Source organism: Aphis gossypii, chromosome 1 (genome assembly GCF_020184175.1).
Source record: "Aphis gossypii isolate Hap1 chromosome 1, ASM2018417v2, whole genome shotgun sequence".
In the NCBI taxonomy this organism is placed as follows: Eukaryota; Metazoa; Arthropoda; class Insecta; order Hemiptera; family Aphididae; genus Aphis; species Aphis gossypii.
In genome coordinates this window covers 64,683,760-64,755,848 of record NC_065530.1, presented here as the reverse complement: position 1 = coordinate 64,755,848, position 72,089 = coordinate 64,683,760, and the positions used below count along the sequence as shown (strand labels likewise).

Here is a 72,089-nt window from a genome sequence, read left to right as displayed (position 1 = left end):
ATTTGAAAATTTGGTACAAGGTTCTCCATACATTTTTCTTCAAATATCTGTAAAAAAAACTCTACCGGGTTCAGACAAAAAATTTTTATGAGTGTTTGAATTTTAAATTTTTATGAAATTGCGTAACGATAACAGTTTAGCCTCAAACGATTTTTGATATTTGTTATTATTCAAAAAGTATAAGTCGTAGATACTTGAAAATTTTACCAGTTATTAAGATTCGCGTTTTCTTTACGTGATTTAAATTTCAAAATATTTTGACTTTTTTTGAGCTATTTATAGACAACTGAAATTTTCAATTTTTCTGAAAAATTTTTTTTGAAGGGTCGATAAAATTTTTTTGGCCCTATCAAAATACTTGAAAATGTTATACAAAGTTCCTTATATGTTATTCTTATAGTGATTAAAAAATTATAAGAATACATAGGCACAATTTTTTTTTATTAGCATTTGAAGTTCAAATATTGACAACAATTCGTTAAAACCATGAATATTTGCAAATTATTTGAAGTTGAAAAATCATAAAATTTTTTGTGTTTATAACTAAGGATTAAAAATACAACACTAAGTTTTCCATAAGTTTACCTTCAAGTATCTATAGAGAAAACTCGAAGCATCATTATAGGAAAAATTTTAAGTGCGTTTGAATTTTAAATTTTAACGAAATCGCGTAACGATAACGATTTATCCTCAAACGATTTTAAATATTTGTTATTATTCAAAAAGTACAAGTCGTAGATACTTGAAAATTTTACCAGTTATTAAGATTAGCGTTTTCTTTACGTGATTTAATTTTCAAAATATTTTGACTTTTTTTGAGTTATTTATAGACAACTGAAATTTTCAATTTTTCTGAAAATTGTTTTTTTATGTGTCGATAAAATCTTTTTGGCCCTATCAAAATACTTGAAAATTGAATGCAAAGTTCCTCATAAGTTATTATTATAGTGATTAAAAAATTATAAGAATACATAGGCACAATTTTTTTTTATTAGCATTTGAAGTTCAAATATTGACAACAATTCGTCAAAACCATGAATATTTGCAAATTATTTTGTAGGTATATTTCATAAAAATGTTTGTATAAGTAGCTAAGAGTTGAAAATTTAATACAAGGTGTTTCATAAGTTTAACTTACAATTATTATAAAAGAACTTAAATTTTGTTGTATTCAGGCCATTAAAACATAAACCACCTTTTTCACCAACCACTAGAAATTATATCCTAGGCTGACAAATCATCTTCGTTCAGAATCGTTTTTCGTATACAATGATAACTATCATTGGATTCAAATTTAACACTAATATAATATATAATAATGATCCATACGGCACCTAATGTACAGCAGAGCGGTACTCACTTGCCCGCTTTTTTTATGTTTTCTTTCTATATTTTGTTATGGAATTGTGAGAGTGAGTTGAATTTAATCATCAACAGCGGGGCCAAAATATTTTATTTTATACATATAAAGCTTTGGCGGTATGATTAAAATTATTGAAAAGTTCAAAAAAAGATTAAATTAAAATATAAATCATTGTTGTAAATTAATTTGATACCATGTTAGTTTCACTAAAATAAAATGATTTAAATAATAGAATATTGCACGTAAACCTTAAAATTTTAAAAGTTTACATTTCACAGAATAGTATATATTGATTATGTGAAGGTTGTTGATAAAATAAGCATTTACACTGAAACAGTAATACCCACTAATTCCACATATTATACGTATTGTGTATACTAGGACTGTATAAAAATAATATTATATAATTTAAGTATAACATCAGACTTTATTTTTAGACAACCTTATACTCTCGATATCTCATAAAATACATTTTAATGGGATTCAAATAAAGTATGAAATTGACCAATGATAAATTTTATCTATCTAACAGATTATTACAGAATTACACACCCAGCGATATCCATTTTTTAGACTCGAGGTGGAAAAATTAAATTGTATCCGTCTCTTAAGGCTTACGTATACGAATGCTGCAGTATGCCAGTCTGAATTTTGTCACTGGACACTCGTTGTTATTAAACGGCTTATTTAACGATTTAGATATATTTACAAACCATCTGTATAAAATATGCAAAATGCTTAAAAAAACAATATTTTACCCACCTATTTCGTTAATTTTCTATCTTTTATTTATAAACTTTTGATTTGTAATAATGCCATATTATGTATTATTTAGTGTAATTATTAGTAGGTACAGATATATTTTTTGAAATGCATGTAATTATATTTCGATGCCTTATGACCAACTCACCCACATGTCAACGCTTATACACTATAACTAAGTACATAACGTATAACAAATATTTTAAATTATAAAAAAATATAATGACAAATTTAAATGATCCTGTATAAATGTATATCGAAACATGTATATATGAATAAATGATGAACTCGAATGACTTAAAATATCTCGGAAAACTACGTAGGTGTAATCACCACGAAATACGAATCGAATTTCGTTCAGATATCCGTCCAGGTGGTTAATGGATATAATATAAGGATAGAGAAAATGTTCTCATAGACATGTATAATATTAAACACCTATGAAAAATAGCAAAAGACACCTAACTTTTTCATAGATATTATGTATCACCAAGTTATGATCATTCCTAAAGTTTGTCACGATTTCACGTATAATATATATATTATGCGATTACGAATATATCGTAATTTTAGTACTTGAGTATTATGATATGAATTTATACACTAATCGATAGCTGTAGAAAAATAAAGAAAATAACGTACTTTGTAGATACTTCGCAAAGTACGATACGAAACAATCCACGGTTTCAAAGTAAAAAATAAACTAATAAAAATTATAACTAACCAGCGACAGTTAAATAATAATAAAAAAAAAAAAAAATTATTAGACAAGCACCTACTTTCGATTATTTTTTTTTCGCAGATGTGTGTGTACACGTAATAATACTAATACTAATAATAATAATAATAGAAAATAAATCCTATCGCAACTACCAGCTACATATATATAATGTGCTACACGACGCATGATTTTTTTATACCGTATATTAGCAACACGGTTACGACATATTCGTATAGATCCCTCGGGGCAACTTCAGGATCCAGTGCTGCTGCCACGCGATATATACTTATACATATTACATATATTATTATCATTATTATACACGTGTACTGATGTTATTGACGTGTATCATTTACCGTTTTTATACCGTCTCTCAGAAGGTTTGAACTTTCGGTGAGCGTTTACGAAATGTTTTAAATTACTCATATATCATGTAGATTGTAGGTATATACCTATCTATTATATTACGTGTGTACCGCGAAATTTAGGTTTATAGGATTCGTTCTTAATCGTAATACCTACGTGTTGTATATAAAGGTATATATTTTCACCTTATGAAAATATTTATAAGCAAATTTGTACACATTTGTTTCAATTATATTATAGTACTTACGTAGGAAATAAGACAAGACAAAATTTATGACATAATGAAGACATTTAGCGTTGAAGATTTCTATATAATATACACTCTAAAACACTTCATATAAACGCCAATTAGCTTGTTAAAAGAATAGTAAGCTATTAAATATTCAATGTAATCTTTTTACAAGCTTATATAGACAACTTAGAAAATTAGTTTTAAAAATTAAAATATAAAAGTAAAGTATATTTAATATTTTTATGTCCTTGTAGTTATTCAAAATGGCAATTAGTTGAAGGGGCTGCAAACCTATAGCGTAGCCTGTAGTATATAATAATACCTTATTCCACTACATCCAATTTAAAAATATAAAACTTTATTTATTGGAATACAATATTCTCGTACGTCTTTTAAAAACGCTGTAGTAATTGAAAAAGTAAATTGTTATCTACCTACGCATAAAAATAATAATAATCAATAAAGTTATAAATTCTCATAAAATAAAATATATTCCTGTGAAATGTGAAGTGCCATCGACAGACAGATTTACTTTAAGTTAATCATGCTGTTTATCTTTATAAACACAAATACTTATAAAAAAAAAAAAAAAAAGTGGGCAAGTGAGTACCGCTCTGCTGTACATTAGGTGCCGTATGGATCATTATTATATATTATAGGAGTGTTAAATTTGAATCCAATGATAGTTATCATTGTATACGAAAAACGATTCTGAACGAAGATGATTTGTCAGCCTAGGATATAATTTCTAGTGGTTGGTAAAAAAGGTGGTTTTAAAAAACCAGCTTATATTAAAAAATATTTTGAAAATTAAATCACGTAAAGAAAACGCGAATCTTAATAACTGGTAAAATTTTCAAGTATCTACGACTTATACTTTTTGAATAATAACAAATATTTAAAATCATTTGAGGATAAATCGTTATCGTTACGCTATTTCGTTAAAATTTAAAATTCAAACGCACTTAAAATTTTTCCTATAATGATGCTTCGAGTTTTCTCTATAGATACTTGAAGGTAAACTTATGGAAAACTTAGTGTTGTATTTTTAATCCTTAGTTATAAACACAAAAAATTTTATGATTTTTCAACTTCAAATATTTCGCAAATATTCATAATTTTGACGAATTTTCGTCAAAATTTGAACTTCAAATGCTAATAAAAAAAAATTGTGCCTATGTATTCTTATAATTTTTTAATCACTATAAGAATAACATATGAGGAACTTTGTATTAAATTTTCAAGTATTTTGATAGGGCCAAAAAATTTTTATCGACACTTCAAAAATATTTTTTCAGAAAAATTGAAAATTTCAGTTGTCTATAAATAGCTCAAAAAAAGTCAAAATATTTTGAAATTCAAATCACGTAAAGAAAACGCGAATCTTAATAACTGGTAAAATTTTCAAGTATCTACGACTTATACTTTTTGAATAATAACAAATATCAAAAATCGTTTGAGGCTAAACTGTTATTTAACGCGGTTTTTGTAAAAATTTAAATTTCAAACACTCATAAAAATTTTTTGTCTGAATCCGGTAGAGTTTTTTTTACAGATATTTGAAGAAAAATGTATGGAGAACCTTGTACCAAATTTTCAAAACTTAGTTATAAAAGAAAAAAATTTTATGATTTTTCAACTTCAAAATTACTTGCAAATTTTCGCGTTTTCGACAGATTTCGTAAAAATTTGAACTAAAAACGCTTATAAAAAAAAATTGTGACTAACGATTTTTAATTTTTTTTAGCTACATTAAAAACAACTCATAAGGAACCTTGTATTAAATTTTCAAAACTTTTTGGTCATCCAAAAATTTTTATCGACACTTTAAAAAAAATTTCTAAAAAAAATAGAAAATTTCAGTGGTCTATAAATAACTCAAAAAAAGTCAAAATTTTTTGAAAATTTAACTATATACGGATACCACTGACATTAACATTTGGTGAAAATTTCAAGTATTTTCAGTAATTAGTTTTTGAATTACAACCATAAAAAAAAATCGATTTGGTCGAAAACTGGTTTTGCGTAAAAATTGCCGTTTTTGCGTCATTTCTTTTTTGTTTTTCTCGATTTTTTTGAAAACTGTTGGAAAATGTTAACTTTTTACCTCTATAATGCACCAAGGATATTCACTTTTACATCGAAAACCACCCCCATTGTTTGAAATTGGAGCATTATTTCGACTAGTTATGCTGTACACAGACACAAAAAAAAAAAAAAAAAAAACACACATCATTGTAAAATCAATACATTCATCACTTCGTTCAGAATCTAAAAAAAAATGTAAAGATATTATATGAATAATAATAACAAGGTTTTTGTTAGATTTACGAGGTTACAACTTATTAGGTTTAGGTTCATTCTTTAACAGTGTATGTGTGCCTAGTATATAATCTTTATTATTACTCATAGTGATATTCTAGTTGATTCGTTAAATGCTTGTATAGTTTGGCGAATTTCGCTGGCTTACATAATATAAGAATGGTTCACAAAATATTTATTGATAAAAATTGGATTGCCGTATAGCCTCAAGCACAGTAACAGCTTAAACTGGGCGCGCGAGAGCGGCAAACGTTTTGTAGTCTATCTTATTGTATCATACATTATAAATATCAGAATCACAAAGATATTAATGATTGATTTACCTAATATTATATGTATATCATGTGAACGTAATTTTATAAAACACGAAAAGTAACGATAAATTATAAAACAAAATCGTAGTTGACTACTAACTACATATATTACGTTATATAATTTCCAATCTTCAAAATTTGTACGTCACTTCCTGTCTTATAAATCAGTTATATTATATTTAAAAATTCGAGAAATTAGAATCTGAATAAACAATTCATCATTACTAAAAAAAAGTGGGTGTGACCATGTTTGACAAATCATCCTGTATAAGTTCAAACTGAATTCTCTGCAGGCTTTATCCTATATAATATGGTAAAATGTGAAAATTCTTTAAAGCATATTTGAAAAATTGCATGATATACTATACCTAGCTAAATAATCTGCAGTTAACTGCATATAGGCGTCGATCGAGAAAAAAATAAAAAACCATGACTATAATTATTAAAAGTATGTCTCATATAAATATTTATATATATCCTAGTTCAAAAATTTGAAATAGATTAACTGTATGACATCAGCATAAGACAGGGTATTTTCAACATCTCCATAGTGAACAAAAATCGTAGAAGTATCTAAAATAGCGAGCTACAGATAAATATTGAAATATTGATATACTATATCCCCTCCTATGGAAAACAATTTAAAACAAGTTCAATAGTGTTTTTAATACACAAAGGATAAAATGATAACATAGATATATTATATTATTTCAAAACTCCCAAAAGCCCAGTATATCATCCTTAATATCTACATTCTATATAGGTAAATATTTAATGTATTTATATCATACACAGTTTTAAAAAATAATTTATGAAGTATTCCTTTATTTATTTTTTGAAAACGTAGTTCGTCTATCGTTATAATTGAAATTTAATTTAAAAAAAAATACATATTCGACATTTTAAATAAATACAAAATAACATAAATAACATTTTTATTATTTTTACGAAGATATTGAATTAATTATTTAACTACATAATATGTTTCTATTGTATTTGAAAAAATATATAGAATTTATTTTATTGGGATTGAACTAAATTTTCTCATGGAAAATATTTTATATATTACTGAAATTGTTTTATAACAATAACATGTTTTGTTTAAAATAATGTTAAGATGTACAAGTGATTAAACTGATTAAAGAAATAAAGAATGTACATTTCTAATATTTTATTTGATCAATAAAATGAATAATGACCTCGTCACGTTATATATAGGCAACATATTCTACATTACTACTGGTTGGAAGTTGGAGCACCTGAAAAGCGATAAAAGTGAAGTAACTGGAATGCAATAGGTATAAATTACAACTGAATATATGTATAATAATAAGACAACAGTTAACTACCAAATCTGGACATCACCCAAATTAAGATAGTTTCTTTTTAAGATATTGTAAATTTTCAGTTTTTCTCCGTTGTGTCGATTTCTGGTTCCAACAGCCGTCTTTTTCAGCGTTTGGCGAAAAAAATTAAGTATATTATTGATCATAGTCTCACGAACGAATTATACTTTTTACACGCTTTACTATTATATTACATAATTTTGAACACAAAAACAATTGTGAAATTTATAAAAAAACACTAATAATAATGAAGCCATCATAAGTTGTATATATTAAGAAAAGTCGGAAAATTAACATTATAATATTATATTTTTGTTTATAGAAAAGGAATGTGTGCTGACACAACTGGTCCTATTAGCTATTAAACCATATTATTTACTCCCAACACATAAAAATCAATAAAACAAAGTAATTTTTAATAAAGTTCAATTTTATTCGATTTATATAAATTAATAATAGGTCGTCTCTTGCATGGTTACATGACTGTTTCAAAATGAAATGGCACGTCTTGCCAAAGTGCTCGACGTCCTATGATGACAGTTCCTTGGGGACTTTTAAACGAAATAGTCAATCATGAAACCAAATTTCCGTAGGGACAATCGTCACACACGATGTCCGCAGGTGTCTTACGTCGGCTGTCTGCACGGTATACCTTTTTGGTCTCAGCGGGGCCCGTCATTGCCTTAGGACAGGCGAACAACGTTGTTTTTAATGCATCCGAGTTCCTAATTCGAGACGTCACAGACCGAATACGATGAAATACGGTAAATAACTACGAAAGTGAAGTGGCAACGGGTTATAAAGATAAGCGAAGACGAACCGTCAAAATGTATGGTATACTAAAGGACAGCAGTGTTCCTTAAATTTTTTAATATTACGAAACACCAAAAAATAATATTTCTTTATAGGAAACATTAAAGAAAAGAAAATGTTCTTTAAAAAAGGAGAGTAGACAAAACAAGACAAACGAACAAACGGCAAAAAATTGTACAATACCTGCGGTAAAGCATAGTCATTGATTTAGGTATCATATTTATAGCGTCAGCGTAGCAGATGCGTGGCATGTCATTGCTATTTTAATTTTGTTATTTTACTTTACTGTAATCGACTTATCGTTCAATGATTAATTGTTACAAAATGTTGAATAACTTTTTTCATAGATATCTACCCAAAAACTCTAAAAGTTATTTGCTGAAAACTAGAATTCCACAGAACACTGATACAAGTATATTACTCATATATTTTTTTCTATTTAATATAAAAGTGACTAACCATGAATTCATTGGGTTACAAAAATCTATACGATGTTGTATTATATGTTTTTTAAACAATTACAATTAGGTATTGTTATTAATAAAATATAAGAATAATTATATGATTACGCACAACGATAATTGTGTCCTCGTCCATTATGGTGCCAATATTGGTACCAAAGGGTGTCAATTTCATCGTTATTCCAACAATATACATAAGGAATCGCTGGATTACAATTCCAAGCGATTCCATTTTCAAGTATCCACCATACTATACCTATGGGTAAATAATGTTTAAAATGTTTTCTGGTAAATTTTTAAAGCAACAAAATTTGAAGTTTTGTATTTGAGTTGTTTAATTTTATCATGATATAGAACACTTATAAGTTATAACGAAATACATTCAAAATATACTTATTACTATACAAAAAAACGACTTACTCGGTATTTTACATGATTTATCATTTAAAAAATAATTTTATATTTGAAAAATATATATTGTATGCTAAGAAAAAAAATTCAATACTTTAAATTATAATGATATAAGTTAATAGCTAAGTTAGTGACTGTCTAATACTCTGATATACATATACATCATAGGTACTATGTACTTACTTTGCCTACCGAGTGTGCTGATCGCATGAACTCATCGTTCGAAACTTGATCAGGATAATCCCGAGAGACTTGTTATAGATTTACTACGTACAAATAATTCTCCACTATCGAGCCTTCGTCTGGATTTCCAAATATATGAGCAACTGTGCCTCGTAATAAAATATTGTATCAACCTAATTCAATTCAGAAAGATTTTAATTATTTTAAAGTATTAAGTAAAAGTAAACAAATAGTCAGCAGGATTATAGTGTCTATAACTTCTTAACATAATTTTTCCATAGTCGTAATATTAAAAAAAAAAAAAATTAAATATAGTAAGAAAGTCGTCGTTTTCAAGAAAATTGTATGACGAAATCAAATATGTTTTCAAAAATTGTATTTAATAAATAGGTTAGGTATAATACGATCAGCAAAAATACGTTTGATTCGTTTAATAATAATAATAATAAAAAAAAACAAACTAATTAATATTTGTATAATTCATCGTTAATTAAATAAATTATCAATTACTATTATTCATTTTAAATTATTATAGACGTTTTAATACATTTTTCTGATACTTACTACGTGTACCTTTTGGTACGCGAGGAGATGAGGAGGACGCTCATCGCGACGAATGACGAATTCTACTGAATAAGCCGCATACTCATTAATTTCTATGACTAAGTCATTAATAACTACTTAATGTAAATTTAATACTTGACAAATTAAATGATAGTTGTTTGTTATATTTTATCTGGTTTAAATATCAAAGCATAACAACATTATGACATGATGTACACAAATTCATCACTACGTGTCTATGAATAAACAATTAATGTAGATCGTTGAACGTTTAATTCAAAATGTATTTGTCGAATGAATTTTTGATCGGTTGTTTATTCAGACTTATAAGTATTGACAGAATGTATACTAAAATTCGCTATTACCTATTTATTGAAGCACTACGGGTCTTTCTATTCAGCTGACGATGATTGTAAGCTGCAGGGGAAAATGATTTATAGGAAAATAAAAATAAAATAATATCGATTAATGTACTATTACCTTTAATTTTATAAAGTATTAAGTGTACGGAAGGTAAATGTAATACATTAGTTATTAGTTTATTATCTTAAACTCTACCTATATTAAAATATCCGTATAATTTCTAATATGCCAATTAATAAATAATTTGTTGAATAAAAGCTATGAAACCGTTGAATATTTTTTGAAATCGTACACTTTTGACGAATTAAACAATGTTATATCCACGCGAATGCATCACGCACACGTCGTTTTAACTTTCAAGTTTTAGAATATATAAAAAATTTACAAATTTTAAGTTATATTCTTACTAACGATCAATATGAACGGCTGTCGGAGTGCGGTTCATGGCTCAGGTAAGAGTAGGGCTTTCAAAATAATAGCTGCTTAGGGTTGGGTATTACAATTAAGTTAGACATAATATATACAATTATTTAAAAAAAAAAAAATAGTTGAAAAGACTAAAACGTAGTTACCTACTAGGTATAACGATCCGAAAATATAATCTAAATATAGCGAAAGACTGTTTGTACCTGTGTTTTTTAATGTAATTATCATTTTATAATGATTTTCAGTTAAAGCTTAAAACTTGTTAAGTTAATTCATAATTTTCATTTTTTTTTTTTTATTCATATTATGAAAATCTTTATGATCTACACTTTAAACAAAAATTGTTACTTTGCTTTTTTAAAAAGAATAAAAGTATACTTAACTGAAATAGTATAATTAATAATTGCATGTGCAACGTTATATTCTAATCTATTCGAGTCACCTCATTATGTAATAAATGATATAATATTGAATTTAGTTAAGCTATTATGAAGCCATTGCAAATTTGGTTAGAAATTTCAGTACGTCAATATTTACGTTGTTATCAGTGATTTATATCCTTGCCTATAACCAGACCTGCAAATAAGAATTGTGAATAGAAAAACAATACATTGCAAATAAATTCTGTGCTTAAACATTTATTATTAATTGTTCATTAATGATAAATATTAAGCACAGTGATAATTTGAGTTACTTAAAATGATGTGCAGGCTACCTTAAATATTATAAAATATTCATAGTGATGCAATGTATATCTTATTCTTAGTACAATAGGATATACAATAGAGTATGGATAAGTTTTGTCAGATAACATCCCGTTGAGTTATAGGTCCACCTCCATGTCAGTATACTAATAAATCGGAGTGCTTAAATTTATTTAGTAGGTAAGGTAACTCGAATATTTTAAAAGATAAAACTTATCAGTACTATTAAAATTCCTTACCGATTTGACAGTTAAAAAAATTATATCTCCATTGCACAATAAATTAAATAAACATACCTATATATTTTACCATAAATATCACTATTATTAGATTTTTCTTCTTTGCGTTTTGCTGATTTCGTGTATTTTTTTTTTATTTTTTTTTAGTAGTTTCTTCTGGAAGTCTAATATGGATCTAAATAACTGAGTATTTCTCATAACTTCATTTCATATTTTGAAACATAAAACAATCATGATTTAATTAATAATAAACAAAATTATTTAGTAGTAAGTATCACAGTTTTTAATTCATCATTAATAATTTACACGTAATATTCATCATAATATTCAAAAATCATACGTAAAATATAATAAAGCCTAAATCTAATATATTTTCTCTTCTTTTTTTTTTAATTAAAAACATATCACATTTTGAACGCAACACACCGTACATTTGTTAGGCGAATGACATAAATTGGTACATAGTAAACGTGTTAAAATAGTTCTACATGTACACAGTGTAAATAGCGGAAGGTCATACGACTTTTGAGACCATACATAATATAATATAATAAATAATTAGCCGAAAAAGACAGGTAACTGAACGACAAGTTTGAGAAAAGATAATAATAAAACATAATAATATGTTTAAATGATGAATGTGAACAATAATAATAAATAGAGCACGTTGAATAAAAGCATCAATAATAATACTTAAAAAAAAAAAATAAATAAATAAATAAAGTAAAATAATTATATAAAAATTACATTGAGCGATTTTTTAAAAATCTTTATTATTATTATTATTATTTTTTAGTTGGAATGAATATGATGTGATTAACAATAAAAATTGTACGACGGATATTGAATAATTGAATATAATATTGAGTATAATATAATATTTATTATATAAAACAAATAATTTAGGTGTCTTTTACCATATTCTAATTAAACATTATTTTATTATTATCGTTATCTTTACTATTATTATTATTATTATATTATTAATATTCAGTAAAAAATATTAAACTTATCGTAATTGAATATATAATATACTCTCGTACATACATACACGGATAACATAGTGACTCAAGTCTACGTTTATGTTCTATCATAATGTATATATGTATATATATAAATGTTAACTTATATTTATACACATTATACATATATAATATGAGTGTGTGTGTGTTTGTGGGTGTTTAGAACTTGACGAGTATGACGTATAGTATGCAAGGGGAGGTGGTCGTTTTTATTGAATTCGCTTTTGTTTTTCGCACGGTTTGTTTGATTTGAATTGACGCGGATGACCGGTAGAAGGAAATATGGTCGACGTTATCGTAACGATGACGTACTGTAATGTGTTTTTTATACTTTTAAAACTTGGAAGAAGCGAATATAAACGGTACGCGTTCTGTTGCCGCAAGGTCCTCGTCGACGGGCGACGGGTTGGCAAAAACCGAGTGACCAACTCGCGTTGGCCACGTAGCTATCATTAACTGCCATCGCGTTTTACCGGCGACCGTATGACGCTGGGCCTGGACGACGACGACGGGGTGGCAGCTGCTGACGATCGTTTCTGCAACGGTGGTGATGATTCGACGTCCGTGGGTATTGACGATTGATCGTCATCTTCCTTGTAATGAGGACCCTCGGACAGTGTCTCTTCGATGATAACGTATATCTTGTCTTTGTCCGACTGCGAGTGAAAAAAAAACCAATTAATTGTTTTACATCACCTAACGATTTCATAACAATCCATTCCCATCATCAGACCTGCAGTGTCACACAGCACGAAAAACGAGATAACACAAAAATATGATATCTAGTCGAAAATATTGTTTACTGAAGTCTACAGCACTTAACAAAGATATATTATGCTTTATGCTACCTAAAAGCTATAAGGTCACTCCAACTTCTAGGTTAAATTATATAAAAGATTAAAGAGTGTGTCGAGAAAAATTATCATCTTGTACAATAGATACTCAAAATTTATGAAAATAATTCTTGAAACAAAACATTATTCTTTAAGTGTGCATTGTAAAGAATGTATTAATCAGCCTTCCGTAAATACTAAACAAACCGATAAGACTTATACATTTATCGCAAATAACTTGTGCGAATCGCTTATCGGAGACATTGTAATGTATAACTATATAAGAGCATGTAATGAACAGGAGCTCGTGACAATTATGTTTAGTAATAATAGTAAAGAGGACACAGAACATTAACATTTTTAAGTCAGCGCAGTATGTATAACTGATTTTTTCCCTGAAAAGATTTGACAAAACAAATAGACCTGCTTGTTTATCATCTCTCATCCCTCAACGAATTAATCATTGTTGGTTCCATGCTTGAATTAAACTCACCTCATTGATGAAGCCGAAGTGCACTAACTCTTGGGAGAGAGACAACGCAGTGTCCGCTTCTGTTATGGAACACGTTAGTTGACGATTCATTTTATCGTCCATCCGCAGTAGAATTGTCATCTGTTTGGAATATAAATTGTATCAATATTGGTTTGTTCTTCGTTTTGAGACAAATTTTAAAAAGTATCTTACACAGTATAGGTATATTAATAAATCATATGAAATTATTCATATTACGTGAATCGAATTTTATAACTAATATCACAAATCGTAATTCTTAATTATATAAACTGGTATTGTTAAAAATAATAAGGGATTTCTACACAACCATAAATTACGTATGCACTATGCAGTGAGATTACATTATAATTATTAATCAATAATATTATACTGACCATAAAGTCATTTTGAGCATCGTCTCGTGGTTTGATATTGCACATCGTATTGACGATCCGTCTGACTTCGATGTCAATCGGGCCAGTGCTGCTCCTATCCGACGGGATGGATTGGTCCATAGAACCTGTCGGACTCTGGGGTTGGTATGTAGTAAGCCGCACAGGTCCCGCTTCTAAGGCGTAAGCAGTCAACGGGTAAATGCCAAACCTGAATTTACGATAAGAAAACACATGAGACGAAATTATATATAAAATTATTTTGACTACATACGAATTTGACGAAAAAAGGAAATAAACCTAACATTTTGTGTACAATATTGTGTGTGCGGGGGGAGGGTCAGAAGTAGTAAATATTGTCCTGTAAAGTTATAATATGTTTATAGGTAGGAAGTGCTAATAAGTGGCAGTGGCTTTAGTTAACAATTGAATACAATTTTAAACGTTGTTCATATTTACACACATATAATATAATAAGTGTTAAATCAGCTTCACCTTTGTGTCGTCTTTAAAATGATGATTGTGGTATTTAATATACGAGATGAAAAATTTATTTTTGAAATACGACTGCCAACAGTTCAAGTTAAATATAATACATAAAATACAGCTACTTGAGTCAATAAATATTAATTTAAAAATAATATGGATCGTCTATCGTGGATGAGTGATCAATTGTGTTGGATAACTGTTTAATGCAAATATTTTATTATTAAATCGTAAATAATATTTTCAACGTCATGATTGCATGCAAAAGTTGTCAGAATTAAGAATTATGCACAGCGAAATCAGTAAAATGTGTCAAGTTAAATTTCATTCTTAACCTTATCGACCAATCATTATATTTTACGAAGTAGAATTTGTATATTATTTAATATAATATACTCAGTATAAAATAATACATTATATAAATCATAATAATGTAAAAAATGCAAAAATAGCAAACCTATAACTTTCTCGTCTCAAATCAATAATAATGATTAATGATTAATCGATACGATTGTACATATCTCATTATAAAATATAGATAATAGCGTTAGGTATACACTTGACATACTTGACATCCTCGACGAACTTTTCGAGCTTATTGCTCTCTGGGACATCGGACATTTTGAACTGGACCGATCGAGTCTCGTCGGCGTGCAAAATTTCAGCGATTATTTTTTCTTGAGGGTATACCTCATCAGACAGTCTGTCGGCAAAATGTTCTTGAAAACAGAATAAATAAGTCAGATTAACATGAGTTTCAAGGGGGTACGTTCATTTAAGACAAATAGTAAAAAAAAAAAAATTAATTTGATCATAAGATTATTATATATTTGCCAATATTAATTATTGTATCAGACAAATATATACTCATAAAATATATGAAAAAAGTTGTAAACTAATAACTTCCAAGGTACATCTTTTCACAATCCATCTAAATTTAAATACTTATAAATTTTAATTAATTGAGTATTCGTCCAAAATTAAATTTTCATACAACAAAGTTCTAAAACTATTTAAATTTGAAATATTTTATTCTTTAATTGTAATAAATACCTAACAAACACATTTTTTTTCAAAAATGTTGTTTTTATATAAATTAAAATTATATAGGTAAAATTATATTGTCAATAAAGTTGATATTTTTTGAAATAATGAGTGTTTATCGATAATTTTCTTATATTGTCTATTAGAAGGTTATTAGAAAAATTATTAAACAATATTTTCTATCTAAATTTTACGGAGACCTATTACGCAACCTTTTACTTCCCTCATGTAAATTTTAAATATGCCACAAACCTTAGAAACCTCGAAACACTTACCAGTCTTGACCAGAGCGTGCGCCGCAAGTAATTTCAACGCGTGCACCTCAAACAGTACGGGGTGGAAGAGTAACGTCCGCGCCGACGGACGTTTCTCAAAATCGGCCGTTAGACACTGGTAGATAAGATCCTTTTGCAGTGGATCGTCTAGCGACTCGATAGTGCGATTGATGTGGTCCTGTGTGACCAGCGTGCCACTGTCGCCGTTGCCCTGTATCTCCAGCGTGGCCATTTCTAATGCACACATGCCAAACGCGTAAATGTCGATGGCGGGTGTCACGAAATCTGAAATAAAATGACGGTTCTTTTAATAAAAAAAATAACCTCACAAAAGTAAAATACATGAGGACTTAGTAGTGAACCAAACTAATAGGTCAGATACGCGTTCTATTATACATATAATCTGCTCACATAGGGGTGACTTTCACGTTTTATTGGTCGATATAGTATAATTTCTTTTTAAGTATTCCTATATTATTATTGCAATGTTACTTATATACTTATAATATTATCCCCTCTCTCACCGCTAAAAACAATTTCAAGTAATTTTAAGAGAAACAAACATTTCGATACAAATCTTTCAAAATAAAGATTTTTATTTATAACCATTTGTTGTAAATAATACATATAATATGTGCGTAATAATTTAATTTGATTTAAAACTTTTGGCGCTAATGTGTTTCTATGAGAATTGATTAAATCGTTAATAATTACGTTTTAAATGTCTCAATTGCTACAGTTACATTGAAATAACAACAACATAACGTACAAAGTACAACATAGAAAAAATGAATAATAACGTAGTTTTATTGCATCTATACCTATCTATATAAATATTATTGAAACGAATTAACTTACTTCCGCATTCAGGGGCAATAAAATGCATATTTTTCATGTTTTCCCGGCAAGTCTTGATGTGGACGTGAATGGTGTCCGGAGCAACTATAGTTTTTTTTTTTTTTTTTAAGAAAAGAATTACTATTAGTATCGTCGCAATCGCAGTCGCGCACAAGCCCGATTCGACCGCACGTACGTTTGACCCGATCGTGTCCGGTCCTGGACAACCCACGCGGTCCTTAACGCCGGAACAAAGTATACATCGCGAACGCGTTTACAATCCTACACAGAAACATGGGGTGGCCCTAGCATCGTCATTGCCTAGGACCGTCAGCCGGTGACAAAGTACAATGCGGACCGTTTCGGAGCTTGGCACTGAAAACAAGATTTTTTCCGTTTTGTTTTTAAACCATGCTTAGTATCGTAACAATTATCATCACCTTCCATAATAATTGCATACTGCGGTATATATATTATAGGTATGTTATAATTTCTAATGTTTTTTTTATATATAAATTTTTTGGTAATTTTCCCTTACATGGCATGTTTCGCTCGTGCGGTACTTTACCTGATCCTATTTTCACGAGTCCATTGTGTTGGATAAATATCGTGTCACAGGTCAGATTCCCATGGATGATGGGCGGTGAACATGAATGCAAGTAACTGAAAAACAAACCACAACTTTTGTTTTTGTTTTTTTTTTTGCTTTTGGGTAGCGGTAGTCTTTTTCATAGACACACACACTACACGGCTGGATAGCACAATTTTTTGCCCCGTATTTTTGGACGTTCGTTATTCTACACAAAAAAAAAATCACCAGCTATTGGCGATTGTCCGGTCGGACCGGTGGCGCTCGGGACGATTATATAAATTATTCGTTCTCATATATTATATAAAGTATTATAATCATAAAAAGCTGCTAGTGCACAATACAATACATATATAATATATATATTTATATATATTTGTTTAAATACGAACAATAAACATATATAATATATACGTACGTACAGTGTACATTTAACACAGCAAAATATACAATAAAAAATTGTAAAAAAAAAAAATCTATATATATATATACATATATTATAAGTATTATTTTATATTTGAGCGCCAAAAGAGCAACAGATGAACGTGGCAAGATTTTGGTCGAAGTAGCCGACGAATTGTTGTCGCTTACACTTGCGACGAGGGAAGCAAAACCACAAAGACTATAACATTCTCCGACAACACGCACGACCCGCGACTATATTAAATATTATACGACTGTACAAATAATATAGCTGGTAGACTATATTATATTATTATTATTAGTAGTAGTATTAGTAATAGTACTAGGTACTATAGATCGTGTGATGGTGGCTACAGCGGCGGCGGTGTCGGTTTGGCTCTTTTTTCGTATTGATTATAATTTCGGTTTGTTTTTGTCTTATCGTTTTTCAAATTTTAATCCTTCTGAAAAATACAATTATACACTCACACACACACACACAAATAATAATTGGGCGTGCGCGTATGACAGGAGATTAATGCCATCAGTTGCGATCTCGCTGTCCCAAAAGCAGTCTTCCACATCTTCTCCTGAGTATAGTGAATAAGTTCTGCAATCAGCGGCGATGACTCTTCCAGTTGTACGTGTGTGATATGTTATCATAATATTATTTTACATTTATCGAGTATTTACTATACCGTTTTATTATTATATATTATTATTATACTATATACTCACATAATATCTATATTATTATTATATACACATATAATACCTAGCTATATAAAATATATATACATATGCATTGCATAATGTATATGATATTGTTTTGTTGTTTAGACAGACAAAATATATTATTAGATTTAAGTATTAAGTACAAGTAATATTTTATGTTTTTACTCGCTATTCTATAAAATGTAGTATATTATACGCTTTACGCTGCTAACGGAAAAGCGCAACGGTAACGTGAAGATTAAAAAAAAAAAGAAAAGTAGAACGAACTTAATACCAACAGGATCGGAGTGTCCAGTGCTAGCACATACCTTAGGGCAGATAGGATTTGCGTGCACCATCGTTTCCACGCGGTCAGTGAAATCTTCTTCACGTTGCGTTTGGTACGTTTTAGGAACTGTTTCAACGAGCCAGAAGACATGTATTCTGTGATGAATATGACCTGCACAAACACACAATAGACGTATACGTCGAGGTTAACGGACGTCATTTATAAGCAATATTGAACAATATTATATTAAGCACAAGGTGATTATTTTGAAGGCACCAGGTTTTTCTGTGATAAAGTAACATGGTATGATGGAATTTATGTGATATGCAGCCGTGACGTAGGCATCATGTGTTGTTTTGTGGAGTGATCATATAACTATAAACAATATTAAACACATTGTATTGACCAATCAGATGAGGCACAATTTGTATACACAGTCCATCAAATATGGAAAAAATGTCATCAAACCATGTTACTTTTATGGTGGTTTTTCCTTTCATTTTTGAAATAAAATGCCTATAGTTTATCAAATTTCTGATAAATAACTTACAAATAAATATTATCGAACCAATAATCAGTTATTAATATTATTTACATAAATATTTAATGTATCAGCAATTTATACGGCGACCCGCCTTCCAATATTTGTTTATATCCTTGAAAACACAGATGTAATAGCTTTGAGAGTTAACATTAGAAACAAAAAAATTGTAAATAACATTTACCGACAAAATAATTGCTGAGCGTCTATTGTACGTTAACAAAATCACCCTGTATCCACGTGGAACTATAAATTATAATACGTTATTTAAGAGCGCTAATCATTATCGTCACCATTATAATATAATACACACTAGAAATTGCTTGATGCGACTTCAAAGGGACCACATAGATTGATAGTATTGACAATTAATAGTAGATTATATATAAAACATAGGCATTTCATTTAGAACTTAAGATTTTGAACGTATTTCGGTTAATAGAAAATTAATGATTAATACTATTTTTTCTGTATATCTCATAGTTTTTTTTTTGTTTGTTTGTTTAAGTTGGTGGGAAGGGTGAAGAAGGATTTTCGATCATATAGTAATTACGCGTGGTTTGTCGTTGTGCGTGTCCGTCCAATACCGATGGAAGTTCACGATGTTGGGATGCTGGAGTTGAGTGAGGCTTTCAAACACTTGCCGGATCTTGTCTTCTTGGGCCTTGTAGTTTTTGCGCTCCGAAAACTGCACCTCGTTCCACACCACCTCCACGCCCTCTTCAGTGTCCATGGCCAAGTACGCGCAGTCGATTCCGGGAACATCTCGTTGCTCCACCTACAAGAAAACAAAACAAAAAGTACCCGCGTTAGTTATTATTTATTACACACTGTCATGATTCTACGGACACAGTTACGTGTCAATTATAATATATGTTTTACATTAAACACTTCCTATGTAATTATATATCGCCCATTGAACAATGTTCAATGGCATTATTATAAATAGGTACCGAATATTACGAAAATTGGTAATTTTTGAAATGTAAATACTCGTGTCGTACTTGTCGAGCAAGAATCTATAGTGTGCGGTCTACGATAAAATATTATACACTGGCACAAGTTAAATTCCAAGTGTGAAAAATGAAATCGATGTTGATCAAAACATTTGCTGCAGTACTGCATAGTATTATACCACCTAAACCTAATAAACATATTATGTATGATGCAATAGCCAATAGGCTATATAACCCTAAATTAATTCTTGCAGAGACTCTATAACACAACCTAACGATCTACATAAACCGCGATACTTAACAGCAATCACGGAGCAACGGCCGTATATTGAAGTTTCGCCAATTGTTACAAGACGTGCGTTCTGACGCAATTAATGACGCAATTAAACGAAAAAAAGAATTAACACGTGCAGAACACGTCCGTCGTTAATACATATATACATATAAATATATTATATTAATATATATTGTATTATATGCTTCTCCGAACTCTATCCCACGAGACACTTTCCGGTTACTATAAAGGGGATAACATGCACATCGTTCCTTATCTGCGTCATAAGTTAACGCTTGTATTTGATGCTATATTTTTAAGATTTTTTTTTTTTTTTGGAACACTTAGCCGATCAAAGCGTGAAAAAACTTTAAAATAAGACAAAAGTCGTCGAGCTACACGACGAGACAGAATATATACAAGTACCTATCTATATACTATGTTGGATGGCCCAATGGTTGTATATTTGTAACTGTGAAAACGTGGAATGGATTTTCGGGAACGATCAAAATACTATAATGTCTATAATTATATAGATTGAGTCATAAAACTACATAAAAAATGCGCAGCAGTATCGCTGTAGAACAATATCTTATAATGTCAGATTTTGTGAAACTGCAATATATATTTGAGATTTTACAATTTATAAGCAATACGACGCATAGCTGATAGATTTCTGTGAGTTTTCACAGTAAACTTAAGATAATTTATGTATCTTAAAATTAACATACTCATAATTCGCTTAAAATTTAAAAATCGTAAAAGGACAATCATCAGAAGGACATATTCAAAAAATAATTTTTTATGTTTTAAAGTATCTAAGCATATACTAAGTAGGTATATTTATTCTTTAGAAAACGCTGTAGTGTATATGTATTGTACTGCATATTTTATTAACATATTACAAACATAATGCTTAACAAATTTTCGTTTAGCAGAACCAACTTTGTGTTGTTAGATTAAACATTTTAAGAGTATCTTAATAAGAATGAATTGAATAAACCTAGTATCAAATTTAAAAGTAAAAACATAATATTTGTTTGCAGGGTATTTTTTTAAAGTTTTAATTTATTTTAAAAATAATTATGCAAGTATGCCAAATATTGCAATTTAAAAACGTTTATAAATCACTATAACATATACATAGTAAACAATCACACTCAAATTAAAGTCAACAACGCGTGTGAGAGTAAAACCTCTTAAAATGTTTACAAGAAATTAACTCTGTCGGTTTGTACTATTAAACTAAAAATATAAGTCCCCATCATGAATAATATTTAAAAATTATTTAGATGAAATAGTAGAAACCTAAATTATTTCCAAAGTTACTAAATTAAAATCGAAATTAAATAAATAAAAAATTATTCTGTAATTAGTAGTGCTCTTATACCTACTGCATTATTAATTAATTTATATACAATATATATTATACGACCGCAATTACGAAATTGTTCTCTACAACGTAGGAGCCAGCATGACACGTGCAGCGTCTTGCACAATGACAATATTTACTTATGCATTATATATATACTCTTATACAACAGAAAAAAAACCAGCTCACTGTTATTGAGTTTGGCATAAGTTGATAAATTGTAATGCGACGACTAACGATTTCGACGGAAAACACCTTTGGGATACGGATAGAGTAAATTTATTAGTCATAATCATAAAGCACCTATTTAACATATAATTGAATGACCTCAACAAACACGCGCTATGTTTTAGGTGTAAGTCATCTTATTATTAGTATAGAAAAACTAAAACTAAAGAGGAAACTGCGTTTTACGGTATTCTGACATAATAACAGAGTGAGAATGATGATACAAATAAAAACAACGAATGCAATAATTGATTAGTTATTTTTCTAAACGTCTGCACGAAAAAAAAAAAATAAACGAATAATGATCAGGAAAATGAATTTACAATGTTTCGAGATACTTATGTACGAAACACGCAATATTATAGGTAGGTAGTGTACAATAATTTAGTGTTTACATATTATCGTTGTACATAACTTCTTTAGGCATATCCTACGAGTAATTATGCGTAAACGTCCGATACCAAAACAAACTATATGGCGATGGCAACCTATATAAAGTATAAGATACCAAGAGCGTTGTGGTAAAATCGAATAATAATTCGTAACATTCTTAATAATTACTAGTACATTTTTTTATAGATGGCATTTATAATTTTACACTATTCAGTAATTAATACACCAGTTATGATTATAAATATATAATAATGTGGTAATGAACGTTTAAAAAAAGCAGCACACATTACATTAAGACTACTGAAAGACTAGGTACACACTCAATGTGGAGATTACACCAAGTCCCCGATTATATAGTTTACAGGTGAACGGATGGGAGTCCAAGCTTACACTTAAACAAGTCCCCTGAAGTATGTATAATCTATAACATTATACGTTATTGTAACTATTGTTAATATAAGGCTTCCTATACATAGGACGAACATTTTATTAGCTTAATAGTTTACATAGATGAAAATTTAAAAAAATAATTTACATTGTACTTCATCTTTACGCTAGATACTAATATTATGTTATTAATATTAATTATGTTTGCTCGATTAGGTGACTTATATTCAAAAAATATAATTAAATTACATACACAGCGTAGTTCGGACTCGCATTTTGATAATAATAATATATACTTATATAGACTGAATACGTACCTATTACGAATATGAAAATTATACTCGTAAATTTAAGTCCTACTTATACCATTACACGTCGTTATAATTGAATAGTAGGAAATAAGAAGTCGAGGATGAATTGCATCACATTAACGGAAACGCGACACCAATTTAGTCCCACTCAATGTGTTATTAATTGTTATTGGACACGTTTCGCAGCTATAAGCTTCCCGGCGCCGTATCACATACCACAACTTGACTTGAGACAAGTTTCGAGATGTTTCTATAAACTCCAAACTTAAAGGGTACAAACAAATAACAATGATTACTATATTAGATACACATACGTAGAACTGATGATGGCCATATCGAATAAAAAAGAAGGAATCAATACTCTAAGTACATCACTTGATTTTGAAATGTAAAAAATGTGTATATTATGAATACAGATAATTGTTTTAGCTGGTTTAAAGACTAAATACATTAATGCCCCCTTAAAATCTGTGCGAAATTTTATAGCTTTAGATGTGAGATGACATCAACCCTTCTTCGATTCTTTGGAGGTAAATTTATTCAACAAATTTAATTTATACATAAATATTATAATATATATATATATATATATCTTAATCACATGTATATAAAATATAATTGACAGTATGTATAATATTTTAATATCAAATTAATGGTTTAATGAATTTGAGATATTTTATCACGCCTTTATCACTTTAACAATTTATCCAATTCTAGTTGGTTTCCCATGTAGGTACCTACTATAATAGCTGTAAGAAAAATAAGTTAAGCAGTTGAACAAACCAATTATGTTAAATTTTCGCAACGTTTCGCAAACGTCCATTTTCGACAAAACAACAACTTCTGACGATAATCGTGTTTTTAAAAACACGGCCATTAAAAACGAACATAGGTAGGTACAACAATATTGTTGTCGACACTACGTCACTTTGGACGTGTAATTTTAACAATAATATTATTACACTTTAACGCAGAAACAGCGTAAACAACATGCATAATATGCATATAATACAACTGGTTTCGAAAGAAACTAAATATGAGTGAATTTATATTATTGTGTACCTAGAACCGTAAAAAGGATTCGGAAGTGGAAATAAGATATTTCACGACCAATAATCTCCTACGCCGTATGTATAGCACGTAGGTTCTCCGGTAATCAAGTATGTATACATTTCGTTTTTTCAAAACACCGTTCATCTGAACCAGGATCACACGCAGAACTCCGGAACTATTTTGAAAAAAAAATACCAATCTTAAGCCCTACGATAACCTTTACTACATTATCAAAATGTTGTTGAAATAAGTAAATAAAAAGAACATCTATAGTATTCAGTAAATACCAATTGCCCAAACTAATTTTATAAAATTGACTGCAGGGCAAGTTAATATAATAGGTACCACATATTACGTAAAGTACCTACCTATTCTATATTATAACAACTGGTAATACGTAAAATATTTTGATTATTTATTTTTTATTGATACGAGAATGTATTCAATATTTTTTTATCATTAAAATTATAATTTAAATCAACGTTAAAAACTTCATCATTTTTTGTTTGAGTTTATTTTTTCAAGTGTTTTATTCACGCCAACCCCGAAACCCGACCTTGCACACGCCGTGTTGTTTTTACTTTGATCCCCTACCTGCCCTTTTAACATTTATAAATATGTATAATATACATAATATAATATACAAAATATATATATTGTATATTTTGTACATAAGCGATCCACCGGAGTCAGCCTCGTCACGACGATAATAATATACGGAGACGCCGTTCAATTCGAAAATAGACGTGTGCGCAATTTATTTTTTGCACAAAGCACAATCGGCCAAAAACTTTTTTCCTCTTGCATAAAGTCGTATGGTTTGTTGTATATATATATTATACTTATTGTATCAAACAGTACGCGATATAACGATCGCGTCGTGATGGCGGCCTTAGGGCATTTCCGCTGCTCTACGTCGTCGTAGTTAATATTATTATAATCTTATGCGACGTATGGTATTTAAAATAAAATGCGGACGAACCGCACGCGGATTTCAATAACAAGGACACAACTAGCAGCAAAGGCATGAAAAAAAGTTTTTGTTCGTCTATAATAAAGCACACGCGAGTTTATCTTAAATACACACGACGACGACACGCCTCATCATATTATATTAAATATACAAATCGAAATACTTGCCAAATAGCTGTACCGGTAAACGACGTTCATAACTACTGAACTCAAAACCTCTTTTTACTCAAGAAAACGGTAAAAATGAAATATATACTGGAGATATATTAAAGTGATGAAATTACCATCATGTGACGCGTATGTATACATCTTATAAAGAAAAACGATTTTTCACAGGTCGTTTAACACGATTGAGGACTGTTGGTAGGTACTCAAATTTGCTTTTTAAAAATTAACATATACGTATACGTTTAACCTCAACCCTGAAATTTCGACGCCAGCAGTGTACGGACGATTAATATAACATTTGCCAAAAATAATTTCGGACCACGGGTGTGCTTAAACAACGCATAACCATCTGAATGAAAAATAAAGTATAAAAAAAAAACGCGCCAGCGACGAATCTTGGCGATTTCAAGAAAAACACGCTACCCATGTGTACATATTATATACTTACATAATAATGTATCAACATTTTGTTCTTGGTAAAACACTTTCATTTATAATAATTTCATTATCACACGCGTCATACGTCCCATCGTTAAAATAATATGTAATATATTCTACACAATACAATTTGGTGAAGCGTATTCCAACTGTCGAGTTCTCGATAGGAAAATTAAAATTATTGCTCCCGGTGTTAGTTTTTTTTTTACTGTCGAGGAGCTATTTCGAAGAAGCTATAATAACATACGTATTTCTGTATTACAACGCTTTGAATACACTCACACATTTTATATAATAAACAGTTAAATTTTTCGCAGAACGAAAATAAATTAAATTTCGGTATAAATAAAGCGTTCTCGGATATCACAATCACAAGTGCGAGTCTTCTCATTCGTATCTTCGTAACGGCAGCGGTAGAGATAAATTATTATTACACGTCGTGCACACGAATTATTTATTTAAAAAAATATTTTAATAAACAGACAGATTATAATGCGTTTGATCTCGACAACCTTCCCGCAAATATATATATATATCTATAAAACCTACACCAGTTGTACCATCTGATATTCGTTCGTTCGATGCGAAACACTTTAACAATAAATGGGTTATAATACAAATACATAAGATGTTTGCAGTCATTGCGCGAGTATTTTTTTGTAACAGTATACACATAATAATTGCGTTTGGCTCAGAAATTCAATCACTCTAGTCGAACTGCAAGAAAATCGCTGCAGAATACTCTCCTGGTCGATAAACCGTTTTCTTTACGCATCACGTTGTAGCTAACAATGTCTTATATTATACTAGCATCACAAATCGAGCGGATACATTATAATTATTATATCCTCGATAACAATATTCTATCTTATGGTATATATAGTGAAACGCCACGGACGTATATCGATTGCGCCGAAATGACCTTTTTACCTGAACAAAATCTATCCATTGCCGCCACGTATCGAGTATCATCTTCGCCGAACTTTTTTATTTATTGACTTCACTGATTAATATTTGTAAATTGTTTATTTCAATAAAAAAAAAATTTAAATGCTTACTTTAAATTTAAAAATACAAACTGATTCTTATAAAATAATAAGAGCGCTAGACATTAATAAAATAAGCAAAAATAAAAATTATGAGAATAAAAAAATTAATAGATTTATAGACGTATATAAAACTAGCATCAATCCACTATCTACTCTTAAGAATAAATCGACTTAACACTGCAATTAAATAATAAAAAAAATACGGTTAACTAATTGTACCTTATAACTATACTATTAATTAAAAAAAAAATAAAGTTGGCGGAATCAATAAATAAAAAAGTTCGGCGGAATCGTCAATCGGCAGAATTGATATTTAAACGGCGGAATCGATAAACCCAAAACGCCACCACTCGATATATATGTATGTATTTATGCAATATACCAGGTCATTTATTGCAATATAGACAACTCGTTTGTTTTCTATATATAATACTGAAGCCGAAAACACGCCATTCTCGTATAAATTACACGCCATAACAGTATATTATAACGGGTGTAGACTATAAATAGCAAACTAAATATGAACGGATCCACTTTTGATAATTAATTTAAAACGAAAAACTCGCTGAAGAGCTTTTCGCGGAGGCGTTGAAAAACTCCCGCACGGGATACAGAAAAGAAACCTGACACTGTAGATAAAAAATAACCAACGTGACGGGTGTGGGGCGAGTAAAATGACTAATAATTTCCATTCTTGATCGTTTTTTATTCATTTCCGTCTCGCAATATTACACACACACACACAAGTACGCGTGTGAGAACATCAGCAATACAACACCTCGTCGTACAATATTATACTTAGACACAGTCGTAAATAACGCATTAGCAGGGTAGGTAGTAGGTACACCTTATAAATAGTACGTAAAATACTGCAATATAGTTTTGTCAATACGCTATGCCGCCGCGTCGTCACCACAATAACAAATAACCACATTATATGGTATATCTTATTGTGTTATGTACGACTGCGATAAAATCGTCGTGGTAGTAATGTTTACACACTAAAAGGGGGCGAAAAACTTCATTATTCTATCGAGTCAGATCTATATACTGACTAAACTCTACATAATATGGCGTTTCATTGTCAAAATGCAGTAAAAAAAAAACTTTCTAATCGATGGGGCAGAGGAGTTACTATTATTTATTTTATACATTTTTTTCCATCAGGATTTATTTGTAATGAATTGTATCCACAACGAACACGTGTTTATTATAAACCGTAGCATACGCTATAATAGAATTAAATTAATATAAGATTTTTATTTTTTATAATGCTTTTTAATTAAATTCCTGTTTATGGATATTTTATATTTTTATACGTCTAATAGTATAAAACACACTATTACATATGTATATTTAAAAAAAAGCATCTACGACTTATAGATTGTTTTATTTTTATTTTTTTAATGCAGTATCGCTATCGATTCGCCGTATTTGTCAGTGCGATAACTTTTCTGCCCTATAAAATATTATAATACCTGACCCATATGCGATACGCATCAAAATAAATTATCATTAAATATTATTAAACGTGTACAATGTTCATAAGCTCATAACTCTTAATGGCATATTGAGAATCTTGTCGATAAATCACATACCATTTGAATAATATATTATATATTGTACAATGAAAAAAAGCAGTTTCTCCCGTTTCCGACGCTTGACAAGTATCCCAACTAGAAAAGAAAAGATACCCATAATATATGATACTTGCACCATGTAATAATTTCAAAAACTGTATACGACGTGACAACGTTTAACGAAACAGATTGCTTATGTTAGGAGCGCGTTTTCAATTGACGGTTATTAACAATCTACGATCTCGTTCGTTATAAATTATAACATAATTATTGATGAGTGGGGCACGGGAGGATAAAGACAGATGACGGCAGAAACCACCAAGTAAAGATTCAGAAAAATACTGTAATAATAATTGTATTATTCGTGTGGTTTATGTACAATAAATCATATTTCACATTACAAATTTACCTAGAGTTATCATCTACAACCTAGACGATTTCTTGCCAATAAAAAATAGTATTAATATATTATATACGTACGTTTTAAATTATTTCATTTTTTTCCCGTAGATATATACCAGCTACTCAACATAATAATATATTCAAAAATCGGGGGAATTATAAAGCCATAATTTTACGTTGTTTGATACTCTCGATATTGTATTATACATAATGTATGTAAAATGAATAAAAAAATTTCGAGGACGGAGAAAATTTTCCAAAGAAATATCCTATACTCATAATACAGAGCTAAATTCTGTCTACGTTTCTGTTGAATCATCGTTCTTAGGGAGACAGTTAGGTCGATGATGACAATGTCTATTTGAACGCAAATGATTCACATTTAACGTGGCGGTACACGGCGTCGTAAGTGCGGGTGCGATGGATGCAAATGAAGTCATCGTATCGTCAGTCGGAGGAATAAGATTTATAAATGAAAAAAAAAGGGGAAAAACGTTATCTCGAATTACACGGAGCGCCGCGCTGAGTAACGCGTGTATTTTTATAATATAATGCGCTACCCGACAAAATACTATGTATATTATAATTTATAATATTTAATGAAATATTATGCGTATTGTACACGTTTATATACCTATACTTATCGTCACGGGCGGCGGACTAGGTTGCAGGTTGTGGTCGTGACACGCACTTATTGGCGCCAACAGTCTTTTTGTGATATGTATATTATATTATATATATATATGTATAATGTATATTGTACATACATATTTACACTCAGCAACTATAATAATAATATTATTACCAATAATTTATGGCACATGCCGTATAAAATGTCTAAATATACCTTTCAATCATATCATTGGTATTATGCTTATCGAAGGATCAACAGATAAAAAACGTCATAACGTTTAAAAACGCATGTTTAAGCGACTTTTGAAACCTCCACGTTTATTAAATATTAGTGTATTACCTACACTTATTTAGATTTTTAATTGTGAACCAACAAGATAAATTACAATAAAATCAATCATAGACCAATGGGATTTGATCGATTACAAATATACATTTTACAAACACGTGCTTGTGATCGACTAGAAAAATGTATTCTAGTTCTAGTACCTTCTTTGTTCACAAATAAAAGTGAATAAAAAATTCGAATGTTTGATCTTAATTTCTGATAGTCAACAGATATATTACATAAGCGTACTTTTTTTTGTATGTCCTGTTATATAATTGTTTATACATTTAGGTAGTAGAATAATATAGTATATATTATAATAACGGGTTAACGACGTAATCGAATTATATATATATATATAATGTTTGATATTTGACAATTGTAAATTAAAATCATAAATATCGTTAACACACAGATTTGCCAGTTGATCAAATAATATTAAAATTAAGTAATAGGAGCTCATGTATTTGATATACAGGATGATTCACAGACATGCATAACCTCTTTTTCTTCAATAATGTAGTTAATAAAAAAAAAAAAAAAAAAAAAAATGAGGTAGGTATAAAAAAGTATATTCAAAATTCTTGAGATTTTTTTACTCTAAAAGGAGTGAACAAACTTCTGTATTTTCAAATAAAAACTTCCCTTTTCTAATGTAAATTATTTTAATTATTTAGTAGTTAATATTTTCGAAAATGATAACACGTTATTATAATCAAAAACTGAAAGAATATTAAGAATATTATTCGAGTTATTTAATTATGTACCTAAACCAATTTTACCCAATTGGGAATCTATAATACAAGTCTATATTTGAAAACGATTGAAAGTTTAAAAAATTATATTTTGATCACATGTTACCTAATATCTAATGTCACCCATCAAAATACAATTTTTAAATATCTGTATGATCAAAATTAATAACCCTCTCTAAAATATTGTTAAAAATATAAAATTTACAAACAATTTTAGATGTTTTGATATAATATAAAACATTCATACTTCACATTTTTTTCTATTTCGAATATTTATATGAAAAAAAAACTGTAATATAAATTTTGAATCACTCTGTATTATACATGTATATTATGACTCAACTATCGTTTTCAAAAATAATTACGTACTCATAATATATACATACATGACTCAACACATCACCATCTTTAATAGTAACAATAATATTAGAATAATAGGCGTATATAGTTTTGATACTATTACAACGGAAATAATAAGTACATCAACACTACAATGTAAGTATTGTATTTAACTTCTCAATGGACAACATACATCTAGTGCGCGTGAGTCCTCTTACTGCAGTAGTCGGTACAGTATAGCTTATGCACCCACCAGAAATACACTATTTTAATTAATAAATAAAAAATAATGAAGGAGAAAAGTATAAGTTACTGGATCACCTAGTTAAATATTGAAATGATTATATATACGAATAACGATTCTGAACGACGGTTAGTCATCACCTTATATTAGTAAAATATTTTATGATATATACACAGTAATTTAGTTTAATATTAATAATTTAGTAGGTATAAAATTAATTTTTGTCCAAAATATTGGGTTCAAAATATCATGTGTTTAAAATATTATAAATTAAAATATACGTGTTAAAAGTTTCAAGCACCTACGAATAACATTTTTAACATACAACAAAATTAGTAAAATTTTTATTTTTATTTAATTAACTAGTCAAGTTCAAAATTGAATTTAAAATATTCATGAACATTTAGATATTTTAGAAATTTTGGTTACACTATAAACCTACTTACAACTTTATAAAGAGCCTGCTTAAATTTAATTTTCAAGTTATTGTGTCAAGCGACATTATTGATATTAATTTTGAAAAATATAGGTAGGTACCATGAATAGAAAACATAAAAAATATAAAAATTTGGTGAAAATATCATGTATTACCTATTGTCTTTTGTATAAAAATCCTCGTTTATTCTTAATATATATTTGTTTTGTCTTTTTAGGTCATTTTGAAGTGTACTAGAAACCTTTTACTGTTGATCCCCAAAAGTACGAACTAGATTTAATTTTCTACCAGAAATATCTTTTAATGTTGAGAATTAAAGCATTTATTTTGTCTCAAGGGAATGACAGACATTAATAATAATAAAAAAATAAAAACAAATTTAAAAAAAAAAAATGAAAAAACACATCATTGTACATATTGTGAAACTTAAAATCTAAAACCATCAATTAAGCATTAGAACGCCTACAATAATTTTATTATCGATAAATATATTATATTGTTAATTTGTATATAAATGATACATGAAAGTGTGAGCCATATCTATAATGAACGTCTTCCGCACTTCCACCGACCGGAAGTCGGGTCACCAACACCACACCACAACCATTTCCACTACAAACACATATCTACACAACATGTCACACGATGACGATTCTTATTTCAGCGTTCACTTTTAAACGCGTGGACAATAACAAAATCAATTCATAATATCCGTCGGCGGATCTCAAAGTCATGCGGAAAGTCACATTCCTTTAGACATGTTATACTTCTTTTTTTACTGTAAAATATGAAACATAAAATAAAATCTACCATCAGAGTCTCAGTAATTATCGTGTTTTGAACTCTTTACAAAGTGTATATATAGGTATATAGTATAAACTAGAAACTATGACTCGAAACCGTTAAGTGTGACATCAAACATGAACGGTTTCTCAAACACATTCGTAGAAACGATACAATATTGTTTAGAAAACGACCATTAATATAGCATAAGATACATCGTGAAAGCATTTTTTATTACACGTATAGTGACGATTATACTTCAAAATTAATCGAGTATTATTAAAACTATATATTGTTAAGTATTTACGAGCGTTGAAAGAAAACACTGATAGAACATAATATACCAACAACAATTTTTTTGCATCAAGATGCGTCTGAGTAGATTTTACTAGTGATAGTTACCGATGTGCATGGTGAAATGATATTCAATCATAAAATGTATTTCTTTTAATTATGAAAGCATATTTAGCATCTTTCAAACTAACGCAGATACTATATATCATTATCTATTTAAATTTGAGTCATGTATAACGCACATCATACTCGTTTAATAAATAATGCACAGTTGTCAGATGTGGCGAAGATCTAATGATGATGTTTTATAGAATAATTAATTAACGCAAAAGAACAAAGACAAATGATAATAAACACTAGTCTGAAGTTAAACGAAATAAATTTGCAAACAAGATAATTTAAAAATAATTTCAAATTCAAATCAAATTATAATAAACAAATGGTTCAACATAATTTTTATGGATATAATCGAAAATTGTAAGCTGCTATCAAGTATTGGGCAATAATATGAATGACCAGCGAGGTCGAAAAAGAAGGTGGGATACAATGGCAATTTAATGATTACACGTTCGTATTGCATTCGATGATGCTAACTATGGAACCATAAACGATGAATGAGTCCGCCACGAACAGTTTCATTAAAACATATCGTATACGGGGTCATAAACTCATAATACTATAGTGTCTCAAATCTCAAAATCATTGCAAGGACAGTTTTTTTACTCTATCGGAATCGACATGCGTACTTGGCGTTATATCGAAGCGTTACAATTGTACATTGTTTTTATTTGTCTTCGAAAAAAAAAAAAAACAAAAAAGTGTTTCAACAAAAATATAAAAATATATAAAATAGGTATTATATACACGTACGAATATATAATATTATAAATATTTTTTTGTGTATTATGATAAATTATGTACAATAACAAACGTGGCGTAAGTTTAGGCTTTTGACATAAGTATTCGTTTCTCGGCGTTTTTCACTACACACCTATTTTATTTATTATTGCCGTCTATTGTTTTTGTTTTTTGAAATTAGTGAGTCTATTCAAAAACCTTAAAACAAACAGCGGCCCTATATAATTACTATTAATGATAATATTATCATATGACCACAGAAGCTGTCACAAAAACGTTATACAAATCACAAATTAAGTATGATCTGAGTAAGTATATGTATTAAGTAGATTTTTACTTTTAAAATGGTTATTGTAAGTATTAAGAAAGTATACGAGATATTAAATCGAATGTTTACACTAGGTACCGTGATGTATATTATAGTATATATACTTTATTAATAAGCCTTTTTTTTTAAATTGTACTAAATTCATGGTAACGAGGAGTCAAACATAACAAATCAATTCACATCCAATAAATTAAATATTGAAGATACAGTTATAGGTTAATTTCAAAATTTCAAAATTTTATATCTTCATTGTAACGATTTTTTCCTATAATCTTGTTATTTTAACAAAAAATCAGTAACTAAATATAATATGTTGTAGGTATAGTAAAAAATAATGTTTGATACAGTATTGAAAGTATAAAAGTAGATTCTAAGATTTAAAAAAACTGGTTTTTCGTTCTAAATTAGGTTAAAATAGCTTTGATCGATACCGGTTGTATGGAAATCGTATGATAAACAGTTTATAAGTTATAGGACAGAATTGTGGTTAGAAATTTAGAATACGTAATATTTTGAAGATGATATAAAATGGCTCGATTTGGAACTCACGACTATTTAGATTTATATTTTATAATACTGATATTAACTATTGTTTTTTTTTTCCCCAATAGAAGAAATGTCTAGATATTTTGCGAATAAAGAAAACTAACACATCAAGTAACCGAGAAAAAAGAAAATAATTGTGCGGTAACAGTGTGCATGTACAAATATAGCAATAATACCTAAAATATTACATAACACAGAATTATTCAGAATTATTGTGCAATTTGTATGTCATTATACTTATAGTAATGCTGTTTTTTCTTTATTAAAAACAGAACAAATCATTTTTAATAAAATCTTGAATTATTTATTATACACCTATAATTTATTAAATACAATTACAGAATACGCGATGGACGTAAAACTGTATAATTAACACAAATAAAAGGGACAAATAATTGGAGAAACCGCATTAAATAGTATAACTATCACGAACAATCGTTTATTCGTTTAAATATTTGATAACAATGATAACCTGGTGAAACAAACATAAGAGTATTTATTTAATATTGAATGGTATTTATAACGAATGCACTGTGCAATCAGTAACTTCTATTGGGGGAAATTTTCATAAGTGACAAATAGTAAATTCCTTTAATCTATCAGTTAGGTCATAACTTAACCTAGCTGCTCAGTGCTTACACTAAACCTATATGGATTTAAAATGTTGTCCTAATAATAATCAAACTAACGTAACCCTTGAGTTCTGACGGTATATTCGGTGTTACGTGGAAAACATTATACTCGCAAATTCTGGGTAATATTCACACTCATATACGACGACTGGACCTCAGGTGAAAATCGTAAATGACTGACACGACGTGGTATTAAGTCCGTAATGTACGACGTTCACTAAATGCCGCAGAGAAAATGTTATACATATTTTAATGTTCCTTTAAACTTTCTCCTGAGCAGCAGCGCGGCGACACCGGTCAATGTCGTAAAATCGAAAGAACACAATTCGCGGAAAACAATATACACATTAAACGGCGTCACTTCGGTACACCACTCCTCTCTAAACGCCGTGGCCGCGGTATAGACGCCAACAGTCTGACACGACTCCGACCTAGGACAAGCTTTCGTCGCGTTTCAACAATACAATTTATATACCTATACATACATATTCCGTATATAATATTTACAAACCTATACGTATACCTACCTACCGCCAGTGCTAAAATAAGGGGTGAGACACTAGACGGGTGTTATCGACCAGCGGCGGCGGCGGCGGCGGCGGCAGACCGGCAGCCAGACGACAGGCGCCCCCGGCCATAACGTTATGCGTGTGATTTCGTCTGGCACTCCCAATTCCCCCCCTCCGTCTCATCTACTTCACCCCACCATTCGATCGGTCCAAAGCACGCGCAGACGAAGGGGTTATATCTTGGTAGGGCGGGAGCGGTGGTGGCGCGACGGAGAGTAACGGTTTTGGCCAGCGAATACACACACACACACACACACACACACACACACACACAATGTATACGTATATTGTGTATGAATAATATACGTCGATGTGTGTGCCGCAGACGACGCGTAACAATTGGCACGAGGAGGATAGGCGGCGGCGGCGGCGGCGACGACGACGACAATGGAGCAGAGGGAAAAAATTGATCGCCGTGTATTATACAATTATATATACGTATTTGTATAATGTTGAATTCCAGAGATTTTTTTGTACTGTTACCCGAACGAAAATTTACCAAAAAAAAAAAAATAAAAAAATATATAGATATACTCGGTGTAACCGCGTTTGGGCGATGGGATTTGCTGCTGCGCTTCTGTTCTACTCTATTCGACAACGTTAGTGGTGAATAAAATATGCAAAAACGTCATCACGGATATACCTAAACCGCACCGACTAAGGATATATTATACAGCATGCACGTCATAGTATTTATAAATGAAGAAGAAATTCGGTCCTCAAAACGATATAAGATAATATTATACTGATTAGCCATCGATAAAATTGATTTACAGAGCGACTATAATACATATTAATATATTTATATAAACCATTATATAACGCAGTAAAAATAACTACTAGCATCATACATATTATGTCGACATTCAGAACTAATTTTATTCTATTTTATTATTCCCCTAGATAACTTATATTTTACATGATCCAAGTATATATCGTAGGTTTACGGTTTATTATACGATATTGTCGTTTTAGATCGCTACAGATTATTTTTTGCTAGTATTGTTTCATGAGTCATCTTATCTGAAGCCGATGGGTAACCAGAATAATATCTTTAATCACAGTCCTCAAACACCAATGTAATATTATATCTATATCTATGTGATCACGGGACTTTATTCCTGGTAGAGATTTTTATTCCGGTAACGAAAACCCTGGATCAATAAATATTTTCATTCATATAACCAGGGAAAAAAATGAAGCCCCCCCCAACCAAACCTAAGACATTTTTATAGCTTACATCCCATAATTCACGTTTTTACGTAATATCTATAATAAAATATAATAGGTACTTCTGAATAATAATAATATTAATACGATATACAACGCTCTATACTATATAATTAATATTATAACAATATCGTATATCCACCGTTATAATATATATTTTATGACAACAAAAGAATTTTACACAATGATAATAGTATTTTAATGTACCTATATACGTATTTTATCAAAATCGTGGCCAATGATCGTATTACAATAACTACAGCACAACACGAATTCTTTCAATTTTTTTTCACATTTTCTACCTCTTATATAAATTATAATATTATAATGAACGCATTTACGGTTTGATATTATAACTATTAAATTGATAGATGTAACGACTATAATGTTATCATTTAATGATGAATAAGTATGTTAAAACACAAGCAATTTTTTATTATGTTCTTTATCATATGAATTATAAAGTGTGTTGATGATTAAGTCTGCTGTACTTTGTTTACTTAATTTAAAGAATACTGTGTGCCTATAGAATACATATACGATATAATATTATACTAAAATAATGTTTAAAATTCAACGGATGTTTTTTTAACTAAAGGGGATTTATTAGACGTGGGTTATGTAATCAAAATGTTGACACATAGTAGTAATAAAAAAGTGTACCAAGATAGGTACTTACCATTTATTATATGTTTAAATTATTTTAAATTAAACAAAAAATTGTACACATTTTTAATAAATAGTGACAAATATTCCAGTTTGTATATTGAAAAAGTGCATTTTATTTTGATAGTTTAGCTTAAAATATTTTGGAATGAAAAATAAAATAAATTTATGTACCAAATAAAGATATATATTTATAATATTAAATTATATAATTTTGTAATAAATAAGATTTTATTATTTTTATAATACTTGTAGAATTGCATACTTGCAGTTTTTAATTTATTCTTTAGCCTTTCAAATGCTTTTATTATTAATTCTAAAATTCATACTAAATGTCGTTTTAATATTTCATAATGGTATATGATCAAAATCATGATAATACGAGTTATATAGAGTATTAAAAAACCTTTAGATACAATAAAATTACTTAAAATATTTTGGTAATAAAATGGTCAGATACAACACGTTCCAGAAAATTAAGAAACGGGTTAATTGGCACCAATTAATATGTTACTCGTTTTGTTGTGTCAAATTACCATTTCATTAATATTTAAACTTTATATAATACAATAAAATATAAAATTTGAGCACAAATGTCGATATTCGTTTACTTAACTATATAATATATTTACATACATATCTACCACGATTTAACGTGACGTTAAGTATTTAATAGCAGTATTCTAATTTGTAGCACTTTGTAATTAAAAAACGCGAAATTTGATGAACTGGTTAAAATGTTTTTAAGGTAGACCATCTTGCCCCCAATTAAGTTTACCCCAGTACTTGTTGGCCAAGTCTCAATTCCGCAGCCGACAATAAATACCGCTATATATTATAGAAGTCGTACAAACGAACCGGTTTCATTCCTAGTTTACGTTTAGAAATTATTGGGAATTTCCCTAGAATCAAACCAAGTACCTATATATAAAGTATATAAAATATACACAATATTCAAGTGTTATTTTTTATTCGCGAAAATACTTAACGATCGGAATATGGGATAATCATAACGAAAACAAAATACTATTGTAGCCATTGACAAGACCGAATATTGAAATATATTAATGTTGAATCTGAGTAATAGTGATACTTTACATACTCCGCTATAAACAGACCGAAAAACTGAAGAGCTCTGAGTATAGTTTACAAATCATTATCGCACATAACATAACATTATAACAACTTTAAACATCGACGAAATAAAGAAAAATAAAAAAAACATGTATTAACAGTGAAATGACGTGCAATTGATGCATATTGTTTTTTTTTTCACTTGTCATCTTATACACAATACCTATATTCAGAAACGAAAACGTGTATAATATAATACTATACCAATATATTTTTGATTGGAAATACAATTACCTGGAATTATTTTAACACTTTATTCTTTTTTCAAAACTATTAGTATTTTTTTTTAAGATATTTTTTTTTTTTGGGGGGGGGATGATTAAAAACTAAAAAATGTAAATAATAATACTTTTGTTATTTCAATGCTTATTATAATGTATCACATTGGCATTATTTTTATTCTAAGCCTACGTTTTTATAAAATTTCGAAAGTCCATTACAATGAATCAAATTATACTACCATTATATTTTTCATAAAAAGTATAGTTTGAAAAATAAAATTTAAATAAAATTAATAGTTAATAAAATACATATACTCGTACATAAGGAGAGGTAAATTAAATTAAATTATTTATTTGTTCTGGAAATATTTACGATTATATTATAACAAATGTTATAACTAATAAATTATTAAGGTAATATGACCTAAAATAAGACATTTTCTTAGTTTAAGATAAATGAATGAACTAATTAAAATACATCAACTTGATATTAATAAGCTCAAAGCCTAATTAAAACAGGGCCAGATTAAATTTGCTGCGTACAGATAATAAGTAATAACCTAACCTGACAATGACATGAGCTTTTCAAATAGTCTCAATTACATTTGGTATAGCTATGCAGATATATTCCAACCACAAAATGGTACAACACTATTTTTCTACTTATTAATATTTTAAAAACTTCATTCTATATATTTTCCATGTTTCTAATTGTACCTAATCTAAATGACTGAATCTTACACAGCTATATTGTTGTTTTATAATTATGTCAAAAATAGTGAGTTGTGTTAAACGAGCATACGATATCAATTCTTATCATACAATGCACTTAATTATTATTGATGTAGGTATAGAAAAAATATTAAGTACTTCCTATTTACTTGGAATTCTATTGAAAATTTTTTTAATTCAGTTAAAATAATCGTCAAAAATAACTAAAATCTTGTAAAAAACAATACAGATAAACAAGCAATTTTTTAATTTTACTTCTTTTAGATAGAAAAATTGAAACATAATTATCAATAACTAGTAATAATTAAATATTAGTATACTAATATTTATATTACTTAAAGATAATATTACAACCATCTATAAGACTATATTATCCCCGCGAAAATACTTTATTTAAATTGTGAAAGATTTCAAATAATAATTCATATTTTAGATTTTAAAATTAATAAAGTACAGTTAAAATTAAAAAATTCCGAAGATATATTATTTTTATTTAGGTAATGAAAAAATAACCGAATTTGAAAAAAAAAATTAAATAATGAAGAATGTATAACAAGAACACCGCGTCAATACGTATCCAATTGGATTGCAATTATGTATGGTTATTGGTTAAATTATTCTAATATTAAAATAAATTGCAATAGTAATGTTTAACTATATTAATTATACAATAATATGCTTCCTCGATGAATTGCAATAATCAAATATGATACAACAAAATTTAATTTACAGAATTTATAGCTATAATAACACTTTAAAGATAATAATATAGGTAAACAAAATATATGAAAAATGTATTTTTAACCTTAAACAACCATTTTTATAATTATTACTTTTGTTAGTCTTAAACAATTCGATTGTCAACAGAAACTTGTATTGTAATTTATAAATATATTACTTTTTATTAATGTCACGTTTAACCTTAATTCACATACACACTATAGCTAACTTAATGACTCCATAACACATTATTAGACAAAGGTAAATTCCGCTTTTTAATTTCTGTCTATTGTAAATAAACACGTTTATTTAATTGTCAACGTGACATAAAAAAAAAACTATTAGTCGGAAAAAAGTGCAATGTATACTATAATAATAATAATATATTGCTATTTTACTAGTTATTGATCAAGTACAACATTATAATAATAACAAAAATACAAAATTATAGTGTAATTCAAAAAATGGAAATAGGTACTTATGTCTATTAAACCACATTGCAATAGGTATTACACTGTTACAAGACAATAACAGTGACATTGAAATAAGATTAAATTCCATACATTTCAAATGAAAATTAAACACGTGGTTATAATTAAATAAAAATTTATCTTCATAAACCTCATTTCGATAGGTATAATTTTGGGGATCCAATGCTGCACCTAGATTTACATTTTTATCTTAGTTTTTACATTTAATTTGTAAAATCATACATTACACTTAAAATAAAATTACCATCAAATATTTTTTTAAACTTAGTCAACAATTTTTAATTTGATAAGAACATTTAGAATGTGTATATACGTAGTACACGTAATTCAAGTGAATCATTAACTGCGTCTTTATTAAAAATATAATTTGAATAGTTACTGCAGAATTTGATATAATTAGGTACAAACAAGAAAATAAATGTTATATACTTTTATCATTTAAAAATGAAAAAATGTTGAAGTAAAAATCAAAACTTAAAATTTATTTGCATAGCTAGAAAAATGTAAAATTTGTTCAAACAGTAATTTCTCCCAAAATTAGAGATTGAAGAACATTGAGTTCAAATTAATACACAACCAATTTATAAAAAAATATAAAATATAATCAATTGTAAATCTTTAATTTCAATACACAATTAAATGCATAATATGTTATGCTGTTTTTCGTAGAAATGTGTATAGTAGAAAGTTCAATATTAGAAAATTTCATAAATTCAAGTATATTCATTTTTTTTTTTTTTAATAATACTTTTATTGATAGTGATTTATATACATTTAAAGAACTATTTAAAATAACAAAAAAAAAAAAAAACGATGTACCATTAATGGATAAAGAAGGCGAAGGTCTAACGCGCAGCTGTTTTTATTATAGACGTCTGCGCCTGTCAATATATACAATATATATCAATACGACTATTTAAAACTTTCACATATTAGTCTGGTTTTGTTTAATCATCGCTAAGCATTTGTTTCGTTTTTTCGAATATTTTCCATTTAATTCTGATATTAAGTTTAATAAGTGTTATATATTATTAACACAATCCTAAAAACATTTAAAATATTAAACATTGTTCATAAAAACGTGTTCAAAGGAGAGAAACTTTACGACCTTATAAATTATCTTTAATACTTCCTAATGGTTTTCCTGACGACCTCGTGATATATAATATTAATTATTATCTACAATTTTTGAATGAATAAAATAAACTATTAAAAATATTTAAAAAATTAAAGTTGACCATTTTAAAATATTAAAATAACATAGTATAGTATAATAAATACCTATAATTATAAAAATTATTATTTTCATGACAACATTGAATATATTATATACCTATACGTTTAATATGTTTTAATTTTAAATTATATTAGTAGTTACGTCAATCATTAAAGTAGTGTATTTACCCTCATCTCAGTCATATGTGCCATGCGAATGAATCATTAATCAATTTTCAATGTCTACCAGTTTCAGTTCCGATGAACAACGAGTGTGCAATTGAAAACAAAATTGAACAATAGAATAAGCCGTTATTATAGGCACGTTATAGACGTAGTTGCAACAGCCCTATACTACAGTAGTATATATAGTACGTAAATGAAGCTTTAAAGTTAATTATTATCTAATCATGGATAAATAAATTATTTAAACAAAAAAATATAAATCATGTAATAGCTAATCACAATCTATAGCAATCTATTAAATATAGAGTTACATAAAGAAAAATAAATATATTATGTTGATTCGAAAATATAAACTTTTGGTACGTGTCAATGTAAAATTATCAAACAAATAAATGAATATAGGTAGTTATATTACTCAATAATCACTCATTTAAAATAATAAAAATATCGGTAAAAATCAAAAATATTTGTAGTTTACAACTATCTAATAAAAAAAATTTTTAAACACTGACCAATTTTGTTCTATTCAGTCAACCGTTTATTATGAGTAAATAACACGTGCTTTATGATGTTATGCAAAATTATTTTACATACATACCGCGGTGGCTGTATATCATACAATTCATTATTGATTATTAGTATTTTTATTTAACGACTTCAATTTTTTTATAGGGGAGTAGCGTATTCATCCGGTTCACTTGAATACTCACAGAACGATTGTCATCAAAATTTAAAGAACTTGATAGGGGTGGCGTCCATTGACCCCGCCGTCGCGTCGCCAGCCATTTCCCAATGATCGGAAACAGCTGGCAACATATAAACAGGCATAATATACGAGTACAACTCGTGCGCGCGTGTGCGCACGCACGCGATTTTATACTTATGATCTACGTAAAAATAAATATATTTTAACTATTTTAAGTATTTTATTTACCGGGTTGTATGAGATACAATAATATGTTTATACTAATAAATAATTTAAAGTCGATTTAAATGAAATTGCACTATATCAAACGATAACCATTGTATATATATCGAATTATGAAAGAAAAAAATCATAAATTAATATTAAAGAAAGAATATTCTATGCAACGCATGGTTACATATTACAAAATTCTACAATTAAATTATAACAATTAATAAAAATATAATTTATATTTTTAACTTATGCAAATAATAAAATAAAATAAAATAAGGGTATCAAACAGCTATCTATAAATTTACATTATAATTCTAGAGCATATTATATACCATAGAGATGATAATTTTGAGTAGATTGGAAATGAACATTTTACATAACAATTACCTATGTTAAAACAGTTAGTTGGCATAGCATTTAAGTTGGAAAATTTCCAAAAATCAATCAACAGGTTTTTTAGCATATATCTTTAAAGGTATAATTCCAGATCTTTTTTCTTTTGGTAAATCTTATTTAGGTCATTTCGTACAATTTTAGAATAGTAACGGTAGTTATAATTATGTGATATTAAAATTGAACTCAAATCCAAAAATATTAATTATTTGTTAAATCAGCCTTGTACCTATATAAACTTTCAATTTAACACAGTTTGAACTAAACAAGTTTTTTATAAATTTATAAAACGCAGTCAAAAATGGACAAAATTCAGATACAATAAAATTTAACACATATATTATATATTTTTAAATTGATCGACATTGAACTTAATAAATATAATGAATATTGCACGTAATATATAATATAATACGTAGTAATCAGTTTGTAGACGGATAATAATAAATTATAATAATAATTATAAATTCATTGAGCATAAATATACCAAATGTGAAAGTGAAATTTATAATTTTAAATAAATTGATAAGAACACAAAGAACGTATAAAAAAAATTATCGATTAATAGACAAATTATATATTTGATATTCTTTCTTTACTTTGAAAATATTTAAATATATTACTACGTTTAATTGGCTGTAATAGTACGAGGTATACCTTATAATTATATAGTAGAGTTAAATCTAAAATCAAATCTTTTTTGGTTCACATAATAAAGTTGAATCAAATTGTAATAATTTCAATAATTAATATTATAATAACGAGGTAAAAGACCCATAAATACATCACGTGTAGTTATCTATAGATAACATTGTTTGTATTTAGTGATTATAATTTACAACTTAATGAAACACTAAAGTTTAAAAACTCAAATTGCCAGTACCTACCTAATTGTTACACAACACATGCATTTATTATATAAATTTTCAGTCTTCATGCATCGTATGAAAAAATGTTCTCTTACATAAAAAAGTAATGCTTTAAGTATACTTTTCATTTGCATCGTACGAAAAAATATTCTCTTACATTAAAAAAAGTAATAGGTACTTAAAATATAATTTTCAGCAAATACTTATGTATTTAAATATTTTTTCGTTACGTACACTTGCTATCGCTACATTAAATTATATACAATGTACAATTTATAATATAATTATATACACACTCACACATGAACAAAAGATCAAAACAATTCTAATTTGTTCGTAAATGCTATAATATATAATTTAAGTTGGTATATAAAATTATTTGTATTCACTTTATCTGGTAAAAAATAACATTATCATCGTTTCTTGTATCTTTTATGCAGTATAAATCTCGTACCTTGCCAGATATGATTTAATTCTTATATTTTCAAACCTTAATTTTCCACAACGATTTCAATAAAAATCAATATTCAACTGTATAATAATATAATGATTAATAGATATTAACTTTAGATGGCTTACAGCATGTGCTGGTTTACTACAATTATCGTTGTATTAAGCTGTATACTAGTAAATAACCATATTATGGGACACGGGTACTTGGCTTTATGTCCTATATTATACCAATAGGCGGTCTCGCACCTCTCACGCTGCTACACTCATCACACCACCACCATATACCATTAACGTCAATTCAGCCTTCATACAATATCAACGCGCGTTATTTTAACACGCATTGGACCTAAAGTACCAAACACATAGGTACGACGTAGTTTTTTCAGCCCATTTCACGATAGTGTAGGGAAAATAAGGATTTTTAACAAACTCAAACACCGATAAAAACGAGGAACAATTCCTAGTTAATATAGACGACCTAAGGCACAGACGTTATTAGTTCGGTGTATTTTTATACGTAGACGTTCATATATAACTGTTACGTATAATTTAGCGAATAAAATTAGAAAACAGTGGCCGGACCGAAACATTTCAAACATTTTCGAACTGTAAACTGAGTATAGATTCAAATGTGTAGAAATACAAAAAATTCACAAGCACGAAAAATGAATTATTTATTTTATAATTATGGTTTTAACTGTTAATATTGTACCGTAAAATACCAACTACAGAACAATAAAAATGATTCTAAATTCGTTAGCAATTTTAATTATTATAATACTAGTACACATTAAAAGATAATAAAATGATATATTTGATATTATAAAAATATTTATCGCTATATGATAAATTATAATAAAAAGTAATTTTACTGAATCTTTAAATATGTTTCGACGGTAGTACTATTTATACTTTATAGTCAACTGGTACACGAAGTTTGTTACGTACCATCAAAAGTCATAACTCATAACTCAAAAGTAATAAGTATGTTAATTTATTAAACGATTTTCTTGTATTGTAATATACTAATAAAGTATATTATATAATATGTGCGTTTATAGTATACAATTTATCATAAATAATAATATACAATGTATATTATACAAAAAAAAAAATATAATAATAATAATAATAAATAATTGTATCAATTATATATACGAGGTAACTGTTAAATGGTAACTCGTCGTTTAAATCTACGCGTAAAAATACACCAATATTTACGTGAAATTGACCCAAAATTTAATCCAATCGATTTACAAAAATATATATTTATAATTGTTTATTAATTTCTAGATAGATTTAATTAATTTTTAATTTTGAAAAAAAAAATATACCCAGCTAATAATATGAGATTTAAAATAAATACAGTTAAATTACAACGAAAAATACAAAAATATAATTAGAATGTCCATTGTCCATTGTACATTATAATACATAGGTACACAAAATTAAATTATTATCAAATAGTATACATTTTTAACTCGAAAATGAGACATGTCATTTAAGATTTCACCTCAATATTATGGTATTAAGTCTTCGTGGGATTCATAATCTCAAAGAAATAATTTCTAAATTAGTACAAACGAAAGGAAAATGTCATGTATAAACATTTAAAAAAAAAATAATGAATATATTATTACTATTATAATTTATAATAATATATATGATGAATTATGAAGCAATTATATCAGAACATAATATATAATATAAAGAACTAAATAAAAGAAAACTTTTTTCGTGTAATAGGCATTTGTTTATCATATCATTGACCTTTTGGCATTAATATAAGTATATAAGTAATAACTCATAATACAATGGCAATATAAACACTCAGAAATTTGTACAGATAGCAATGTATAATATGAATGTTATCTATACCTAAGGAAAAGGCTAAGTCAACTAGACAATTAGTCTTAAAATTGTTAAGAATAAATAACTCATTATGACTAAATTAATTTCTGAAACAACAAAATTATATTAAGGCATATAGGCGTGACCAAACTGTACATAGACTATAAATTATCTGGTTATAAGGATATAAAATGTATATATGGTATTCTGTTGGACGTATATGGACGTATATATTATATTAATTTAATATGGCAATTGTCACGTTTATAATTCTTATAAAATGTATTGGCAAAACTCAAATAATGATATAGATAACCTATTTTTTTTTGTTTTATTTTTTTATTTTAATAAATATATATTTTGGATGCTGACCCTAACTGCCCTTATAAGTACAGAATATTTTTTTAATGTATAATGACGCATCAGTGTAATAGTGAATAATTTAAGAAACAGGAAAATAGAAATGTACAATTATTAAGAAACTATGGATGATTTATATATATTTTTTTAAATTCTTAAAAATTGTTTCTAACTATATTACACGGATTTCAAAAATAATTCTTCATATATCTAAGTATCTGACCAAGCTACATTCCAACTTATATGCTTATTAAAATAAAAAAATACCATCATTTTAAAACATTTAAAAATAAAAAGCTCAAAGGTAAATCAACCAAGTTACAAATTACATTGATTGATAATATCTAATTAATATTTAAAACATTTAAACACTATTCGGTACCAAAATATTTCGTTACATTGGCAAGGATACAACAAAATACTATTTGTATTGATTTATTTTGGTGGTTAAAGGAATACTTTAAATTCATAAAAACATAATATTTATAAATAGGTACATGCAAGCCAAAATTTTTAACATATAAAGAATCATCAAACGTTTAAGAATAAGAAAAACAAACTATATTTCACTTCATTACTTCTAAATCTAAAGTTACATGTTACTGCAATATTATTTATAAGTAATAAAATTAAATGAATAAATATATAGAATAATTATATAAATATAATCGAAGAAAAATACATTCATCACTTCGTTCAAAATCTAAAACATTTATACTAGAAATTATGATAAAAAGCATAAAAACTAAATAGCTAAGAATTATGTATTATTAAGTATTATTATGATACATTCTCAATCTTTTGATGATTAAAAATAGTATTTGAAACTTTATTTTATATAATATGTACTTTTATTTACTTTGTCATGATATTTAGTTAAATAAATTCGAAACAAATATTCACAACACATACTTTCAGGTTTTTTTTTAATAATAATATAAAACTGGTTAACATTGGATGAGTCACGTAGATGTCGAGAATGTACCTAAGGATAATCCACATAACTTACTGCCTACTTACAACCATTATCCTTAGGGCCCACACGTTTATTGTACAACTACAAGTTGTATAATTCTTTTGTCTAAAAATAGACACTACATAAAGTTTTGAAGTACACATTTTCTAAAAAATAAAATTTCTACGTCTATCAATATGCCAATTTACATCCTAGCAGAAGACGACGGATATTTTATTGTATGCAATAAAACTTTAATACCGTTGTTCGAAATAAATAACCGTCTAGTTTAACATATGTTACACATTAAATAATTCTCTCATTGATATTGGACACATTCATTGTTTGCTTCAAATAATTAATAGACAATAGTTATAAGAAAAATGCTCCAAAATATCATACATTATGTTAATCTAAATTATATTAGCATTATAGAGAAATAGTTATCATAAAAAAATAATTATAAAATTCTTCCGATTAAATTAGTTATGATTTAGTAATTTACCTAGTTAAAATTGATTGTTGAACTTAAAGTAATATTCACATTCGTGGTTTTTCGTTTCCGGATAAAACATAGAAGATGTCCTAGATAATATTATTATCTTTAAATAGAGAATATCATTCTAATCTCAATACGAAATATTGTAACGATGTGTGTTTGAAAAACGGACACAAAACATGCGGGTGTGGTATCTCATAAAGAAGACAATAATACATTCGAATACTACCATAACAAATAATCATACCAGTAATTATTTACTTTGATAAATATTTGTCAAGTAAAAATCATGACTAGAAATACGTATTAATTGTAATATAACTTGTTATCATAAAATAATTTATGATTTTCTCACAAGTATATTTCATTAATTTAATATGTATAATAACTAATTAGTGAAAACAACAAGTAATATGGATAATGTTGAAGCAAATCATTTTATGACATATATTTAAGTTGGTTTCAACTGTTTCAAGTCGCATTTAACCGTATCAGTTTTAGTTTTTATGAATGAATTTGTACAAAATCGTACCTTTTGTTCAAGGTCAAAATCTCAATGCGTACATCCGTTAACTCTATATTGGGTGCGTCAAATCACTATACAATATACTACGTTATAATTAATAAAAACAGAATATTTTAATATCCGTACTTGATCCGCACGCATAATATCATGTCATCATATACCCAGAGTGAAAAATTGTCATAGGCCCAATAGAGCCAAGGAAATTCAACTATATAAATTGTTTTTTAATAACATAAAATAAATAAAGTACAAAACATTTTATGTTATAATTCCAGATTAGCATAATATGAAATACCTCGAAATATATTTGTATTAGAAATATAAATACATAAATATTTATTTCAATAAATAACGAGATAAATAATGATCATAATTTTACAAAACCAAAAAATAATTTGATTTCTTTATAATAACGACTCAGGTATATAAGTATATAACTAGAATATTGAAATTGAATATCAAGACATTAAAACATTGATCAGATTGGTGGAACAGTCCAAAAACATAGAAGTTATAGTTTTAAAAATTTAAAGATTAACAACTCAATGACTTTTCAACATTTTTCGGGCTATTTTCTTAAATTTCATATAATTACAAAAAATAATAATAATAATTACAAAATCTCGATAAATATAGATATACATTTAAGTAAATCTTCTACCTGAAGCTGCCAAATGTATTAATAAAATATTAAACAAATAATAAGTTTACATTTAAATTTAAATAAACACTAATATAAAAATAAATAAATTGCATTTCTTTTTATTAAGTCGCATTTATACTATGACCATAATAGTTAATAATAATACTATCACATTAAAATTATTTTAACATTAAATATTTTCTTTTAATACATAAAATTCCAATCTAGATAAATTTTTTATTTTATTCAGAAACCTAGATGGCCAAATATCATAAGAATTACTGCAAGATAAAAAAAATAATAATTTATTCACTTTATACGAGCGTATATAGAGTAAATGCTTGATAAAAATTGTTTTTTTATATTTTTTAACTACCTATGTTAATTTTTGAAATACACTGATTCTGAAAACTTTTATTAGTTACTGTTTTTTTATTCCAGAAAAAAAATCCTTTTAAGTCAGGTCAGACTTGACTTGAATTCCTTGACAAACAAAAAATTCACTGCAATATCTAGGTTTTCCATATTTTCCGTAAGTGGTGTAATTATGAAAGAATTTGATAACCCTGATAATCAATTACTCGAGATAAACAAAGTATAAGTACTTTCTGTCCTACTGGAAAAAACGCCGATTCTAAACGAATCACCACGCGACCTCCTACCAACGAGACCGGTTCCAATATGAATGCAGGGTGACACGTGAAGATAAATAGAAGAACCGATTTTCGTCGGGCTGCAGCGAGTGCACTCAAGTCTCATTAGACAGTTGAAGTACTAGTATGGTTATATCAGTTATATACCAATTTATATTATCATGGTATTCTTAAAATACCAAGATATATTTACTTCTATTTTAAATTAAAATTGAATGTATACACAAAATATATTTATAACTGAACCGTATAAACGCAAACTATATTATAGAAATAGCAGAATTAACTATTAATATAACATATAAGTGTAGTTTAGTATAGTCTTTACAGTCTACAGTAGATACTAATATATCATCGGGCTTTGTGTGTATGGGGACAACGCCTGCTGACAAGAATAGTTTCAACCCTATTCAATATTTCAGTGTCACCAAACTTAAAAACATTAAATTATAACGATGGATTTAATGTTATACTATTAACTCTACTCGATGTTGTTCTAATTAAATGGTCAATGCAATGCTTTTTGTAGAAAAATTATTTATTTATTATACAAAAATACTATCAGTATTAACATAATAGTCCTTTGTTCTAGTTTGATTGGTTTCCTCAACGTCCTTGAACGCCGGCGTTAGCTTTACAAATTAACCATACCTATTTTTTTGATGTCAGTTTTGTGATAATTATGAAATAGGTATGAGTATATAAACAGGATTTTACAATATAAAATAATTATTTTAATGTATCCATAAGAAATATATTAATTAATCACAATAATACAAAATACTTTTTTTCAATCTTTATAAATACTATATAATCCTTAGTACCTATACTAAAACTAATAATCATAATTAATCGATCATTAAAACACATTAAGCGTACCTATAATATATTGATATATTATATATAACAAACAACAAGTAATAACTAACTAATAAAATATAACTAAAATTTAGATAATTATATTAAATAGAATAGTCAAATTTAGATGGAAATATAAAGTTTTATTAAAACCAATGTGTAAGACTAAGACTAAGTCTATTGAAATAAACAATTTACTAATAGAAACAGAATCCTTATAAAGTTATGAATGGTGAATTTCGACTTTTCGAGTTTAAAAAAAAAAATTAACAATTAAGGCGTGTCCTTGATATAATCGCATTAGAACTTCATTAATTAAAGTAACAACAAATATAACGAAAATCCTCTTACTATAAATTAAATTGATATTAGGATTTATAATGGGTTCAAATCTCACAACCCCATGTACAATATTTTTAAACTTTTCAATAAGAATCATATATTATATATTATATAACTACACATTTCAATCCTATTTTAAAATTACATAAATACCTACCTAAATGTTTTATAAGTTTAAATGTAGATTATTTTTGTAAAATGTATTAATTACTTAAATTGTATATGTGCTAATAAAAAGAAAAAAATAATAAGGTAAAAAAAAAATAGAATACAAGAAATGTAGACAGTAATGTGATACTAGGAATAACAAGAAGCTTTGGAAATACGTACTACTTGCAGAAAGATATTGATATGGTTTAAGTAATCAATTTTTCCACTACACAATCCGGAGGTTATAACTTATAACAAGTGGGGCCCACGTATATCGCGCTCTTCGTTAATATAACGTAACCATATTATACATTTATTAACATGATAAACAAGGTTGTGATTATTATACCAAAGCAGTTTTATCACGTTCTGACGAAATTTGATGAGCCTATATTCCAGGGAGCCAATGTCAAAATAATTTGTGATTCAAATTACGTCCCATGATTAAGCTAAGGGCATTTCAATTCATCCGTTTATGGCATTAATGAGTTTAACAGCTCTACTATGTCAATTGCTCAAATTTTAGAAGGTCAATCCAAAGTATTTTATTTAAAATTTTTAGGTTGCCTACTGCCTAGAATCGATTCTATTTCATTAAATTCTACAGTTTTTTTTATTAAAAATTAACATGACATTTAACACGCTTAACTTTTAAAGATACACACGAATACACGATCATCCATGTTGACCATGTAAAATATAATGCGTCCAAATTTCATTGTTAGTTATCTATTTTTTTAAATAAACATTTCACCAAAAAAATACTTTAACCGATTTGCTGGTTAGATTTATTATAAATTAATATATAGTTTTATTATAGTACTAAAACTAATTATTTATGAATATTTAGATATTTATTCCTAAATATTAATAATTTCAAAATAAATGTTGACAAATATTATCAGCTGACCTATCTGATCAACACACTGAAAAATATAAAATAAATCAATGTGATAAAAGTATGAAAATGTTATGTATTTTGCATCATAATATCAAAGCAATATCACAGACACACACCATTAAATAAGTAATATTAATTATTATATAAATTAGTGCCAATACCATAGTAATAAAATACTAGACTAACAAAATATTTGATAATACTAAGTTATGAATTACAATTGTTAGTCTAACAACGCGATGAACCTGTTTTGTTGATGCTTAAGCGTCTATTTTGAAACAGTGAGTAACTTTATAACTTAAAAGTATATTACTCATTGAATATAGATAATTATTGGAAGTAAAGTAACTCACATTTATAGAATAATTTAATTCGTTTGTTATTTCAAAAGTATTAATTAAACAGTTTTGAAAGTGAAAAAATCGAACTCGATATTATTTTATTAAGCTGAATTGTATAAGAAGATTATTATAAACTGTCTTCAGCATTTAATTAACCACGGTTATACGCCTGTTATGACATTTAAACACGCTTCTAAAAAATATCAGTAATAATTTCGCATTGTGTAGCTTTTGAATATGTAAAATTAATTAATTTTTACAATTCCGGTACCAAAAAGCAAATGGTACCACACATAAAACCAAGGTCAAATACATAAAAATATATAATCCAATGAGGTATTATTAATAATAGACATGTTATATAAAACGATGTCCACCAATTTTATGAAAATTAAAACTTCAAGCAAACATACAATTAGTAATTACACCGAACGGAATATAATGATATAACGTTATTAATATAATTGATATTAAAATATTTGACGTTTAATTTTGGGAAATACATCGTACTAAATAGAAAACAATTTTAAGTTAAAATTAAATTATTTAACACTTGTAAATATGTTGAGTATAACTTATATTACCTATGTGTGTTTAAAATAAATAATATACCAGTAATAAATCATAAATGCATGTATTTAACTATTTTGAAGTATATTTTTCTTAAATATTATATTTTATTTTGTATTAATAGTAAATTATAAATACTGCGTTTGTTGTGAATACCACAATATATATATTAATAATTACGAGTGCCTATAGTATACTTTATTTATAACCCAATTGTCTAATATTTCTGTAAACTGTTGTTATAAAAATAAAGGAATTATTGAAGAACTTGATCATAATATATTGAACAATAAGTAATTTATTAATTTATTTTTATTTTTATTTTATTAAAAGGTACTTGCGCCTAACCTTGATAGTAACGGAACATATTTTATTAAAAGAAAAAAATGTAGTGCATCATTTTTATACGAGGTATTATATATATAATTTTTAAGTGTTTACCAAAATATTTTGTTTATTTTGGAATTAAACTGACATCCATTAAAGAAAACAAAATTAATATTATTGAGATCAAATTCAAGATAAATACATATGTGAACCTTTGCCAAATTTTACTAAATTTAAACTGTATTAACTAGCCTCTGGCGTATTAAAACTATAACATGCATTTTCGAAATAAATATTATATTAAATAATAACTATAAAATAAAACTATAAGTATTGGAGTACTGAAAATAACCACTTATGATTTCATCTACCTAATCTAAAATAATAATTGTGTTATGTTTTCCTTACATACAATAAAATTTCAAAGTATCAATACAGATAAATGATAATACCTTTGATAATATATTTTAACTTTTAAGTAAATTCTACTACTTACATATTATATACTTAGATAAAAGCAATTCAATAATAATGAAAACAATTTTATTCGGAAAATTTAAAGAATTCAACAAGACTTGTAACAGCCATATATTTACAAATTTAACAGGTAAAAATAAAAAAATTAAGGTATATTTGATATTTTGCTGTTTCGAACGATACATCTTAATAGCTTGACCGGTAAACAGTATCGTCTAACTTGTCAATCTTGAATGCCAAATACCGGGCATTAAAAATAGTTGTTTTCGCCTAAATTAATGGATCGTAATAGGGAATGTAATGCCCGAACGCCAACGAGAGTAGTAGCAGAGATGGGATAGAGGGTTGGACATCAACCAAAAATATTTTATAAAATATAAGCTACAAATGAATTTTTTGATAGTATATTCACAAGTTCCACAATTTTAATGATACATACAATAATTAGTAATAGTTATAATCAGTTCTTATTATAAACTCAACTTTTAAATGTAATATATATTATAATAGGTGTATATTTTATTGATACAGAATTTAAATTTCAAAGGAAAGGGAACCTGCAATTATATTTTTCAGTTTTACCATCAATATTTGCAAAAATTAATTGATAACACAGTATAACACACACAACGTATACAGAAATGTACTGATAGACATTACATTGGTTTTATCTAGAAGCTATCATTAGTCAAGAAACAATAAAACATTAAAAGTGACTGTCCCGTGATAAAACAAAGAGATGAACAGATTTTCAACAACGGTTTAATAATAATCTTGATACTTATCTATCGGGAGCAGTATATTTGCGTCCGAATTTATTATCAGTAAGTAAGTCGCGTCCCAAAAAAAAGATTCAAAAAGGGCTATAGCTTATTTGCGTCACGGTATACCTCATTTTCTAACCTAATTGCGTCCTGAAAATATCGATATAATCGAACATTATTCATTATATTAATAAAAAACACATTGATATTTATTTTATTTTATAATATAAAAGTTTCATAACGTCATATAGTCATTATATCTTCCCTATCTACCTATAAAAATAAGAGCACGTTTACAAAAAAAAATTACTTTCGTCAAGATTTTAGAAACTAACTACATTTGATTTTAAACACTTATCTATTTAAAATTCTCCAAATTAAATTGTTTATATAAGAAAAAAAATATTAAATAAAAGACCAGTAAAACGCATCAATAGACACAGGAATTATTTACAGCACAGGTAACGCGCGATCTATGTGTGTAATGCAAATGAAACACAGTATGTAATTCTATTCCAATAATTTTAACATAAATAGGTACGCTCATAGAATCTAAATGTTCCGAGAAATTACTTACCTAAAATACAACTTAAATCAATTGATATTTATTGAGTTTTTTTTTTTTTTTTTTGGTAAAAATACAATAGGTATTAACATAATAGTATCTATAAGTATTAAGTTATATAATTTCTAAGAATGCACGAAAATTACGAATGTATTGATTTTGTACAAGTACCTTATTTAACTGAATATGTATAATATATAAGAATTTAAGAACATTTAGGAAGAAATTGATACCTACATATTTCCGATTTCGTATTGTTCTAGATTATACAATTTAATGTGTTATTAGGTACTTTAAATGAATTCTTTAGAGTTGTTGTTTAAGACTAAGACTAACTAGTACATTAAATGCAAGATTAAATGTTAATGTCCTTAGATATTTGTTTATCTATTTAGCTAAAAGAAACATCTATGTACCTTAATAATCGACGTTTACATAGATCTCTTATTAAGAAAAAATACAAAAAAATAAAGAAAAAAAATAATATTAATGCGTGGAAAATGTATCTCAAATTTTTAGTTAAGACTTATAATATTCATTTTTAAATATTTTTTTATACCTACCTCAGTCTTGTAAGTCAAGGACATAATACCTAATGTATTACTGATAAGTGATAACTAATAATTCACCGATTATTATTACCTACCTAAATTAGTTTAATCTTAGGACAAAGTTCACTTTGCAAACAATCAGATTCTAAAATTAAACATTAATGTCAATAAATGAATTAGTTCCTAGAGGTAGACTTTATAATAGTAATTTTTATACCTAGAATAATACATAATATAAATTATAATCTATATTTAAAATGGGCTAATAGAAAATCATTTAAGTCACACATACATAAATTAATGCATTCCAAATGTATTTAGCTGCAGGTAAATCTTTGAAAGTGTGGTTTTGAGCCTACCTACAAAACTTGATTCAAATATGCCACAATTAAGATCAATAGATCTAATAAGGTATGTGTGATTCCATATTATGTTGATTCTAATTATGAATAAAATATGATAATTGATAAATTCAACGTTTACCCGTATGTTTCGTTACATGTATAAGCAAATAAATTAAAACAAATAATGATTTAAAATCTATAGTTTTATTTTTTGATTTTGAAATATCAATAATAAGTACTTATTTTATTTGGTAAATATTAGTACAGCAGCACCCCAATCGAGAAACGGGAGAACTACTTTGCATTTTATAATATAAGAAGATTGGTATTCGTATTATTATAAAATAAAATGTATAGATATTAAAGTTAGTGCGTATCTCTAATTATGAACTAATTCCCTTAAGATTTCAACCAGAAATTTAACTATACCTCAAACCATTGATTTAAAATCAATGCCAAAACTAAGAATATCTATAAGTACTGTCACGATGTTGAGAAGATCTTTTCTACATCATGGGTACTATATTATACTATATTTTACCCATCTTATACTACTGTAGACGATATAAGCACTTTACTAAAAATCACCACACAAAATTAATTTGAAAAATAAATGGGTTCAATACCTATTTCAATTGTACCCAATTAATAGATAATAAAAGAATAGTATTTGGTATATAAACTATTATATAGTTAGGTAACACTTAATTATTATAACTGTTTTTATTCCTATACCTATAGCCAATTATTTATAATACATTTTATTGAATTAAATATCTAAATATAAACACACATAATAGTTATATTTTGATCTATTTTACACAATTCAATACGTTATGATTATTATCAATTTGTACCTATATTTGTTTTTAAGTCTATTTAATTAATCACCTGTAACACTTGTTAATTGCGGTATAGAAAAATTTAAACTACTTGGTACACGAGTTGGTACAGTAGATATCTGTTTATTAAAATAATATAAATACTATAATAACTAGGTATAGCATATCTTAAAAACGATTATTCATAAAAAAGTTCAAGTTAATAGATTGTGTTAGAATAATTAGTAAATTAGACCAATATACCATATAAATATACAACATTTATGTACGTTCCTAGTTAGTAAGTACAAGACTGACTAAGGTAAGCACGAGGGTTAAAAAATAATATTGAAGCGATTATATACAGATATATATATTATGGATAATTATATGAATCATCATCATAGCATGTATTAGGTACTTTGTATTTTAAATTTCTAAAATACAAATTTATAACGATTTAAATATTAGAGGTATCGTTTCTATAATATTAAGGTATTAAATAAGTGAATTAAGTTTATTAGGTTTAGGTACTTATCACACGTGTTAATATGCTACTAGAAAATATCGTTTACACAGCCGCGAGTAAAAGTTTCCATAAAAATTGTTACATAGATAATAGACTCGATAATAGGCCAGTAGTTTTTTTATAATGGAAATAATGAAAACGTATTAAACCGAATAGATACATAGCTAAAATTTAAATAATTTACTGGTCCTTATATTTCCAATATGCACGACTTTGTACCTCTTGATTGTAACATCGACTCAAATATTTCTTTATTAATCGTGAATTGCTAATATAGACAGCTGTCGCGATAACAAGACGTTAGTTTGTCGGGACCGGGAATCAAATTTAATACACTGTGTACCGTCGTACCGAGGACCGATCATACGGAGCAAACCAACTATATAACAACGACGTGGAATCGACGAGACAATAGTCCACTATCATTATTGCCGGGTCAATAATCAGGGCAAAAATCAATATAATAAATTATAATAAACATACCTACCAATTGATATAAATATAAATTATTTCAAAGGTACGGTTTATTATTATATTTAAACGAAAATAATAACACAATGTGCTGGTAATTATATAATAGTGCGTAATGACAATATAATTTAGTCGTGGGCGGACGTTGCAGTCTACTAGTGGCAGTCAGTGGTGGTGGTAGTGGCGGCGGAAGCGGCGGCGGCGGCGGCAGTTGGGCACTGTTCGATTTAGAACGCATGCTTAAAAAAAACCGGCTTATCACGCAATCGCTTATCAGTGATTTACAACAACGATCGACGGAGACGACTACTGCTACCTATTATTATAACGGCCCATTAGAATTGGTGATTACCGACGACACTCACGACCATTTGGATGACGATAAATTTAATAATATTAATAAAAACGTATCATCCAGACGTTATTACGTCAAACCCTTTCGTCCCCACCACAACAATCAGACAATACCGATCGTCGGCAACTTTGAATCGATGAAAAACAGTTTAAGCACTCACCACTTCACGTCTTTTCAGCCACCGTCCGCAAGGGCTCTCCTCCAGGATTTCGCTTTCCTCTTCCGAATCGTCGCCGCTCTCCAGCGAAGTCTTCTTGACCGCGACGGCTGTTGCTGCTGCTGCCGCGGCGGCCGTCAGGTCCGGTCCGCGGCCACTGGCCGGCATCGCTCGGCAAGCTTAATCTGCGGCCGCGACCGCGACTGCTGTTCTCACTCCACGCACAACCGTAACAGTTACAGCGGTTACACCCGGACGGATACCGCAGTTCGGCGGCGGCATCACCGACGCGCGATCGATAAGTGGCCCGAGTGTAGCGGACGGGAAGCAATACTGCAACAGTATACTATTGCGGCAGACTCTTTCCACGTCCCCAAAGATCGGGTGGAAGTTGGGATTTTCCGAGGGATTTACCACGACTGTAGGCCGCACCGATCGACCGACCGCATCGTATATTCGCCACAGAGGCGCGATCGAACCGCTACAACGCGGCAACACGGAGCGGGGAGAGGGGAGGGAAACGAAAAAAGTGAATTTTGTCAAAGTGCACTGGATAAACGCACTCGCGCACACACACTCTTCGAGCGATATAAAATAATAGTAATAATAATAACTATAAAATTATAGATAGTACACGATTTTAACGCGAGTACGCGCGCGCGCAAAACGAACCAACGACCAGCAGGCGCGCGCACCAAACTCGGACGACGGCTTGCGGTGGAAATATGTGTATATTTATCCGATTTAAAACTTTAAAGCAGACGAGGGCGCGCGCGCACAAAAACACACAAATACGGTGCGGCGTGCGAATGAACTGAGTGAAAACAGATCGGACGCAAATGATCCACTGACGGGGAAACAGACGACGCGTCGGGACAGCTAGCGGAAAAACGCGATAGCGAGACGGCCGAGACTGACGCTGCCTCTGCGCCCGCTGCCAGACATCGGTGTCAGTGGTGGCGGCGACGGCCGAACCGTAGACGACCGAACGCGAACCGGCCCTCGCCCCCTCTACCCGCCGCGCGATTCGGACGACGTAATCATGCCGTCGCCGTGTGGGCGTTCTCCGTTCAGATAACGATTATCGTCATAAGCACGCCGCCGGAGGAGAGCCTTATCACGAAATAATTTAAATTTCGTGTTCCGCGATCAGCTGTTTGCTTATCACCATGCGTTATCAACCACTACATAGTGTTGTGTTGGTACTACCGCGGTTCTATTGCGAATGTACCAAAAGCCGTTCTCGCTAATACGATGAAAATCAACGCGCACAGATGGCGCTAGATATTCCTCCTGGCATAATATCGTAAAATATATTTTCTACAACACCAGCTCTTTAGACTATAATATTAATTATTATGTACGATTAGATTTCCAAAAATGTATTATCAATGATTATTCGGATTACGAATTATACGTTCTCAATAAAATGTACCTTTTTTTTCATGTGTCACTGTTATTACATTTTTGGCATTTCGTCAGTTGTGATCACCTCCCAGGCAAGTCCACTTTTTTTTTAAAAAAATTTAAAATTAAAATAACAAACTGTTTGATTAATCAATAACGTCAAATAATAATAAATGTCAATATAATGATTAAATTATATTTTAGATTACTGCAGTTAAAAAAACGCATAGGTAACGTAAGAAAATTGATATTCTTATCAAAACATTATCGATTTTTATCGATATTTCAAAAAAAAATAATTAGATAAATCGAAAATGTGTTGTCTATGAATAGCTCAAAAAAAAAAAAAAAACCAGAATATTATAAAAATTTAAACGTGTGTATATAACCTTAATATAAAAATATAATGAAAATTTCAAGTATTTACAGTGATTTGTTTGTGAGTTGCGATTATATAAAAAGTCGATTTTGTCAAAAAATGGTTTAATTAAAAAAATTTCTTTTTTCCGTCATTTTTTTATAGTTTTTCCCGATTTTTTTGAAAACCATTGGAAACTTCTTTCTTTTGACCACTATAATGCACTAAGGATATTCAATTGCAACCACGCCTGAAGTTTTAAATTAAAGCTAATGAAGCTTAAATAATTTTCGACAAATGATGATGGTGTAGATACTAGGTATACAGACACAAAAAAAGACACATCATTGTAAAATCAATACATTCCTCATTCCGTTAAGAATCTAAAAAAAAATGTTAGTACGTTACATTATTTCCAAAATATTTTGACTTTTTTATGATATTTAAAAGACATCTTTAGTCTGTTTTTTTTTGAAAATTTAAAATAAGCTGGTACCTCTTGTTAAATCTATAACAATTGTACAAAAAAACAATATTCGATTTTCGCTGCTTAACAGTATCAGTGTAATTTCATCTTTAAAATGCAAATTTTTATTATTTTTTTAATTTCAATTCAGATCTGGAGCGATTAGAGCATTAGAGAAAACACACTTCCATTTCAAGTTACAACGTTTTTTTCTTTTTTGAAACGTTGTGATCAATAAATGAGTGAATATTTGACTTTTATATTATACATTTTTATTTACCCTTTCTGTTTTCATCCGTTTTTATTCATTACCCTATGATTACTTACCCGTTATTATTGTCATATAGTTTACTTATGGTCTTGCATTAATGTATAATGAAAATTAGTGACATTGGTAAATGATAACTAATAAAATGATTACCCATCATTAAAAATGTGCAACCACCCGTATACATTGTGACAGATTGTGACATGGTTTATAAATATAATATATTATACAATACGCCTAATTATTTATACAATATACATATAATATGTAACATATTAGTCATTATACTCGTATAATATTATATTATGATATTACGTTCTATTATAGTAATTTTTTTTTATTAATTTTAATTGTTTCTGCAAAATGTTTTGTATTTATAATGGTTTTAACAAATATTATAAGTTAAAAGTAAAAAACCATAAAAACCTACCAAAATATCACTAATAATATAGTTGATTTTTGACATCACACCTTTTTGTTTATATTGTAAGTTTGTACGTTGTGACTGTTTTTTACTTGAGCAATTAGCGAATCATTAATTTATACAAATTTTACATTTGTATATATTATCTATGTAGTTTTTTGAAGTTTTGAACCAATTAAAACAACTATTATTTGATCTTATTATTTTAGATTTGAAATTTAGTATACTCATTAGATTTTATACCGGAACTATTTATTCTCTAGTTTTAAAATTAAACCAAAACTTTGTTAAGTTGTTTTTATTAATGCAAAAATCAAGATCACGTAGCAAAAACGAGTGTTCTATTTGTGGAAAAACATCATAACTTTTTTGAATTTTTTATTTTGACAAGTGCCATCATTCAGAGTAATGCGTGGTTTTTATTTTTTCCCTCACAACTGTCACATTACAAATGCAATTCCACGCCGACAAAATTATTAATGTATAATTAGTGGTTAGTGTACAAAAGGAGTACACATCATTTGGCATTTTTCTTACCATTTCCTCGTTCCTAAAATTTGAAAATAACAAAACAAATTATTTATATTATGTTTGAAATTTAAATTACAAATATACACCAAAATTATTGACATAACATTTTTAAAACAATTTTTTTTTAAGAAAAAAAGGTAACATTCCAGGACCAATACCTTCTCTTCAATTAATAAAAACTTTAATTATTTTATTCAAAATATGTACCTCGTTGCATAAAGCTATGTGTTTATCGATATTAAATTTCATGATGTAATGAAGTTATTTTTGTAAAATACTGAACATATTGTGTCCTTTCTGTATTTAGTGATGTCATGTAAGTACATAATATAATTTATATAATTTTTTTTCTTTCGATAAACTGTAAAATAATTCTGAATTTTAATATTTATAAATTTATACAAAATATTACAGGTTTATCTAGTTTTTTATAACTATATACAAATCATTTTATCTAGAAAATCTTGATTTTTTTTATGAACGTTTAAAATTTTAACAACGGTGAATCTGTTTAATTTTGCCTGTTTAGACCTTATCGTTTATAATTTTGGGTAATAACGTCAACCACTCATGAACTTACACATGGTTATAACTTATATAAGCTACTCATCATGTATAGTATACACAGATAACAACAAATAAATAAAAATAAAAATTGACTCAAAAAATTAGTGTAGTCGGTTTAAAAAATCTTTTCCCTTTGCCACACACACACGACACACACATACTCACCATTTATCACAATTTCATAATCAACCAATAAATATAATATAATCGTCTTGCAGAATCGTTTTCTTATATTATATAATTGCAGTAGATATATGATGTCAAAACAATTATACGGCTTACTCTAAAACGGATGATTCGTAACACGCGCCAATACTTCGGTTTAAAGTAAAACTTTTTTCTTTTATTAAATTATTGTACTCCTTTAGATATTAATAATCATCTGTAAATCAATGTATTTTTACAATTTCTAAAGCGACATTAGACAAAAAAAAAAAACGCACCATTATAAAACCAATAAATTCATTGCTTCACTTAAAATCTAAAAGAATGGTTTTTATTAAAAAAATAATATAAGGTATACCGTCATTGAAACACTACTTGAATCAATCAGAAATTTAATAATTCGATTATTAATCGATAAAAAAATGTGAGCATGCTTGAGAAATCTTCCTTTGTATATATGGTTAAATTAAATTTCCATGGTAATATAATTTCTATTTAAAAATAGCTATATAAAATACCTATGTTAAACGATTATCATCAAAATTGATATTTTAGGTTACGTCGAAGATTGTTATAAATTGGTTCAATTAAGATGTTATTAGTATTTAGCTTAATTGTTACAACCAGTAGGTACATATTATGCTGTATGGGTTCAAAATTTCTATAAAATGTTTGTTTTAATGTCATGATAAATTAAATTATAATACTTAAACAACTAATATCGTTAAAAACAACTTCACTTCAATGTTATAATAATAACTTTAATCTCTAAAATGTTTAATGTTATTGTTCTAAATTTTACTAAAAATATTTTATTTTTTATTTGTTGATTATAAAAACTGAGATTAACTATCTAAGTAAATCTCTAATTTAATAGATTCTACACAGAAAATAACATAATTTATGTTCCAAATATAATGATTAGTAGGAATCATTGGTTTTATAATATAACGAATGATAACTTATAATATATTATAAGTAATAAAATAGTCTGATTGTAATATTATATACTAAAAAAATTTAGTTTATCATTTGAATTATACTGACATAATAATTGACTGGTCATCATACAAACCAATTAGTAAAAATTATCAATATTTTTAAAGGCCTAAGGTTATTACATATTATGTTATTTAATATAGGTAAATATATAGTGGTATTATACTAGTATAACATAATTTTAACCTTATAGATTTTCTTTATAATATCACGGGTGTATTATTTTGAATAAATAGTTGAATAATAGTTTATTCAAATTATTGAATGATAAAATCTATTACTTCATTAGTGTTTAGAATTATTATCGATATCTATCATCTGAAATATAATATTTCTGAATTACTTACGTATTGAAAAAATTTTTGATTTGTGCAAATCTACCATCTATAAACTATTAATTTAATGTCCCTAAAATAATATAATATAAATTGTACACACATATTAACAAGCGTGTAAGCAGGGTATGAAGCGTGTGCTATGTTTATTCAGGCGCACATAGACATTGAACCGATGATTCATATAATAATAATATCAATGATAAAAGTAATATAATAGTGCTCGTCCAAATATTTACAATATAATATGCAAATTTTTTAGAATTCACGCACCAAATCATACTTACATTATTGTTATTAAAAAATAAAATAAAATTTTTAATTAATTATAACTATTAAACTATTTGACGTTTACATGCATCGTTGATGATTGTACTATACGAACATGCTTGATAATATTTAACTTGTAACATGAGTATTGCGTTCAATTAAGTAGTTAGGAATATCTACTATTAAGAACCGTTTTATGTTTGTATAAAAAATATAGTTCTAATACTCCTATACAGAACCACGCCACTAAATATTATTAGTATTATTACGCTATTATTATTAATTATTATGTACACCATACATCAGTGCACATGAATTGACTCTGTCGTTACTTGAATATTGTGTACACAGCTATACTTGCTTCTCAGAAGTATACCTAATTATTTTAGGTAAGTTGAGTCTGAATTTGAAACATCAAAAACAGTCTTCAGCCTAGTTACGTCCTGTGGGCTATGGATATTCCTTTTTAATAACCTAATCAATAGTAATCACGATACTAAAAATCGATTGTATAAATTAAATGCTGCACTTCATTAATATGCGAATAGCACCAATTAACTAATATCATCGATGATGGAATATTCTATTCTCTATAATCGATGCTTATATTATATGCTTCACACCACAGTCGTGTAAAGCAATATAGAAAAATACTAATTGTATACCTTCACAAAATATTGCAGATTTAGATAGTTTGCAGTCATTACACGTAATTTAATAATTTCGATTCTCATTAAAATTTAGGTACATATTATACTTAACACGTATTAGAAATAATAGCTCATAATTATACATAATGTCATACGAGCGATGACTATGATGTCAATTTTATCTAACGATAGAAATATATTTATGTTGCATGTACCTACAATAAACAAAGAACAATATTTGTATAATTGATTGTTAGCACTCTAACGTGCGACGAAGGTTTATAACTTTCCTATATACTATATTGACTAGACGTACGATTGATAGTTGACAAGTATAAATATGTTTGTTTATATAATTTTACGGAACGTTTGAACGATTTGAACCTAACCTTCCCGTCGGCCACTTGCAGCAGACGTTCGCTATATGGCCAATCGGCGTTCACTAACAGCCTGGCCACACTCGCACTGGCCCAAGGAGTGATTAATAATAACCGGGGTCTAGCTCAAGCGGCGATTTCCTGTTCGCGTCAATACCCGCTAACCTAGAACGGAGTTCCTACACGGTGAACACGCGCGGAGGACCACTGAGCACTGCCGAGCAGCCCGTCCAGTACTGTCACGTTCCTCCAACCTGTCCGGCTGCGATCAGATCGTCGACGTACCGCAATGACGCGGTGGCCAGGATACATTTCTTCGCCGGGGTAATGGGTGTACGGCCGACAGCGATGGACTCGGCTGTGCACAGTGCACTAAATCCTGCTGCAAGTAAGTGACACGAGCAAGGGCGCGACAACCTGCAGCTGTGGACGAGTTGACGTCAAATTTTATCGGCGACCATCGGATCGCCGTATTATTACTGAACTCCGCGAAGTGGTCAGAAATAACGCGATTCCAGTCGTTAATCCGGTGAAAATTGTTGCGAGCAACAGGTTATGTGATTTATTTTTGGTAAAAATTGCTAATTAGTTGTACAGGTCGTATTAATAACAGTAAAGTAGAATAATAATATACCGACCTCGGAATAAATGTATAATAAGGAATCCTGAGAAATATTACGACGACCGTTTCCGCATATAGAATCATTTTTCGTTTAATATATTTATGTTATTATGTAATGTAACAATTTATCATGGAATAAAAAAATTCTTCATCGTTCATCCCAAAATAAAAACCATCCGCAAAAGTACTAAAAAAACCATAATTGTAATTGCTCACAATTTTATATTTTATATTGATAGTCGTCAGTCGAGCTATATATTAATAATAACAAAAAAAAAAAATGAACGCAGTCAATACAGTGACTCAATGGCGAAATACACTGTAGTGTACAGTATACACTATACACTTAACAGCAGATCGAGGTTTTTATTTCAAAACAACGATTGCCAATCGCACTCATAATTAACAAATTTGTAGTTTCTCTATAAATTGTTTTTTTTTTCATAATATATATTTCGTTTCGAATTTATCGTAATTCGGCTTAATAATAGACAAGATAGCTTACTTACACAGATTTCTATAAAGTTAGTATAGAAGTCTGTGCTTACTTATCAGTTATCATTCGTATTTCGTGATAAATGATAATAACTAATAAGTCAATTCTATATCCGTTATTTTTGTGAGAATTACTGAATCGTGGTTTTATTTTATCATAAAACATTCTGACCATTCTTTAATTACCACAAACATGGTGTTTGCCGCCATTAACGGCTTTGTTCACATCAATTCCAAGCATTCAGGATACAACTTGTTGTTAGAAATCTAGTTCATTATCCAGGTACGACTGTAAACACTAATCTATGGTATTTTATTTTGAAGATAGGTGTTATATTGTTTTATTTACATTTTATTTGTGTTTGTGTTGTACATATAAATCTGAAATTAGATAGGTAATATATAAAATATAAATGATTAATTTTTGATTAAAATTGATGTGCCTAATAAATTGTTTAAACAACGATGTGATATATACAATTATAGAAAGTTCAAAGTAAATATATTTTAATACTCAATTTATTTAATATAGTTTGATTTGATTTTCCAATCAAACATTGCTCTCATGACCACTTGAGAGAGTACAGGGTACGAGTGTAAAGAAAACTTTCCAGGATTTGAGACGCAATCTTGATACACCCGTGTGAGTATATAGGTATCTATATGCAACTAGGTTTAATTTTTATTGGTTTGTAATTAATACTGAATATAATATTAAAATAACTTCAATTTTAATGATTGTCTTGGCTCTGAAATATTACGTCAATTGCGTTAGTTATTACTCTAACTTGAATATTGACAAAATTAAAATCATTAAAATTCGGGTCTAAATTCAAAATAAAGTACGAACTTAAACTGTAGTACAATATATAACTTTAAACAATTATTAATAATGTATGTATATATTTTTTAAGCTATTGCATAGCTTTTATCGCGAGCCTAGCGTGGTAACTGAAAAACCATTTTTCGTAACGAAAAACCGTAAGACGTAGGATCTTATTTTTATTATTATCTTTGGTCGACGGTGTCGGTGCCGTGTTCTGTTCCTAACTCGGCTGGCGCCAGACTGGGGGGGCGCCCTCCGGTCCGTCACAGAATACTGGCCGCAACAAGCACGGCGACTCGTGCGCGCCGTGCCGGTCTGCACACCGGCCACGGCGCGCTATTCGCAGACCCGTCCTCACAGGTACTGGCCACCTTCCGGCGTCTGTGCCATGTGTTCTGTTCCTGACTCGGCTGCTGCTGACAATACCGCGGGCAACCAGCGTTATCGCCGCCGTGCGACCGCGCGCAATAACCAATCACAGACAATCATGACGATCGCGCAGCGGGCGAGACCAGACTTATAAAATTTATAATTTTATATTATTTCTATTATTTTGTATTTATATTAAAATATTATATTGATACGAGTGTGGAGCACAAAAACATCTCAGTGTTCTACACAGCTATTCTGTAGCAAGACCCACTCGGTTTTTTTTTCAATCGCTGCGCTTAAAACGTGCAACTTGAATTGATATCATACAAAAATTAACACATAGTAGTTATAAATATACGATACATAACTACAAAATTGCTATGCAATAACTTTACCTCGGCAGTCTCCGAGTGCCTCAGACTTTTTTTTTTAGCAATAGCCATTGGACTGACTTTATTATATACATTTATAAATACAGTTTTTACACACAATAATATGTATTAATCACATAATGTTAGATATGGTTAAATATTATTAATTAATTTTGTGCTTTGGATAAATTTAATGATGGATTAAACTTTGCGTGGGTCGGAATGCATTGGAAAGGTGATCTGGCAAACCCGAGTCTTTTCTTTCCTTTTCGTAGCTCTAAAATTCTGTGAGGACGTGTTTGGCGGTTAGGGGGGCACAACAGCTGTTTGCTGGAGCAGACTGGGAAGTCTTGCAGGTCTATAATATTAGATAAATCGAATAAAAATACTAGCGTAGATAGATTATAGTATCTTAAAATGTCGTCTCCAAATTAATTATTATTATTATTATTTCGAATAACACCGATATCGTATTAATTTACCATAGATATTATGTTATATAATAATATAATGTATCATTACGTTTTCACGATTTTAATGAACTTGGCAGTGTAGATTTGTGGATATCGATCCAACGCGTCCCACATATTTATCAATAATTTGTTAGACTTTATTTTCACCGAGAGACCAATTTTAAATTTTTGCACTGTCAAGTCCACGCTGGAAGTACAACTGTTTATAGGGACAATACAATATTGTAATTTGCAAACAATGGACAAGACATTAAGAAGAACATTATGTTTTATTACGAAAAAATATATAGGTACCTATATCCTAACAATCAGTTACACAAATATTATAGCTAGTACATATAGTGTATCTTAACAAGACTCGTCTAAACTCTAGACGTGAACAATTTTTTAAATAATAATAACCGTGTATAGATTATATTTATATTGGCACGCGCGCTGCACTGTCGTTGCTCGATCTTTACAATAGATTTTGAAACACAATAATAATGAAGGACGCAGCTCAAACATTTGCTGGAGTTCAAAATTAGTATAATACTCTAATAACAATAAAAAATAATGATATGCGCACATATATTATATTATAGGAATATTATAATTTATGTGTACAGAATGAGTTCAATAAATTGGACTCTATTGCAAGGTCTCACTTTTAAATGTGATAAAAGAAAAGATGGGGATTTTGAGAGTATATATAAAACACTCGCGATATTTTTACGCAGAAATATTGAATAATGTTTTTTTAAATTTTTGTATAGTACGAAAGTTTTTATAATATCTGGTTTTCATTATTCAAAGTCCTATTAAATTTAATAGTTTATAGTTACAGCCTTGAGGTGTTTCACCAATGTTTTAACAATATCTTAACTTATAAGAAATTAATATTACCATTTAATACATTTATTTATATAATACGTGAGTAGGAGGTGTCTAGTGATATTTTAACTTTTAAGAGTAGGTGAAATAACAATGTCCTTATTTGTTTACTGATCACGCGAAATGGTTTATTTTTGTTTTTTTTTTTTTTATTATTATTTATATTACTTAAATTATAAGTATCTACAAATTTAGCCCACCCACATGCATAACAATTAATTTACTATATCCGTGTCAAAAAGTAAGTAATTATTACTGAATCGATTTCTAAAAGTAGCAAATTATTGCATTGTATAGTTAAAAAATATTTTGATCATATGATTAACGCCCAATAACTTGTATTAAATAATTTTTCTAACTACGGTAGAATGATTTGCTGTAAGTAGGTAGATATATCATACAAATTAATTTAGTTGTTATTTGTTAACCGTTTACGAAAGTGGACAAGAATTTAGTAAATTAATTATTGTTGTATGGGATAGCTAAATTCATATAGATTGGTTACAGTCTAGGCGAGGTAGGGGAGAATAGTAAATAAATCAGCTTAATATCAGAAAGCGTTTAAAGGACTTTTGAAAACTTAGTTAATTTGGTACCCGCCATCCGTATTTGATGACTTTTGATGTCTATACTTTTAATGATTTTAATAAACAGTTTTATTTAAAAATATGTGTGTGTAAACGTATTCTACTAATGTATATTATTCTGTTTAGTATAATTATATGATTATCATATAGATATTTCTAAATTCGTTTACCTCACTCTTATTAACATGTATTATTTGGTACATGAATATAATGTACTTGAGGAGATATATTTACGTTTATGACCTTACAGGGTTGAGTTTGATGCTTTGATTCGCTTGGATGTATGTTTATATTATTACACAATTTAATTTATATATTTACTTGATAAATTAATATCTAATTACCTACGTATTGTGAAATATTTCTCTCCTGTAGGTACTCATTTTATAGAACTGACGTTATTCAAACACCGTTTATGTTAGTTAGCTTAAATGATTTGTATTATAACTATTATTTTCAGTATGATATAAGTTATTAATTTCTTGTAAAACTAGCTTATATATTTTATAATACTACTTAAGAATTGAATTATAAATTATTTTAGATTCTAAATGAAACTCTTAGATTTGTGGCTAGCATACGTCATTTCCAGACATTGATTACTAACCAAAGGTATTTTAAGCCATTAGTTACTCTGATACTAATACTATGACTAATATTTGTTAATTAATATTATAGCTTTAAAAAATTCTTGTATTCGTGGTTACCATGCCTTATGTTCAGACATTGTTTATCAACCAAATGTATTTTAAATCATTTGATACTAATATTGTGACTAAATCACAAATTAATGCTTTCAACAATTTTTGCTTTATAGTGGCTACCTATCATATGCGTTATGTTCAGACATTGATTGCCAACCAAATGTATTTTAAGTCATTAGTTAATCAGATACTAATACTATGACTAATACTTGTTAATTACCTATTATTATAGCTTTTAAAAATTCTTGTATTTGTGGTTGTCATGCCTTATGTTTAGACATTATTTATCAACCAAATGTATTAATTGAAGTCATTTGATACCTACTAGTATTGTGACTAAATCATACATTAATATTTTACGCTTTTAACGATATCCTTGCTATCGTGGGTATCTATCACGCATACGTCATTTTCAGACATAGATTGCCAACCAAAGGTATTTTAAGTCATTAGGTACTCTGACACTAATACTATGACTAATTATTAACTAAATACTAATCCGCAAATTAATATCATCAGATTTTAAAAATCCCTGCATTCGTGGCTACCATGTGTTATTTCCTTCAAAATCGAATGCACCTAATTTTTGTCATCATAATAACTGTATTATGTTTTTATTTAAATATAATTTGGAAATATTTTATAAGGCATGTCCATGCCTAAACGCATATCCTAATTTTACAATTAGATTTCTTAATAAATTATTTCTTAATTTCACTAAATAGGACTTAAGAATATTATGTGTTAACATAACTGATGGAGTAAATGAAAGTAATGGAACAATCTGGTATGTACTATGTTTGTTATAGATAATAAAAGATTCAATGTTTTTTCTTATATCTATGATGATAACTTTTGCTGAATTTTTTTTTTAA

General features: G+C 28.2%; 1 protein-coding gene across 1 annotated transcript; it reads right to left on the bottom strand.

Moving 5' to 3' along the window:
* Positions 1-11,847: 11,847 nt before the first annotated feature.
* LOC114132934 (nuclear receptor-binding protein homolog) lies at positions 11,848-60,009 on the bottom strand. The gene is made up of 10 exons (XM_027998542.2): positions 59,078-60,009; positions 20,061-20,285; positions 19,007-19,137; positions 17,541-17,635; positions 16,994-17,077; positions 16,136-16,420; positions 15,385-15,535; positions 14,334-14,541; positions 13,939-14,058; positions 11,848-13,268 (listed from the first exon to the last, which is right to left on the bottom strand). Exons 1-10 carry the CDS (start codon positions 59,240-59,242, stop codon positions 13,065-13,067), a joined length of 1,668 nt encoding a protein of 555 aa, XP_027854343.1. The 5' UTR covers positions 59,243-60,009; the 3' UTR covers positions 11,848-13,064.
* Between the last annotated feature and the right edge of the window lie 12,080 nt (positions 60,010-72,089).

Excerpts from the sequence above, each read along its gene's own strand:
- LOC114132934 (XM_027998542.2), bottom strand. The coding sequence starts at position 59,242 with ATGCCGGCCAGTGGCCGCGGACCGGACCTGACGGCCGCCGCGGCAGCA. Across the intron at positions 17,078-17,540 it reads ACTCGTGAAAATAGGATCAG|TTGCTCCGGACACCATTCAC; the intron begins GTAAAGTACCGC and ends AAAAAACTATAG. Across the intron at positions 13,269-13,938 it reads ACTTCGGCTTCATCAATGAG|TCGGACAAAGACAAGATATA; the intron begins GTGAGTTTAATT and ends TTTCACTCGCAG.